Source organism: Lactuca virosa, chromosome 4 (genome assembly GCF_052849685.1).
Source record: "Lactuca virosa cultivar CGN04683 chromosome 4, Lactuca_virosa_CGN04683_v6, whole genome shotgun sequence".
Lineage (NCBI taxonomy): Eukaryota > Viridiplantae > Streptophyta > Magnoliopsida > Asterales > Asteraceae > Lactuca > Lactuca virosa.
Genome location: NC_136429.1, coordinates 455,043,321 through 455,115,409, shown reverse-complemented (window position 1 = coordinate 455,115,409; position 72,089 = coordinate 455,043,321).

The window sequence follows — 72,089 nt, the reverse complement described above, 5'->3', positions numbered from 1 at the left end:
TTGGAATTAAAGTATTCATAAGTGAAAATTTTTCAAATTCCAAAACTTGAGGGCAAGTTTTGAAACTATTCAAAACTAATTAATTCCATAACTTATGAGTTTAAAGTAGTTTTAATTAAAAAAAAAACTCTTCAAGTTCCATAACTTGAGGACAAGTTATGGAAGACTTTAAACTAATTAATAAAAAAAAATAACTTTTTTTTATTGTAACTTATGGAACTAATTAAGGTTACACTTTTTTTTTTTAATTTAATGAAGAGACTCTTGAACCTCCATAACTTGAGGACAAGTTATGGAGTCATAAAACCATTTAATTCGAACTAGACTCTTCATTTTGTAACCTTTGCCAACTTTTATGAGTTTTATGATTCTTAAATGTGACTTTTCATATAACTTGAGGACAAGTTACAAAAACACACTTTGGAATCAACTCTTAGATTAAAATGGATTGAAAACAACTATTTCACACAACTTTTCTATTAATCTAAGAACCTCATAAGAACAAGATAATTCAAATCATCAATCTTCAAGAAATTAGCATGAACATACAAACTAATACAAATCTTGAAATTATGACAATTATCTTAGAAATTGGATTAGCATGAACACTACCACATCAAAAACAAGTTTATAAGTCCACAAACATCTTAGGGTAATGTTCCTAGTCCGATTCCAGCCAAAACAATCGAATATATGCATCCAACTCGATTTTTCTGCTACTTTTGCAAGTATAACAAGAAAACAAGCCTAGGCTCTGATACCACTGTTGGGTTATGAGCATTCTAACACTCCTAAGTGTACATGCAACCCTAAATACCTTGGATCTATGTTTTCTCTATTATACATACAATTATGAACATCCAAGGTATTATCCTAATCTAGCATACAAAATAATAAATATAACAAGATAGAATACATACCTCTTTGATGTAGAATGTCTTCATGAAGCTTGAGTGCCTAGTTCCCCAAGTGTGACACCTCAAATGGTTCACACAACACCAAATACACTTGGAATAACTTGAGAGAAACTTGAACACTCCTTGAAATCGTCTAGCCCTCACACTCCCACATTAGTGCACGATTTCTTGAGCCATGGGATTCTTTTATATGGTGGCTATTAGGGTTACACCATGTAACTCATAACTTTACCCATTCCTTATGCTCCATGGATTTTAACCTCCATGGAGTATCCATGGGTCACCCCATGGACTTAGTCCAACATAAGGAATCTTGGATCACAAGCCCACATATATAAGAATGAATGATTTACACAATCAACCCATATATTTATTTAGTCTCCTTTTGATCACTTAATTAATTCCAAATTAATTCTTGATCAATACTAATTAAATAACCTTATTAATATATTAGAACTTATAATATATTAACCAACCTTAAGTGTTATTTCTCTCATTATAGTCTATCCAAATGCATGATGCCATGCAACCCAAATGGACCATGCCGGGTCGGGTCAAGTCTTACCAATTATAGTTATGGACTTAGACATTAATCCAACACTTACGACCGACATCCGAGGACTATTTCACCTCCTACTACCACTAACACATAATATCATAGCATAAACATACTGTCAGACAATTCTGGGATGCCCGACCTACCCTTCGGTCTTGACGACCGAACTTGGGGACTATACTCCCCCTACTACCACTATCACACATAACATATCATGCTAGCACATAAACATATCAGATAGCAGCAAACCTAGATGAATATCACAAAGACAATCATCTAGCATACAACTCCTACTGGTGGGCCGACATTATGGTCGTAGACCCACCGCTACTGGAAGGTAACTCACCTCGTAAAGCTGAGTGTCGAATATCACGGGAAGTAACCTATAACAGCTGCTCCGATGACTCCCAGCTATCATAATAATAATAATACTCAATAAAAGTCCACAACACTACTCAGGGTAAAATGACCATTTTACCCCTCGATCCAATTGGAACATACATAAGTTCCAAATTCTAGCTCATGAAGTCCAGCCCTCATCTGGCCTAATAAGGGCTCCTTAAGGGCCCACTAATTGTTCAATTTTTGAATTGGGCCTTAATCCCCGAAATGGGCCCAAAAGTTCAAGTCCTAATATAATGGTTCCAAGGGGTCCAATTGTGGCCCAATAGGCCCAATACCCTAAATTCATATTCCCAAGTCCAGAATTCTACTTCCCAGTGGGCCACTGGGCCCAAAAGTCTAGGCCCATTTCCTTAAGGCCCCAAAGCCCAAAACACTCATTCTGCATGCATACGCGCAGCGTACTTGGCATGTACGCCCAGCATACGCTGGCCTTGACCAGATCGGGGAGTTGACCCAGTATGCATGGCGTACGAGGGAGTACGCCCAACGTACTGGCCAACTTCTTTGGGACTTCATCCATGACTTAATCAGTTAAGTCTTTACGTCCAAAATGCAGATCCAGGTCCTTTAAGACCTCCTAGACCATAAAGTCACAAACTTTATGTGCTTGCATGCAAGGTTGGGGTCAAAACATGATTTTGGTCCTTTTAACAAACTTTAAGACCCAATAACACTTGCATGGTTGTGGCTTAACCATCAAGGTCCGATTTTTATGGTTCTTAGTGCCTCTAAGATCCCAAAAGGACAGTTCTTATGCTCTGGAACCAACAATACTCAAACACTCCCAACAATTGGGTCAAAAAGGACATAAAAACCCCCAAATAAACAAATCTAAGCATACAATGGTCAAGTATGGAGCTTGATACCTCAAAGGAGTCAGAAATGGTGTCAATCCTCTGGATCTACAAGCTCTTGGTGGATCCTTGCTTCTTCTTCAATCTCCTTTCTTCTTTTCTCACTAAAACAACACCAAAAACACTCTCAAATGGCTTATAGAACACAAAGGCACACAAAGGGAGCTAGGGTTTTCGTGGCGGCTGGGTAAGAGTGAAGGGAGGCTGAACAAACAGGGATAATGTTCTATATATAGGGAGTAAACCCTAAATTTTAGGGTTTAATGAGTTGCACGCGTACACTGGGCATACTCCTGGTACGCTGGGCGTACGCACCTGGCCTCCGCGGTTCATTCTCACGAGTACGCTGGGCGTACATGGCTGTGTACGCCCCGCATACGTCGCTCCCTTAGTCCACTAATGAGGCCCAAAAGTCAAGCCCAAACCAAACCCTTCCATTCTTCAATTTAAAATGTTTAATAATACCTGGAAAAATCCCGGATGCTACACCACCTCATTCTAAAATCTAAACAAAACGATGGCGCTTGGAAAGAAAAATTTCTCTTTGTGAGGCGCGATTCAATTCCTAACGGGGATTCCCTATCAAGATCATGGGTTAAAAAGGGTAGAAAAGAAATTTAGATATCAAGGATCCTGAAATTTACTTCCCCTGTTTTGTTTGTTTTGATGCAGCGTTTAGGTTTGAGGAGCAAATTCCTGCCGCTGGCGATTCTGAGGACAAGATATCCAAATTCCTCACACTTCCTGCAGTGGAGAGGTATTTTAGGCTTTTTTATTCCAGTCTTCAAGAAGGTTCCTCCACTACTGCTTCTATGGCCACTGGTAACATTATTTTTCTTGGATATGTCTTTTCATAGGATCCTGACTTGATAGGGATCTCTGGCAGGTTCTAAGACTACCCGGTCCAATGCCCACTTTGGTTTGGCAGATCTTGAAGATGATATGACCAGTGGCTCAATCAAAGCTAAACAGGAAAAGGTTCCATTCTCCCTCCTCCCAAGAGATCTCATATAGATCTTACGGTTAAGGCTTCAGGATCCCAAAAACGAAAGACTTGTGAGGCTATAGATTTCATCTTAAAGAACCTCAGCATCGAGGACGCTCTCGGGAAGCTATCTTCGTTTTCTCAAGCTGTAAGAATAGGCACTATTCATATTAATTTATCATACCTGTTATTTTTCATGCTGATGTTTATGTTTCTTCCAGGTCTTCGCTCATGTTTCTCATGTTACCAACGACCTCAGGGTACGTGTTGATAAAGCCGAGATTGTTCTAAAAGGGCAGGAGAAGACATTGAGGGTCACCAACGAGGATCTTCTCCAAAGGGTGGAGTTGTTGAGCAAGCAGAAAGTCGAAAAGGAAGAAGAGCATCTGGTGGATCTCGAGGAGGTGATTGTTGATGCCAAGACGAGCGCTGCAATAAATATTCTGCATGCCAAGATCAAGCTGGCTGAGGATCTAGAAAATGCGAGTTCCTGGGACGTGGAGGGATGGCGTGAGGCGTTGGCTAAGCTAATTGATTAGCCTGTTGTCGCCAATAAGGATCCTGTGTTGATGTTGACCGGAGGAAGGGAGAAGGAGGTGACGGCCGATGATGACCAGACTAAGGTCTAGGCCTGCAAAAATTTGGTTTGAGTAGTTTTTGCTTTTGTTAGTGATGTAATACAATTAATATTTTGGTTATGTTGATATGCAACTCTTTTTTCTTTTGGATGATATGGTAGCATTTTCCTTTTGCATCTCTCTTATGGTTTTTCTGCATGGCCGATTGTCTTCGAGTTTCTCTTTAAGCTTCATGAGTCTTTAAATTTTAGAATTTAACGAGGATAAATTCCATCTTAGGAGAACACTTCGGTTCAATGTTGGGAATGAGGTCCCTTATGAAAGAAGGTCGATGAGGATCCTTAAAGGCAAGGATCCTTACCATCAAATATCCTACAAAATAAAGATCTTGGATCTTCTAAGGGGAATTTCTCCTCAGGATAACCTGTTTAGATTATAGACTTATATAAAATAGATTACACGCCAATATTCTGGGGAGGATCCCTACTTGAGATATAATTCATTGGGTAGGTAACATGACAATGTTACATCTGACCAAATTTTCTGGGGAACATTCCTAACATGTGACAACACGAAGCTGGTATAGGTCTTGTGTAATTTCCGGGGAAAAATCCCAATCTTTGATAACATAAAAATGTTATAAGCCTTAAGTAGTTACTGGGGTAAAATCCCGATAACATGAAAATGTTATTAACCTTAAGTAGTTATTGGGTTAAAATCCCGATAACATGAAAATGTTATAAACCTTAATTAGTTACTGGGGTAAAATCCTGATAACATGAAAATGTTATAATCCTTAAGTAATCGCTGGGGTAGGATCCCGATTTTTGGATAACATGAAAATGTTATAAACCATAAGGATCTCAACTTGTGTTCAAAGATAAGAGGGTTGCCAAGCCACTAAATCGTGAAATGATCCCCTTATCTGTATCCCACAGTTAGATATCATGCGTCCAAGCGAGGTGTATAAACCTTAGTTCGTGTGAAAGAGGTAATTAGATCTTTAAACCTTAGAGGGGATTAAGTACCCTTAGGTGTAGGAGAGATGATCAGTCTCTAGCTTGTGTACATGATAGTTTAGGGATTATATTGTTAAATATAATGGAGTTTACCAAGTATTGGGATCTTTATGTGTCAATATCCTTGTGCTTTGGGGTGTTCAAACTTGAGGATCTGGTCGTTTCAGGATCTCCGATTGTGAGGATCCCGATGTTTCATGATCTTCACTCTTGAGGATCCTCAACTGTATGTTATTCTGCATAGCAAACGTTAGCTAAGGGTGGGCGTTAGTCTAGCTAACGCCCCTCCAATGCTTAAGTTAGTAATGTATTCGAGGGGAAGATCAGTGATAATAAAAGTTTTAAGGTAAAGGACATGTGTACCTTGGTTTTCTTGTGGATTATTTGATCCTACTTACATGCAGTATGGTTTAAGGTGTATGTAATTCCAGGATATTGGCAGAACGTCTCCTTCGAGTGTTGCTAGCCAGTATGCTCCTTTTCCTGCTTCAGCATCTACAAGATATGGTCCTTCCCATTTGGGAGCCAATTTTCCTGCACTAGGATCCTTGGTGTTTTGGAATGTTTTCCTTAATACCAAGTCTCCTATTTGAAACCTTCTGACCCTTATATTGCTATTGTAAGCCTTGGTGATTCTTTGTTGGTGAGCAGCAATGTGTATTTTGGTAAGATCCCTAAGCTTGTCAATAGTGTCAAGATCCTGTGATAGGATCCTGTCATTATTTTCTTGGTCTTGCAGCAAGTATCTTTCCGTTGGGATCACTACTTCATTAGGGATTACTGCTTCTGTCCCAAACACCAATGAATAGGGGGTCTGACATATGGCCACTTTGGAAGTGGTTCTATCTGCCCATAAAACGAAAGTAAGTTCTTCTGCCCATCTTCCCTTCTTTTTGTCCAGCCTTTTCTTCAAATTGTTGACTATGATTTTGTTGCTGGACTCCGCTTGACCATTAGCTCGGGGATGAACAGGAGTGGACATTATCATTTTCATCCCCCAGCTTGTGCAAAAGTCTCTTGTTCTTTTGCTAATAAATTAGGATCCATTGTCGCATATGATCTCAGCCGGGATACTGAACCTGGTCAAGATATTACATTTAATGAACGATACTACCTCTTTGTCTCTTACCTGGACAAAAGCTTCATCTTCGATCCATTTGGAGAAGTAATCAGTCATCACCAACATGAAGACTTTTCCTCCTGGGGCTACTAGCAATTTTCCTACAATATTCATCCCCCATTCATGAATGGCCATGGGGAGATAATAGGATGTAGAGGTTCTGCCGGTTGGTGCAGGATGTTGTTGTGTCTTTGGCAAGCATCACATTTTTGAGCATGTAGAAAGGAGTCTTTCTTCATGGTTGGCCAATAGTATTTTGTTCTCAATCTTTTGGAGCATAAGGATATGCCCCCAGTGTGATTGCCACAATCTCCTTCGTGTATATCCTTTAATACTTCCATAACTTCAGGATCTTCCAAGCATCTTAGGTATGGACATGCCATAGATTTTTTGTAAAGTTTACCTTGGATTAACACGAGTCTTGAGACTCTCGTCCTGAATGCTATTTCACTTTTTTCTCCTGTCGGGATTGTGCCATTTTATAGATATTCCACAATGGGTTGGGTTCATGATTGCGGACTTCTTTGAGGATCCTGTTCGTCGGGATCTCTTGGAGGAAGGATCCTAAGGTCAGGATCTTTAATAGCTTCTATGCTTGTCGGACTCTTAGGATCTTCTGACTTTTCGGAGAGGGTTTCTATGACTGGGTTTATTATGTGAGTTATAGGAATATTCGTCTCTGGTGGGATCCTAAGGGAGGATCCTAAATTGGCTAGTGCATCTGCTTCTGCGTTTTCCTCTCTGGGAACTTGGGTTAGGCTAAAGTTTCGAAATCAGAAGCTAATTTTTTGAGGATCTCTAGGTATAATGCTAATTTTTCACCTTTCACTACATAAGATCCATTGTAGTGATTGGTTAGTAACAAATAATCAACAAATACCTAAAGATCCTTGATTTTAAGATCCTTGGCTAATTGTAGTCTCATGATGAGTGCTACGTATTCTGCTTCGTTGTTGGTAGTGTTGAATTCAGAAATAACTATATGATGTCCCCTACGGCGACTTTAGTATGATCCCAAGGCATGTTACTTTTTTATTTGAAGCTCCATCTGTGAATAGCGTCCATCTTCCCAGGTGTTCATCTTCTAGGAGTCGCTTGGCTTCCATGTTTACTTCGTTTTGTAGATCATCACTAAAGTCAGCCACAAAGTCCGCTAATGCTTGTGATTTTATGGCGGATATTGGTTCGTATCTGATGTCAAATGTGCTTAACTTCACCGACCATTTTGCCATCCTTCCTGACATTTCTGGTTTTCTCATGACATTCTTGATAGGATAGTTAGTTTTTACATGTATAGTGTGTGTTTCAAAGTAATGTCTTAATTTGGTAGAAGCAATTACTAAGGCAAGAATTAACTTTTCGAGATGAGAGTACCTAGTTTCAGGATCCAGGAGACTTTTATTTACATAGTAGATAGGATGTTGCTCCCCGTTAAGATCCTTGACCAGAACGACAGTTACCGCATTTGAGGATACTGAGAGGTAGAGAATTAGTGGTTCTCCATCTATAGGTTTCACCAGTAGTGGAGCAGAGCTTATATATGTTTTGAGTTCCTGGAAGGTTTTCTCGTGTTCCTCCTTCCACTCAAATTTCTTGTTCTTTTTCAAGATATCGTAAAAGGGCTTGCACCTTTTTGAGGATCTTGAAATGAACCTGTTGAGTGCTGCTACTCTTCCGGTTAGCCTCTGGATGTCCTTTGTTGAAGACGGGGATCTTAGTTCCATGATTACTTTTATTTGTTCTGGGCTTGCTTCTATCCCTCTTTTGGTTACCATGTATCCTAGGAACTTGCCTGACTTCATTCCAAAGTGACATTTGAGTGGGTTCAGCTTCATATTGTATTCGTCCAGGATGTCAAATACTTCCTTGAGGTCTCTAAGGTGATCTTCAGTTTTCATCGACTTCACTACCATGTCGTAAAATATAAACTTCCATGGTGTCCCCCAGTTTGTCTTTAAACATCCGATTAACTAATCTTTGATATGTCGCACCTGCATTTTTAAGACCAAAAGGCATTAGGGTGTAACAATATATATCTGTTGGTGTTATGAATGCAGTATCTTCTTGGTCTAATGGTTCCATTTGGATTTGTTGGAATCCTGCTAAAGCATCCATGAAAGTCAGGGCTTCATGGCCAGCCGTCACATCTATCATAGAGTCAATATGTGGTAGAGGGTAAGGATCTTTAGGATAAGCCTTGTTGAGATCCGTGTAATCTACACACACTCTCCATTTGCCATTTTTCTTTTGAACGAAAACCACGTTAGCTAGCCATCTTGGGAACTTTAATTCCTTGATCATCCCTGTTTTGAGGAGCTTCTCTACTTCCTCTTGGATGATTTGATTCCTTTCAAGTGCAAACTTCCTTATATTTTGGTGTATTGGTCTGAAAGAAGGATCAATATTAAGTTTATGAGTAATAATATTCTTGTCTATACCTGTCATATCTTCATGTTTCCATGCGAATGTCTTGCTTCTGGTTTTTAAGAAATTCAGTAGATCCTGCTCGATCTGCTCAGGCATTGAGGATCCTATGAGGACTTTGGCTTCGGGATCCTCGATGTCCAAGGGCACTTCCTTTACGTCTTGTTCCTTTGTCTCTAGAACATGTCGCGCCCCCTTCCTTAATTGATATGCTTGTTGGGGTTTGGTCGTAGATTTCATAGAGGTTTTGTAGCATTCTTTCGAATCTTGTTGATTTCCCATGATCTTCAATGTCCCCCATGGCGTGGGCATCTTCACACACTGATGGTATGTTGATGGAACCGCTTTCATATCGTGGATCCATGGTCTACCTAGTATCACATTATAAGAAGACAGGGTGTCAATAACACATAAATTTTGTATGAAGTTTACCCCTTCTATGTATATTGGTAGCTTTATTTCTCCAACTTTGTGTTTTGTTTCCCTGCTAAATCCTATGAGGACAGAGGATCTTTTGACTACCTGTCACACCCCCAAACCAAGGATGGCGGAAATGTCCGGGGGTGGAGGACTTCATGTATAGTATCATAACAACAATTGTAATAGTAATTCAAGCAAACACAACCAACATATATATAATTGAAAAAGTTACATCATTGTATGAATTACATGTTTACGAATCAATTACAATATGTTGACAAAATATGAAATAGTATACGCCTTAGCGTCCCATCCTCAAAAGCACTTGGTTACCTGTTTAATGATTTCCTGAGAATACAAGTTGTTTGAAAAAGTGTCAACACAAAGGTTGGTGAGTTCATAAGCTTTTGTTTGGTATTATTAAAAGCCTTTCGTTTGTAAAAGTAGTATTTGTTTTAGAAAAATCCAATATTTTCCTTAAAATGTATATGTAGTCTTAAATCCAGAGACCGAAATGTATAAGTAACTTTTCTTACTTATAATAAATAATGTAAGTTTAAATCGACATAAACTCGTTTAATTTTAATGAAGTTCCCGTAAATTCCAATATTCACTAATACTTTATGTGAGTTTATTAAAGCCTTTTCTTGTAAAAGTAGTGTTCGTTCCAGAAAATCCAATATTTTCCTTAATGTGTAAATGTAGTCTTAAAACCCAAAGACCGAAATGTACAAGTAGTGTTCGTTCCTTATAGTAAAACAATGCAAGTTTAAATCGACATAAACTCGTTTGATTTTAGTGAAATCCCCGTAAATTCTATGTTTGTTAATACCACATGTGAGTTATTATAACCATGCTATGACCTAGTTGGCCTGAAACGACGTTCTTCAGGCGTCGGAAATGTTATGACATTTGTCACCCCAGACCTGTCGGTCTAGCTGTTGCATGCAGCTAAGGTGTGGGTTTGTCAGACCCAATATAGATCTATACACAAGTATCACGCTCTCCCTCGAGGAGACTCTAGTTATAATACAGGACTTATTTGTAAATTGAATCGAATGTCTCACAGAAGTCATTAACAGAATTACGTGTTATGAAAAATTGGTACCGTATGGCCGTACCTTGCTTAATGATAATATCCTTTGTATAAATGTACCCTTTTTAAATGTATGTGTTATGTAATGTTTCATAAAGTCATTAACGGAATTACGTGTTATGAAAACTTGGTACCGTATGGCCGTACCTTGCTTAATGAAAATATTCTTTGTATAAATGTACCCTTTTTAAATGTATGTATTATGTAATGTATCATAAACTATACCTATTATAGTTTATCAACCAAGGGTAGTACGTAGTAATGTATGCAAACTATATTCAAAATAGTTTATTAAATGTTTAAATGTATCGGTTGTACTTTGATTATAATCACTTGTTATTCTTTATATTTTATATGTCCAAATCCATTTGTAAACTGATGTGTGTCTAAATATTAAGATAAAATGTCATATATTGCAATAACATATAATCACATAAAGATATACACCTTGCTCAACATGTTACAAGGTGAAATGAAATTGACAGCAACTTTTTGTTGTATACAGTTTTTGTTACTGTTTTTAGAAAATTTATAGAAAAATCATCAAAGCTCTGAATCCAAATCCGCAAATTCTGAGAGTTTGGAATATGAGTCTAGTTTGTTCGTAAATTTTATCAAGATTTTTAGTGATCTATAACAGAGGTGAAAATGTTCATAATCACAGACTGGTCCGGGTTTGCCTCTGAAATGATAGGCAGTTTTGTAAAAATCACCATAAATTGTAGAAAAATCATATGGAGATGTGCAAGTATCCATTTTAAAGCTAAGAGTTTGAACTACTTGCACCTGGAACAGTTTTGAAAACTAAAATATTTAAGTTGACCAAAACAGTCCGTGATCGAAGTTCATCTTTTCTGATGTAATCTGATAGAAAAAAGTTTAATTGTGTTCTTGATGATTTTACTTGTATTCCCCCCTTAAAACTTAAGAAAAACATGTAAATGTAGGGGTATGAACTCACCTTATGTGATTTCAGTAGATGAAAGTGAGATAGAGGAAGTGTTCAACCCAAGAACACTAAGAAGATGTCTTGATGATTCGAGAATCTAACACCAAATAAGATGGAATTTGTGTAAGATATCAATGATTTGAGTAGAATGGAGTTTAATAATTATGTGAATGATGAAAATACTTACTAATTGAAGAAAGAAATACCTGGAGAAAGCCTTGAAGTTCTTGAAGTTGAGAGAAAAGATGAGAGAATTTTGGAGAGTGTTCTTGGTTGCTAAGTGTAGAATGAAAGGGCTTTTAAGGAGAATGAGGAGAGAGGACCAATCCTCCAGCTCTTAGAACGTGGGAAGAGCTGGAGATAGGATGTAAAGGTCCCCCAAGGAGACAAGGGGTGGTTGGAAAGAATGGCTGATCATAGAGTGAGGTGGTGGTGGCTTGCTTTTGTCATAAAATAAGGAAAAGCAAATATTCCCTCAATAATTAGTCCAACCACCAATTCTTTTAATACATTTTTATAAAAACCCTGGAGATTTATATATTTTGGGGCCTTAGTTTATAAAATAAAGTTTTGGGTGAAAATCCCACGTTAAAATAATGAAAAACGGAGTTAAAACGAAGTCGTAGTCGAAAAACCGGTAAAAAGGGGCCGTCTGCGAGACCTCTCGCATGGGCTGTCTGAGGGGCTTCTCATGCGAGGCTTCTGTCCTGAGAGGCTTCTAATGAGAGGCTTCGGTCCTGAGAGGCTTCTCATGAGAGGCTTCGGTCCTGAGAGGCTTCGGTCCTGAGAGGCTTCTCATGAGAGTTTTCGCTTCTAATAGGAGGGTTTTGGTTCCTTAAGGTTATTTTACCCGTTTTTACCCCGTTTCAAGTGGTTTTTGACCCGGTTAAGGGTCGGGATGGCCCGAATGATTACAAAAAGTTAAAGTAACTTTTCAGAGAGATTTGGGAGAGATTTCAAATAGAAAGAGATAGAGTGAAAACGATTTAGAGAGGTTTCGTTTGTGATTAATTTGAGTGTCCGGCTTCACAACGCAAGGTTCGTAAACCCCGTTAAACCGTGTTTTAGTGTCGTACACACTCCCGATGAGTGTGCAATAATTTTTTTATCGTTTTGGTTCAATGTTTACTGCATTTGAGACTTAGGAAATTCAACACATGAACTTTCCAAATAATGTTTCTCTCATTAAAATATTGCATTGTACAGTAATTACATAGTGTAAACCCTAATATACAAGGGTTAATTGAGTCGATTGGTTTTGACTTGTTGACTTTGTTTGACTTTGACTTGACTCAATTTTGACGGTTGTCACACTACCTCTGATTCTGGGATTTTCATTCTTTTCAGCGCGTTTAGGAGTACGATATTGACCGAGGATCCTCCGTCAACGAGTATCCTTCTGACGAAATGGTTGGCCATGTATAGTGTGACATCCCCAAATTCACGGCCAGAAAAGACCGGTTTAATTTATGCTTTTGAAATAATTTCAGAGTAATCATTTGATTAAAAGTGTTGCGGAATCTGTTCCCAGAAAAACATGATAAATATGTTATCAAATCATTTCCGAAGAAATGTATTTTATTCACTTAAACCATTGGGATGTCATTGTCAATACAAAAACATAAGCATAAACAAAACTTACATTCATTTACACTAGTGATCTACTTCTCTTTTAATCTCTCAGTGTAAAGCAACTTCGTATCGGTACCTGTGATACAAATAAACTGAGTGGGTCAAGCTTGGGAGCCTGGTGAGCATATAGGGTTTTCAACCCACAATGATAAACTTATTAAGTTCTCAATCAACAATAAATTTATTAATTTCATCAACCAAAATAACCCTAATTACCCATTCCCATTATCCTCACTTTACGTCCCTGAAACAACTATCACAAGGGACCTAGCCTAAGGATTTTCACAAGGGGTGACAACATTGCTTTCCTCAACAATTTATGTCAAATAAGACAAACATCAGGGTGACAAAATTGCTTTCCTTCAGCAATTTATGTCAAATAGGCACGAAGTCACATCGTCGCCATGTGCTAAGTCCATAGCTCTTATTCATCGACAGTATTTCCCACGGGAGTTCCCCCCCTGCAATACATGTCAATGGGTTTTCCATATGCTAAGTCCATAGCTCTTATTCATCGAAGGTATTTCCCACAGGAGTTTCCCCCTCGCAATACATGTCAATGGGTTTTTCCATATGCTAAGTCCATAGCTCTTATTCATCGACGGTATTTCCAACGGGAGTTTCCCCCCCGCAATACATGTCAATGGGTTTTTAGAGTACAACTAATGAACATATAGTTCATTCACTTACAGGTTGCAAGCCTGCTAGTGTTCCACAGACTGTCTAGAATAGTCCATGGTTGTCATCCATACTCTGCTGAATGACGGGGGCCAACGTTTGGGTAAGGGCTTTTCTCATATTGCACCACTCACGCCAACGTTTGGGTATGGCTTTTTTCATATTTCACCACTCACTCTCAACTCATGATCTATCACACTGATCATCTCATCAATCCAACTCACCTTTCATCACACACCCACTATTTGACTCATGATTTATATCACTGACTCATGAAGCTCGTCCCATCACTTCATAAAAGAAACAAAGACTCCAAAGCTCTTCAAAATAAAAGTATAGGGAAAATACTAATAAAGTACCCCCGTACGCTCCCGTGCCCCGACACGTAATAGTGTCAAAAAGAAGAACTAACGGACGAACACATAGTTCAAAAACACCTAATGAACATATAGTTCAAGAACACCTTATGAACATATAGTTCAAACATAACTACCGATTACAAGTCAGCTAACGTTCCACTGGACTATCTAAAATAGTCTGTGGCCGTTATCGATACTCTGTTAGATGACTAGATCATCTTAAGCATCGATATCTCTCATCACTTTTATTTCATCACACATCATCTAATTTATCTACCCATGTTTTACCCAACATATTTGTAGACAAAAATACATACACAGTTTAAAACTTGTATAGAATATCAAGTCAACAGTCACCTCAAATAAACAATTAATATATTTACACATAGCACGTATTTTAAGGTAAATACTTCATATCTATGTGTAAGATGAAGGTGACTATACACTCACATGATTTAACGATAACCGGGTAGCACTTCGTTGCCAAAAACGATCGTTTCTAATAAAACTGGGAGTTTTATTGAGAAACCGGGCTCTGCGAGGGTCGGGCTTCGAAACCGAAAAATAAATTTTCCGGGCTCCTCGGGCACTCCGGGACGTGTTCCGGGCGTTGGAAATGATCTCGGGGCTTCGAGGGAGGTCAAAATGCTAAAAATATGAGTTTAGGGGTGAAAAAGGGAAAAATCCCAAAGTTATCCGGGAAGTCTCGCAACCCTCTATTTATAGGGGAAGGCTTCGGACCGAGGGGGACAGGTGGCTTCGGATGCGAGGAGTCAGCAGACACGTGTCGGTCTTTGGACATGCCACGCTTCGGATGACTCAGCGAGGTCGGACACGGGGTAACTCCTGCGAAGCCCACGTGCGAAGCTCGGACAGGTGGAGGCTTCTAAGTGGACCGAACTTCGGTCCAATGGGGAAGGAGGATGACGACTTCGGACCAATCAGCGGCTGCCATGCGAGGCTGCGGTCCAATAAGAAGACGCCACGTGGAGGCTGCATGCGAAGGATGACGTGGCTGGAACTATTCATGCGAAATTTCTCGATTTTCGCGCCAGAACTTCTAAAATCCATAACTTTCGCATACGAGCTCCGTTTTTGACGTTCTTTATATGCACGTGTAGGTAAAACTACGCTCTACAACTTTAGTTGAGACTTTGTTGGCTAATTTTGATTTTAATTTTTATATTATTATTTTTAACAGACCGGGACAGGAAATCCGTTAAAAATTCATAACTTCTTCATCCGACGTCCGTTTTCGTCAGACTTTTTACCGTTGTGGTACTATTGACGAGACCTTCGATTCTCGTTTAGGTTGTGTTGGCTAAAAATCACTCGATCTAAAACTCGAGTTTTTAGCTGTCTCCTGCTAAGCTGAAACTTCGAAAAATCATAACTTCCTCATACGAAGTCAGATTTGGGCGTTCTTTTTATACCTACTCTCGGTTTAACAAACACTACGAGTTTTGTTTAGATCACTAAGGCCAAAAAGTAGTTTATCAAAAACTCACTTTTTACGACATTCGGCACCGTGCCGGTTTATCGCGAAACTTCGACAGGTCATAACTTCTTCGTTATAACTCGGATTTTGGCATTCTTTATATATCTGTAATCCTTGTCACGCCCACTACAAGTTTCTTAATAGATATCGGCTTTATCTAATATTTATTTTCGACGCTCATTTTTATTCTTAATTAATTAAACCCTAATAATTAAGTATAAAACACATAATTTTCACATAACTCATTTTCATTTCTTCTAAATGAGTTACAAAGGTTAACCTAGACTATTATGTCAATATTAATGCCTAGCCTAGAAACACGGGCATTACATATAGTGCTATCATGAGTCCGTCATGATGAGGATCTTGAATTCCTTCCGTGTCAGTCTCGTCAAACGTAATTTCTTTTTCACTGCTAACCATGGTATTCTTTCGTGGCCTATCCTCCTTTTCTATTTTAGAGACCTTGGAGTGTCTTTTAGTCTGAGAATAAGAGGTACCACATATGTTAGATCCCCCTGAGATAACGTTAATTATCTTAGCGTCAGAGGGTGGAGATCCTGGTTTCTCCGAGATCCTGTGATCATCCTGGTTGTTTTCCTTGGATTTTTATCTTTTTCTCCCAACGATCTCTTTGAGGTGTCCTTTGCTAAGGAGGTAGCTGATTTCTTTTCGTAGAGCTATGCAGTCCTCCGTCATGTGGCCAAAGTCTTCATGGTAAGCACACCATTTGGACTTGTCTTTTCAAGCGGTGGATTTGTTATCTCTCTTTGGTCATATTGCTTATCTCCAAGATCCTGCATAACATGAATTACACCTGAATCATCCACAGATAAACAATATTCAGTGATTTGAGGAAGTTCTTCTTCTTCTCCTACATATTCAAGTGCATTAACCCTATGATGATCCGATTTGGAATAAGGCTTCGATTTGTAGGATCTTTGAGTCGAGGATTCGGCCTTCCTGTTGAGGTTCTCATATTGATCTGAAGGGTTGCTTCTCTTTTGGATCTCTCTATCCTCTTCGAGCCTTATGAACCTCAATGCCCGACACCTGACTTCATCCAATCTTTTGCATGGGGTCATCACAAGGTCTTCGTAGAAGGGTGAATCCTTTCTTAATCCCATTTTAAAAGCTTTCACAGTGGTGGCCATGTCAATGTTGGGGATGCTCAGAGCTTCCCTGCCAAACGCGTTAACAAAGTCCCTAAGTTTTTCCTTAGGATCCTGAACCACCCGGTAGAGATCACTAGTGATCTTCTCAAAGGTTCTGCTACAAGAAAATTGGTTATTAAAGATATTGACTAAGTGTGAAAATGAAGTAATAGAGTATTGGGGAACGTTTAGTAACCATTTGAGGGATGATCCTGTAAGAGTCGAACCAAAGCCTTTGCATAGGCAAGCTTCCTTCAAGTGCCCTGGGATGGGAATGATCTCCATCCTTTCTCTGTATTGGGCTATATGCTCTTCAGGATCTGTAGTCCCATCGTATAGCTTCATGTTGGGAGTTTGGAAGCGTTTAGGAACTTCGATATCGGCTATCACAGGAGCAAATCTCAAGATCATGTGGCTTTTAGGGGATGCTTATGGTATTGGTTGGACCACTCCGGGTACATTGGAGATCATTTGTTTTAATTATTAAAGTTCCCTAGCCATGTTCGGGTTTATTCCTGCATCAACATTAGTGTAGTAAGTATTAATAGTATTGTTGTTTAAGAAGTTACTAGAGTCAAGGTTTCTAGGAGTGTTGAAAGGCTCATTGAGATCATTGATCATGGACACCCGGTTGTCCCTAGTTTCCCCCCCACGGTGACGCCACAGTGGTAGGAATTGTGTCCTTTTGGCGATTTTCTGAGGATCATGCATTATTGAAGTCTAGGATCCTTGGTTGCATAACTGTGGGCGTAGTTTCCTAGGATTTCTGAAATTTCGCCTTCATTCTCCCCACTTCTTTGAGTAGTGCTCTATTCTCCTCCTGCTGTTGGGTCACCTCTTGCGTCATTTTCCTCATCATAGCGAAAAGTTCTACAGTAGTGACTAAGGCAGTCGGATCCTAGAGCCCTGAGGATCCCAAACTTCCTGGATTAGCGTTTGTGGGGGTGCTTTTCTTGGAAGTGTCGGGTGTTTTCCGCTGAGTGGGGGTCCACTCGGAGGAGGTGGTAGGTTTTTGGTTGGAATGGAAGGAGCAGAGGACAAAGAGAGGATCGGTTGTGTAGACATGATTTTTTCAAGGATTTTGAACACCACGGCCCCACTGTGGGCGCCAAATTGTTTTGGTCAAAAATTACACAAGTACTAATCAACCAAATTGAATGAGAGGCTGTGATGTTCAGATTGTGTAATAGTAAGTAGTAAAAGAAAAGTGACACGATGGTTTACAAGGAAAGCCCTTGATCCTTGCTAGGATCTCCGGCATAAAACCTTGGGAGGTGATAATGATCACCTTCCTTGATGATTTTATTGATATAAAGTAAAGATTACAATGAGTTCTTAGAAAATGCATAATTAGGACAATATATTCTAGAACCAATGATCAAGTGACACGTGTTCATTTCTTTATTCATAATTAATGTATTGTAAGAACGAGGTTATAATAATAAATTTGCTATAAAATTTTAAAAATATTTTGAAGGATAAATAAATTCAAGAAAATAAAGACATAACAAGATTTGAACAAAGTACTTTAAATAGTACATTTTTTTATTAAACTCGATGTATAATTAGTGCATCCATTTGGAGAAAGGATGATCTGAAAATCTGAAGATTTTGAACATCGTGAGGTAGATAGAGAAACTCTAGGGGATTTTTTAGACATAAACTAAACATTTGAGAGAATGAAAATTTTTGAATGCTTAAAACTAAAACTTCAACTCAATTTATAGAAGATTTTAGCTTTTGATCTTGGTAACCAGATGTTTACCGAATCTTTTCTTGAATAGTTTTTATTTGTCATGTGCATAAGTGGTTTGGAATAAAATTTCTTGTTTAGACAATGTTCTTGTCTTCTTGTCATAATGGTTGTCAAATCTTTCTTCTTTTGGCAATGCTTTTCTCTTATTGTCATAATCATTGCCAATGCTTCAATTATTTTCGGACACATTTGATAGAATCTTTTGACAAATTGACTACTTTTGTCATTCAAATTTTTAATCATCAAACTTGAATTCTTGCGACCAATAATGATAATAAACTTGCAATATAATATTTATAATATATTTTGATAAAAGTGTTTACGCACCCAGTGTATACACACACATTTTTTTATCCACACTTTTGAGAAACTAACAATCTTGAAAAACATTGAAACGAAATATCTTACATTGAAGGTATACACCAAAATAAAATTTAAATTATTTTAATTTTCGTAGGGATCATCTAATGGGTCTTGAGTATCTTAAAACATTTCATTTTTCATTGACTTTGATGGAGATCCTTCTGATCCAGAAGGAGAGTTACGAATGTCTTGTAATAAATGTTGGAGTTCTTGCTGAGATGATTCAGTAGCACCAAGAATTTTTGCCACTAAATCAATGTCTGAGGAAGGAATGTTTGAAATATCTTTGATTATTTCATATTCTAGTTCTTGATGATACATATCTTGATAATACTTGATTACTGTTTTCTTATTATCTTGATAAATCTTGAATTTATCCCATCATTTTAAATGGTATTGGCGATTTAACCATGGAGGAGAAATTCCTTTGGCTTCTAGATATTGTAAATTGTAACATGTATTCAAATTCAGGAATCTTTTGAGTAAATAATTCTTTGAAATTGAGATATCCATTATAAATATCAATTGGTAGACACCTTGGTAGCAGACCCATAAATTTGTACCAGCTAGCAAACGATCTTGGATATTCGCGATCAAAGTTAATATCAAAAAAGATAAACCATGAATGTGAATAATTTCGGATTAGGAAAGCTTTGAACCAGACTTCTTGATAATCATAATAGGAAAACTTTAGATTGGCCAGATATCCAAGTAAAATTTTATCAGAATAAGGAAATACTCCCCACCCTTCTGGATAAATAATTTTTAGAATTTGTGCTTTACTAAAGTCTATAGATCTGTCTCTAGAGTTGGATCGATGGGTGAATTTGATAGAACCAGAGCATTCAAGAATAGTTTGATAATATTCTCTAGTTTTATAATCTTGAGAAAAGAATGTTTTTCCTTGTCCAAACAAGTAACTGGAGAGAATATGAAATCCTTCACTCAATGTTGAGACTTGATAATCATCTAAAATTTGAATTCTTTGGAAATTGGAATTTGTACTATACATGGTTTTTTGAGAAATTACTGGAATAGATTTGGAGGCTTTAAAAGAGGGAGATTTGGAAATTGTTGTCCTGGGAAAAGGACTGACAGTCTTGATTGGAGAAATTTCAAGAGTTACGAGTTTTTATTGAAGTATTTCAGTTAAAATTGGAGAATTCTTAACAGGAGTTAATTGAGCAAATCGATTTGGTCTAGGAGGGAATGGTACGAGTTTTTTAGAAATGGGTTTTTGCTATTTGCTCTGGAAGATGAAGATGAAGAACTCATTTCCCCTGTAGAAATTCACGAGAAAGAAAACCTGGAAGTGAATTATTTTCTCCTTTGATAAATTCTATTTCAAAATCAAAATTTCCTACAAGGGCTTGCCATCTAGCAAAAATTTGTTTGGAAATAATATTTTTAACTTCTTTTTCAAAAATTGATTTTGCAGATTGACAGTCAATTCTTAATAAAATATGTTTCATAAATAAATCATCTTCAAAAATTTTAATGCATAGAACAATGTTTAAAATTTCCTTTTTAACTATTGAATAATTTCTTTGGGTGTCATTCCAAGCACTAGAAAAATATCAAACTAGTTGTTCATCCTTTGAATTTATCACTTTTTGTTTTAACATACCTCCAAATCCTATATCACTTGCTTCCGTTTTGCCTATAATTTTTGCATTTGGATGAGGTAGATTCAAACGTGGTAATGTTGGAATTTTTTGCTTGATAAATTTGACAATATCAGTGTGCTTTTGAATCCATGGTTCTAGATTATTTTAACCTATTATAAAGTGGCTTACATATTATTCATAAATCTTTGAAAAAATCATGTATATAATTTAAACATCCTAAATATCTTTCAAGTTGTTTTTTTGTATTTAATTTCATTAGAAAATTTAGTTGAAAATTCTAAACTTCTTGTCATTGGTATGATTGTGTTTTTGATAATATCATGACCTAAAAACCAAATTTGTTCTGTATATAAATGTTATTTTGTTGCTGAAACAACTAAAACATTTTTGTAAATTAAGTCATAAAATATATTTAGATGTTTAAAATGTTGATCAACAGATTTTGAGAAAATAAGAACATCATCAATATAAACAATAGCAAATATGTTTATAAGAACAATAATATCATTCATAATATTTTGAAATTATGAAGGAGCATTTTTTATTCCAAACGGCATAAAATTCCATTCGAAATGTCCAAAAGGAACATTAAAACATGTTTTATATTTATCAGATTCATGAAGTTGTATATGCCAGAAACCTGATTTCATATCGAATTTTGAAAATATTTTTGAATCATAAAGTCTTTTCAATAAATCTCTTTTATTGGGAATTGGATATCTAATCGATTCCAAAACTTTGTTTAGAGGCTTATAATTGATAACCAATCTTGGTGATCAACTTTCTAATTTTGTTGCATTCATAATATAAAATGTTGAACAAGACCATGGAAAATTTGAAGGTCTAGTTAACTTTTTATTTAATAAATTTTGGATTTCTTTTTTACAATGAGTTTCTAATTAACTATTCATATGAATGGCCCTTGATTTTGAAAGAATATTTTTTGTCATCAAAATTTTTAATATAAGGTAATTTAACAATATGTTGTTTTCTATTCCAAAAAACATTTGGAATATTGGAACAATTTTTTTTTTCAAAATTTGATTTTAAAGCTGTTATTTTGTCTTGAATATTCTTTTCTTTTAGTTGATTAATTATTCGCATGTCATTTATTTCATTAATAAGATATTCAGTTTGTTTTGTTTTATAGTTGAGTATATTTATATTTGAGTATTTGATTGGTTCACAAAATTTGAACATAATTTCTTTGCCAAAAATATTAGTTTTAATCCAGTCTTCATGAACATTAAATGGGTATATCATAATAATAAATGGTGTTCCTAGAATTAAAGGAGAAATAATATTTTTTACTAAAATTAAATGGGTTTTAAAACAATAGTCTTGATCATTACAAATATGAACTATTAGCGATACTTATCAGAGATAATTAGAGATAGTTACTTTTGCATTTTAAACTCTTATCTCTTAGGCTAGTTGCTTTCCAAATGTATATCTTGTATCTTATATATATATATTGTGAATAATAAACGTACACACTTTAAGGGAAAATAACTTTATATGGTATCAGCTTTGTTTCTCAACCCTAGCCGTCAATCACCTTGTCTTCGTTCTTCTTCCTCTACTGATCAAACAAATGTCTACTTTGGAATCCAATCTTTCACTATCTACGATCCTACACCTTCTCACCATCAAGCTCTCCTCGACAAACTTCTTGTTGTGGAAGAACCAGATTCGCCCCCTCCTGTCTTATCAGTAACTTCTTGGCCACATTGATGGGTCTCTTCCAGCTCATTCTCCAACCATTGAAGCTGACGGAAAGTCTACCCCAAATCCAGAGTTCCTCACCTGGCAAAACTTGGATCAAAAAGCAATTCTCATCATTCAATCCTCCCTCTCCGAAGAGGCAATGGCCGAAATCCTTGGTCATTTTACTGCTCAAGATGTCTGGACAGCTCTAGAGCAAGCCTATAGCCACGAATCTATTGAAAGAATGCAGACTCTCTGTGACTCTCTTCATCAACTTCAAAAAGGTACAACTTCTGTTACTGAATATGGTAAAAAATTTAAAGCCATTTGTAACCAATTAGCAGCCATTGGTCAACCGGTTACTAAACTTGATAAATCACATTGGTTTATTTGTGGTCTCGGCCCTGCTTTTGAGTCTTTCTCCACTGCTCACCGTGCTGTCCGGCCATGTCCTCCATTCAAAACTCTTCTCTCCTTAGCAGAGAGCCCTGAATTGTTCCTTACGTCTCTTCATGGGACTACCACACCTGTGGCTGCATTCACGACTCAAACTGAGAAAACCACCTATAAACCTTCATCTCGTGGTGGTTCCTCAAACAGAGGTCAGGAAAATCAATCACGCGGCAATTTCTATGGTGGTCGAGGACGTGGTCGACGTCCTCCTCATTGCCAACTATGCAGGAAAAATGGTCATTATGTGTCTTCATGTCCGGATCTACCCACTTTTCAACAAGGATCTCCAGTTGATGCCAATCTTGCTCATGCTTTTCAAGCTCAGTGCAACACTACTAGATCTACACCCAATTGGTACGTTGACTCGGTTGCCTCATCTCATATGACAAACTCCTCAACACATCTCGATGATACATCTGTTTATACTGGAAAAGACCAAGTTGTTTTTGGAAACGGTAATCGTCATCATATCTCTCATATTGGTAACTCCATTATTTCTAAAAATATTAGATTATCAGATGTTCTTGTGGTTCCTAACCTCACCAAGAATATCCTCTCTATTAGTAAACTCACAAAGGACTCACCAGTTGACATACTTCTATCTAACACTGTTTTTGCCATCCAGAATCGCGGTACCAAGGAAATCCTCTCAAAGGGTGGATGTGAAGATGGTCTTTACGTGTTAAAGCAAGGACACAAGGTGTTTTTAGCAGCTTTACGTAATAAAAGTCTAGTGCTTCTTTTGAAACGTAGAATAGTAGATTAGGGTATGTTGCCTTTGACATTGTTTCATTATTACAAAACTTGGGTTGTTTGTCTATTTCATCTGTTTTACCTAAACCAGATAATTACACATCTTTTCAATGATCTAAAAGCAAGTGTTTACCTTTTCATGACAAACGCAAACGTGCAACAAAAGTGCTTGATCTCATTCATTGTGACTTGTGGGGTCCCGCCCCAATATCATCCACCGATGGCTTTTTGTATTATGTAATCTTTGTGGATGATCACTCACATTTCAACTGGTTTTACCCTCTCAAACGGAAATCTGATTTTCCAACAATTCTTAAGAATTTTATAACCTTGGTGCAAACCCAATTCTCGTGTAAGGTTAAAAATTTTCAAAACAACAAGGGAACTGAATTTTTAAATCATTAGGTTTGGCAAATATTTAGTGACAATGACACCCATCATCGTGTTTCTTGTCCTTATTTACCAGAACAAAATAGTCGAGCCGAACGCACACATCGACATATTACCGAAACCGGATTAGCAATGTTATTTACCATCTTGCCCCAGCACCCCTTTGTGTTGATGCATTTAGTTCAGCCGTCTATATTATCAATCGGTTACCATCCAAACTTTTACATAAACAAAGTCCTTTTGAGGTTCTGTTTGGTACAACACCAAACTATGATGTTTTTCGACTATTTGGTTGTCGAGTGTTTCCTTATCTACGAGATTATACACCACACAAGCTTGCTCCACACAACCATCCTTGCATCTTCATCAGTTATTGTTGGATTAGGTGTCTAAGCCCATAACTATAATTGGTATGTACTTGACCCGAGAGTAGCATGGTCCATTTGGGTTGCATATCACCACGACAATTTGATAGGATGGACTTTTGAGAAGAGGTTAGTTATGATTTATTAATATATTATAAGTTCTAATATATTAATATGAAATCATATGATTTAATTAGTATTGATCAATAATTAATTTGGAATTAAATTAGTGATCAAAAGAGACTAATTAAATTGATAGGGACTAATTATGTAAATTAATTATGTATATATATATATATATATATATATATATATATATATATATATATATATATATATGGTTTGGGCTTATGATACATGATGTATTAAGTTTATGGATGAATTCATAAAGAGTTAGCTCACTTGAATCATGGATCATGGATAATAAGCCCAAGGGTATGGATTAGGGTTTACCCATGAATTTTGGATTCCTACACTATATATATGACACCCTATAGCCTAAAATTGGTGGCATAAGTTTTGCTAGAGTGGTCTTGGAGAGCCATAACCGATTTTAGTGTGCATAAACTCTCTCAAAAGTCATCATTTGTCTAAGGTGTGTTGTGAACCATTTGAGGTACAACATTTGGCGCACTAAGTTCTTAAAGGCCAAATAAAACAAGTTCTACAAGCTACATAAAGAGGTAAACTCCTAACTAGTATTTTATGTTGTTTATGTCAATTGTTTGCTAGTTGTAGGATTAATACTTTGGAAACAATATTGCATGTATAATTAGAGAAAACATAGATCCAAAGCATTTAGGGTTATATGTGCACCATAGGATGTTGTAGTATACAAAACCCAACAGTGGTATCAGAGCATAGGGTTGTTTTCTATTATATTTGATGCTTGCTTAAGTTTCAAAGCTGGAAAAATCATTTTTCTGTATTCTGACTGGTAAACTCGATGAGTCCACTGGGTGACTCGACGAGTCCACTCAGAAATGGACCAACTCGACGAGTCCAGTTCATGTACTCGCCGAGTTGGTGCTCCAGTGTGCAGAATTTCGAGTTTTGGCCAGAAATTGGATTAGGATCATTACCCCAAACTATTTTTTGAACGATGAAATCTGTTTTTTCATAAGGTAATGATCATGCTTGTCCAATCTAAAGATAATTGTCACAATTTCAAGATTTTTATTAGTTTATATGATTAGGCTAATTTCTTGAAGATTGATGATATGAATTATCTTGTTTTTATGAGTTTAGTTAGATCATGAATAAGTTATTTGATAATTTTTGTTAGTTAAAAATATGATCTAATTGCCTTAATGAAATCTATAACTTGTCCTCAAGTTATGGAAAATGAAAAGGTTTCTTCTAAAAGGTTATTAAAACTCATAGGTTATGGAAAATGAAAGGTCTCATTTTTAAGAGTCATTTTAAATGGTTTTCAAGTCTTCCATAACTTGTCTTCAAGTTATGGAACATGAAAAGTTTTTCATAAAAACCACATTAAACTCATAAGTTATGGAAACCAAAAAGTTTTGGCAAGTTCCAAAACTTGCCCTCAAGTTTTGGAATTTGTAAAGTCTCACTTTTGAATACTTTAATTCCAAACCCTAGAGTTTTAAAAGTTAAAATTCAACCCTTATACTATTATATTATTATAAGTTTAATAATTATATATATATATATATATATATATATATATATATATATATATATATATATAAGACAAGTCAGTCTTACAGTTAGTAGGCCTCATTCACGAAGCTGGTTTATAAGGGGGGTATAAGGTTACTGCCTATAACATGGCAATTTAATAAGTGTCCACTCTCACCCACCGCTTCCTTGACTGGTGGAGGGTCGTTAGCCGAACGAGTAGGATATGACATTAATTCTCCCTCATTAAAAGTATAATGATAAATATAAAGTAACTAAACTTTTATTAAATTCCCAATCTTAGTTACTTTAGGAAAAATGTGAAAATGGTGCTAATCCATGAAATTACACTTTGTACCTTGTTAAGTCGTTAGTGGAGCGTTTGTGGTTAACCGACACACTAATCTGAGACTGAGAATGTGTGGAAAAGGGTAACTTGATGTTAATCATAGATCAATGGAGCGTGTGTGGTTAACCGTCACATCGATTAAGGTTATTTGTAACATTGGGTGTACCAAGCTAATTTGCATGGTTATTCACACCTTGTTTGTGATCCTCGGTATCCCAGTCACAAACTTGAAGGGCACAATCGAGATTTAAACATGCCATTGAAAAGATCAATGAATCTCAAAGGATCTAGGAATTTCAAATCCAATTAAAACTTAATAATATATTTCGTTTTTCATGGTGGAAATTGGTAAATCGTCATTTACCTACCTTCAAATATTCTACAATTGGATTACGACATCCCTTTTAGCAATTGTAGAATATTGTGTTGGGTCCTAGCCTTAATATTTCGTTTTGGGTGTTATATTAAGGACTTAAATCAACTAACTTGAATTTCTCCCTCATAGATGTCTAGTTTTGAAAACTATGGTCTTCCTTATCCTTTTTTAAAAAAGCTTTCTAATGAAGATGATATCCCACATGGCGATCAAGGTAAAAGATTAATCCCATTGTTGTGCATTAATGGGACTGGAAATCATACTTCACTTCCTCCACCTCCTCCAATTATTCTCCCTAACCCACAACTTCAAAGACTTGAAAAGTTTAAGGCCACTCAAGCCCTATTGGCAAGCAAACACAAAGATGGAAGTTTGTACGTGCCAACATCTTGGAGATGAAGTTACATATTGACAGGCTAGGAGAGTTGGGTGTCGAAGTCTCAAGGAAGTTGTCTGTTGACTGGGTTCTTCAATCACTCCCTGAGTCATATAGCGGGTTCATTAAGGACTACTATATGACAGACCACGACATGACCCTTATCGATCTTACCTATTTGCTTGTTGCTACTGAATCAACAATGATTTGGTGCACTGGTAAAGAAAATTTGATTGGAAGGTCTACTTCCCAAACTTTCATGGACATTGACAATGGTAACATTGGAAGTCCAGAAAAGCTTTCTCTTCCCAATGGAAAGGGATCGGCCATGGTAAATTCAATTGACCAAATGGTAAAGAGAAAGGATAAGTCTGAGATAGTCCAGTATACTATTCCCAAAAGGTCCATATGTTCCTATTGCCAAGAGAAAGGGCATTGGTTGCGAAGCTGCTTTATTTACCTGAAAGATTATAAGGATGGTAAAGTCAAAAATTTTGACTCTACTTCAGGTAAGTCCAATATCTAACTCTATTAAGTTCCTACTTGGAGATTCTTAATACATGATGTAATGTAATTACATTTTGATGTTTAGTAGAATCGAAGAAAAAAAGGGAAGCTTAAAGGAAAAACAAGCTGGTTCTGATCGTGAAGAGATGGATGTCGATCGCATGGTTCGGTGATCAAAATTTTGAGCTGTTGCTTAAGAGTTGTGATAGATTGCTTAGGAATAGATAACAACATAGTTTTCTTTTGTAATTGCATTGTAAGGAAAAGTTTTTTCCGCAGTTTTATAAATAATTTTTTTTTTATTTTATCTTATTTTAAGTCTACTTACAATGGCATTTGTGAAAATTGTTGTTTATATGATTCCATTAATAGCAATATTATAAAATAGATTTGATTCTTTCATTTGTGGTAGTGTCATAATTTACCAAATAAGGAAATATTCGCATCAACCAAGTTTCAGTTCGATAGTAACTTGGAATCATGCAACTTGTATTGTATGATGAATGAGAATATTCGTCTTTGGGAAATTAAGACTAATTCCTTGTTCACATGTATATGTGAGTCAAGTGAAGGACTAGGGGATTGGGTACACTTGGTTGTGCGCTGGTCAGGTCCACCACAAAGAACGATAAGACTATTCGTTATGAGTTACTAAAGTTTAGTAAATATGGTTATGCTTACAAGATTAAGTGAAATTCTGAATCATTGAAAGAGTTTCAATGTATGGCAAAACGAATAAGAAGAATCAAATTAGGCAGAAAGATAAAAGTTTCTCCAATCTAAGAAAAAGGGAGAGTATTTGAGTATCGTGTTTTATGATTATCTTAGTGATTATGAAACCATATCACAATTGATTCTCTAAGGACATCTTAGTGCATTTGTATGGCTAAGAACAAGAATGGTGAATTGTTGAAATGGTTAAATCAAAAGATGAATCATACTTCGTTTCAAAATCAAGTCTTAGAGTCGTACTCCAAGATTGTAAATTGAGTGACATATCTTAAGGAAGGTTTATAACACTCATCAAATGTAGAGTAAAATGTTTCTACTCTTGTACATTTGAAATTGGTAAGTTGTGATGTTTTGGATAAAACAAAGACCAACTAAGGCCAATTGTGTGAAGTGTTTGTCTTGATAAGAGACCACACTAACTCTTGAATATTTTTTTGTCAAGTAATATTCTTGACAAGAGAATCTTATATGTCAAGAGGTCAGTGGGAGTCTTAAAGATCTTGACAAGTTTCAAGAACTAATCAAGAGTAAACCTATTGTTAAACACTAGCACACGACTTGAGGTTTGTAACCTATCATGTTGACATATTCTTGTGGCCATTCCAGTTAAGTTGACTATGCTTGTGAGTTCCACGAGTTCTAAATTGTTTGCATAACAACTTGGAAGAAATGGTAGGCCTTTGTGCTGCCAGGTGGCAAGAAATTAAGATTGAAAACGTTCAGTCCATATGAGTTTGGATTTGCCACTAACCTTGTCTTGTGATTATGGTTATGACAAATTCACATGGATAGGAACACATACACCATAAAAATCTAAGTGCCATAAGGTGTCTCTCCAATTCATGAAAATGATTGTGAGGAAACGCTTTCACTAATAAGATTTTAAATAGTTAGCAATTGTGATATTTGCATTCTCAAATTCGATTATGATTACGACATCCCTCTTCATAGTTCGAATTGTGAGAAATGGAAAAAGGTCTAAACATTTGACACTTATTGTTGTAAGTTCTAAAATTGTTTAGACACGCATGTGAGCTATCTAAAGAAAGGTGTATGAGTTGGAGAAGCATAGATAAAGTATTATCGAAGCATCTCGTACCAAAAATCTGAACTTTGGTAAGGAAGTCAATAAGTATTGATTTCTAGAAGTCCAGCTGATTTCTGGGTACATGTCAAAGCTAGTGGGAGCATAAGTGTTATGCTAATAAGAATGTAATTATTATGCTAGTGCGAGCATAAAATTATGGTAAGTGGTGCAAGTTAGCAATGTTAATTAACGAAAACAAAAGTTTCAATTCACAAAGTTGTAGGGTTTGAAAAATTGTTTTGCTATAATTAAGGGAGAGGAATTCATACTTCATTTCAATTCTAAAATCTTAGATTGAGAGTTTAATAAAATTTAGTCAAGAACATATATGGATGTTATGTTGAAATGATTCAACATAAGGAAATTCTGTATATGGAAATGTTAATTGCGTTCTCAAATTCGATTATGATTACGGCATCCCTCTTCATAGTTCGAATTGTGAGAACATGGCAAATAGAAATCTTATAGCAAAAGACTGATCAATTATCATGTCTTTATGTAAGACATTATGAATCGTGTCCCATATGCTTCGGGTATAGGATCAATTGCATATGCTATAATATTCTCGTGTTCTAATTTTTCCAAATGCCTAGGGCATTAAGAGGGAAAATGGAATAGAACCGGATATGACTAAATTGGTTAAGCAATTGTCAAGGACAATCTGAGGTTTACCAAAGATTGGTTGCTCATGGGCAGTTGGAAGTATAGTGTAAATTTTGGAAGGACCATATTGACATATTCTGAAAAGAGGAAACCCTTGTTCAGAAGTGATAGTCAAAATGGGAATATGGAAATGTTTCCATAATTGGAAGTTATTCTTTAATTCTGTGTAAGATTAGAAAACTTAATGCAAGAAGGATGTTCAAAGGAATGTACTTTGAATGTGAGACTTCATTTCCATGGAATTGCTCTCTATTGGAATACTTTGTAATGTCTGATGCCAATTCTCTATGACTTTTGTGCATAGTCATTACAAGAGGATCATTGCATATAAGTTTAGAATCTAACAGATTTCAGTAAATGGCAAGAAATTGGTATTCTTACATTTATCATAAGGATTTGGAATTGTGAAATGAGTATCATTGAAATGTTGTCAAATGATCTATTTCACAAAGAAAGGACCATAGGCAAACATAATGTGCATGATTGGAGCATGGGATAACTATTGTTTTAATTCAAGTATTAAGTTGATTATTCGAAACATTATACTATGACTAGTGAGTAATCAATATGGAGATTAGATAAAAGGTGTTTTATTTACACTCAAAAGTTTTGGGGCCATATAGGATTAGTATTATTGTTGTGTTTCACTTAGCATGTTTTGACTTCCCGAATAACTAGGTTATTCAAACCATCCACAGTCGATCATACTTTGGAAGTAGGTATTGAGACAAGACTGTCATGAATGGGTATGTAGAATTGTCTAAAGTGTTAGATATAGCACAAGTTTGCTGCAGTATTCATGAATACTCCTGTAATAAGATTTGAGTATTGGATTCAACCCACGCTCATTTGTATCACTTCATGGATTTTATCACGAATGATCATGAGACGATAATATCTTATATTCTTGAAACCAAGACATGTGAGTTGTAATTTACAAGTCGATTGCACATTGACATATGTAAACGCACCAGTAACTTGGTGTTATAAAACATATTGTTGTGTGTGATTTGATGAGTAAATATAGCAAGCATTTGAGTCGAATTTTATCCATTCCTTTTACCCTTAGAGGGATAAAAGTGATTCTGTGGGCCCCTTGATGATTTAGTGATGACACCCGAAGCGCTTGGCCAAGCCTGGACTGATTTGATTTGTTCAATTAGTCGGTCGTCATAAATCGGAAATCAGGAAACAACAGATGGACAGAGAGAATGACTATAATCCATGTCTCAGTCCATATGATATCTTGTAGAATGAAAGAATATATGATCCCTTATCTAATAGATGCGTCATTGACTAGATCAGAGTTCGACAACGGCTTTTAAAAGCTACGATTGCTAGTCGGGATTTTGGAGTCATACTTGCAATAATAGTTATTAGACTTATCCAAATGGGAGACTGTTGGATTAGGTGTCTAAGCCCATAACTATAATTGGTATGTAATTGACCGGAGAGTAGCATGGTCCATTTGGGTTGCATATCACCACGACAATTTGATAGGATGGACTTTTGAGAAGAGGTTAGTTATGATTTATTAATATATTATAAGTTCTAATATATTAATATGAAATCATATGATTTAATTAGTATTGATCAAGAATTAATTTGGAATTAATTTAGTGATCAAAAGAGACTAATTAAATTAATAGGGACTAATTACCCAAATTAGTTATATATATATATATATATATATATATATATATATATATATATATATATATATATATATATATATATATGGTTTGGGCTTATGATACATGATGGACTAAGTTTATGGATGAATCCGTAAAGAGTTAGCCCACTTGAATCATGGGTCATGGATAATAAGCCCAAGCGTATGGATTAGGGTTTACCCATGACTCTTTGATTCCTACACTATATATATGACACCCTATAGCCTAAAATTGGTGGCATAAGTTTTGCTAGAGTGGTCTCGGAGAGCCATAACCGATTTTAGTGTGCATAAACTCTCTCAAAAGTCATCCTTTGTCTAAGGTGTGCTATGAACCATTTGAGGTGCAACATTTGGGGCACTAAGTTCTTAAAGGCCAAATACAAAAAGTTCTACAAGCTACATAAAGAGGTAAACTCCTAACTAGTATTTTATGTTGTTTATGTCAATTGTTTGCTAGTTGTAGGCTTAATGCTTTGGAAACAATATTGCATGTATAATTAGAGAAAACATAGATCCAAAGCATTTAGGGTTGTATGTGCACCATAGGATGTTGTAGCATACAAAACCCAACATTTATAGCACAACTTACAAGGGTTATCATTGCATGGATCCTACCTCAAATCGCATCTACATTTCTCGGCATGCTCAATTTGACGAGAAAACATTTGCATTTACCAATCACTCTGTGACATCTAACTTGGCCGCCCTTGTTTTTGCATCATTTGATGAGCCAGTTTCTCATCCATTCTCGCTAGCCCAACAAACAGCTAATCAACCCATCATATCCTTGCCAACCATCATGCCTCCACATTGCACCTTATGTCCTGAGGACTCGGTTCCCATCGTGCCACCAGCTGCTTCTGCCAACCTCACGCCACCTGATACATCACCTGGTATGTCACCCTATCCCTCACCACCTCGTCAAACACCGATTCTGAGATCAACTCACCCTATGGTAACTCGATCATGCTCCGGTATCTTCAAACCCAAACATTTTGCTGATTTTGCATCTCCCGAAAAAACGAGTCTATTTCATGCTTTGATGGCCTCTCACGTTCCTAAAGGCTTCAAATCCACTGTAAAATACCCACATTGGTTTATGGCGATGGAAGAAGAAATGTCGGCTTTACGGTCTAATCAAACCTGGGAATTAGTTCCACGACCTATAAATACCAATGTGGTTGGATCAAAATGGATATTTCGCACAAAATTCCATTCAGATGGTTCCGTTGAGCGATATAAAGCACGGCTTGTAGCACAAGGCTTCACTCAAGTCCCGGGTCTTGACTATTCTCATACATTTAGTGCGGTTGTCAAAGCATCCACGGTTCGTATCGTTCTTTCCATAGCAGTCATGCACAAATGATCTTTACACCAATTAGATGTCAAGAATGCCTTCCTTAATTGAAACTTAACTGATACAGTGTTTATGGAACAACCTCCTGGATTTATTGATACTAACTATCCCTTACATGTTTGTCGCTTAAAAAAGGCATTGTATGGACTTAAACAGGCTCCACGGGCTTGGTTTCAACTCCTAAGCATCTTTCTCACTGACTTGGGTTTTCTTTGCAGTCTTGCTGATCCATCTTTGTTTGTCTTCAAACAAGGCTCCACTTTACTTTACGTCCTTGTTTACGTTGACCACATTATTCTAACTGGAAATGATTCTCCTCTCATTCGTACCTTTGTCACTCGACTGAATCATGAGTTTCCCACAAAAGATCTTGGAGACTTGAGCTATTTTCTAGGTCTTGAAGTTACTTATATGGATGATGGTCTATTTCTCACTCAAGCCAAGTATGCACATGATATTCTCACACGAGTAGGTTTGTTGGATTCCAAACCCACTAGCACACCTTTGACTACATCTGAACAACTCACTATGACAGGAGTTAAATTCGAGGATCCAACCCTCTTTTGACCCTTGGTTGGTCAACTTCAATATCTTACCATCACAAGGCTTGATCTCTGTTACGCTGTGAATCAAATAAGTCAATTTCTTCATGCACTAACTGTTGACCATTTTCAATCTTTGAAACGCATACTTCGCTATGTCAAAGGAACAATTTCCTTTGGCTTACATTTTCGACGACCTCACTCCACATCCATCATTGGTTTTTCAGATGCTGACTGGGCTTAATGCATTGAAACACTCCATTCTACTTATGGCTATTCCATATTTCTTGGCGGAAATTTAGTTTCTTGGAGTCCTAAGAAGCAACCAATTGTCTCGCGTTCAAGTTGCGAGTCAGAATATCGAGCTATAGCCAACACTGCTTCTGAGATAGTCTGGGTTATGCACTTACTTAAGGAGCTTCATGCTCTACCAGTCACGGTTCCCACCTTGCTTTGTGAAAACAAAAGTGCTATATTTCTCAGTCAGAATCCTATCTCTCACAAACGTGCCAAACACATTGACATTGATTATCACTTTGTTAGAGAGCTTGTTTCCTCTAGAAAACTTCACACCAAGTATATTCCCACTCATCAAAAACTCGTCGAAATATTTACCAAGAGTCTTCCTAGACCTCTTTTTGAAAAAATTTGCACCAAGCTTCGAGTCGGACCTCCACCACTCAGCTTGACGGGGGGTATCAGCGATACTTATCATAGATAATTAGAGATAGTTACTTTTGCATTTTAAACTCTTATCTCTTAGGCTAGTTGTTTTCCAAATGTATATCTTGTATCTTTTATATATATTATGAATAATAAACGTACACACCTTAAGGGAAAATAACTTTATATGAACATCTGAAACTTTGTAATTTACAATTAACTTTAGGCATCCTGCACCATTTAATCTAAAAGAGGTTTTTTCATAAAATTGAGTAGGTATTATTCATTCTTGAATACAATTCATATATGCACCACTATGTATTAAAGTTGTTATATTGATTTGAAAATTATCTTTTACTGGAGTAATCAGAGTATTCCATTTTTGAAAAAGTTGTGAATTTATAATTTTCTCAATTATTATATCTTCAGTTTCTTCTTCTATTTCAATTTCTTGAGGATCATTTTTAGTTGTTAGAGATTGTTTTCCTTTTTCAATAATAAAAAATGTATTTTTTATTTCTTTTATTTCTTGTTTAACTAATTTTAATTCTTATTGAAGTTCATGAGTAGAAATTGGTTTTTCTTTAGAAAATCTTTCAAAGACGTTATTGAAATTATATAATTCAGTATTATTAGATATTTATAGTGTCACTTTCTTTTTTACTAAGCATTTGTTTGATAATTAATTCTTGAATATTTTTTTTCTTTAATAGAATCTAAGATTTTTAGGAGTTCTTTATCATTTTGAGTGAGGACATTAATTGAATCATATGTAATAACATTAATTAAATTACAGTGATATTTATCAATACATTCAAATATATCTGAACTATCTGAGTCAGAAGTAGTTTGTTCTAAAACATTTAAATCATTTGTCTGATAATCAGAAATAGTTTCTTCAGAGTCAGAATCTGAATTTAAAACAATTTTTCTTATTTGTTCTTTTAACTCTTCAGATATATTTAATTCATTAATTTTTGTTTTAGCATAATAATTGTTGGTTGTGTGACTAGTACGTCCACATTTTTGACAAATAATAATATCTTCTGCTTTTCCTTTAGATTTTTTTAGATGCCTTTTTTAATATTCTTTAGAGTAATCTTTCTTTTTATGATAATTTTTTGGATTATTATATTTTCTTTTTTTCTTAAAATATTTTGAGGATTTTTTCTTATAATTTCTTGATTTTGAAGTGGATGGTCCAGTTACTGGCTGATATCCATATTGTTGACAAAATATTTCTAATTTATTTTAGCTATTGATTTTATCTTTTTTAAGTTTTTCTTTAAACTTAAGATCGGCAGAAACTGCTAATCCTTTTTTTATTAATATAATTAATTAGATCTCCATAATGTAGATTTTGATAAGGAATTTGATTATTAAAATTTTCTCTTAATTTTTGTCTAATTCTTTCTGCAAATAATATTGGATGACCGACAATGAATCGTTCTTTCCGATAACATCTAAAATCAGTAAGTTTTCTATATTGTAAATTCCTTAGTATTTCTAAAGTTTTTTCTTTAAACGTAGTAAGATCCCCAACAAAATCTTTGATAATAGCAAAAATTAAATTATTAACATATCTTCTAACATTGGTATATGATGACCATTTTCTTGTTTTATTATGGTTCTTGTAGCAGTTAAAATTCCATTATTTTCTTCTAATGTAATATAGAAATCCCACAGCCTTTAAGAGTGTCAGTGAAACCAGAAAGAATGATATTAACTATTTGAAGTTGTGTATTACCTTTTGATTTGTAAGCATTGGTTGTCATATTCATTTATTGAACAATATTCATTATTTGATGTTTAGAGAAACCATTGATATTATATTCATAAACAGAAGTTCCATCTTAGGCGAAACAGTCGTATTGAAGTGCTTTTTCTTCAATTTGAACATCAGGAAGAGAAAGTCTATTTAATAATTTCTAAGTGTTGGTTTTTTATTTTTTCCGAATGTGTTACACTCATATTTATTAATTTTTTTTTAATTTAGAAAAATATTAGTAAGTTGATCATTTGTAAATTGTTGAGCAAGAGTATTAATATCAATTTCACTATCACTATTAATTTCTTCAGATTCATCAGTTGCTATTTGTTTAAGTGTATTAATATTTTTAATATTTAGTATTGAAAGTCTATTTTCTAATTAGTCTATTAGATCTTTATTTCCTAAATTAAAATTTCCTTCAATTTGATAAGGAACAAAACTAATATTTGAATAATTACTAGAACTTGCTTCATCTTTAAAACTTATTTCGTCTTTTTTCCTCATTTCTTTTGAATAATTGTAATTCCATATTTTGTAACGTTTTATTTATTTTTGTTTCTATTTCTAAATATGTTAAAACCTTTTGTATACGTTTTTCTTTTGAAACATTTTCTTCTATTATATCTGATTGTTCTCCAATAATTGTTAAAACTTCATTTGAGTAATTGTTTTGATAAATAATATTTTGCAAACCTTTTTCAGTTGGTTGTTGATTTGGAACCTTTACAAGAGGACTTGCTAAAAAATCGTTATCAATAACAATTCTTTTTTTGGTGGATAATTCGAAATAATTTCTTGATTAGAGACAATATTTGCATATTTTCTTTTATCGAAAATAAGAGTAATGAAATCATTTTTGAATGGATAGTCAATATTATGTTCAGTAGCATAGAATAACTCCAACAACTAAAAAATGGAAAATGAACCTTGTTTGATTTAATTTAAAGGAAATGTTATTTTATCATACTTAATTGAGCACTATGGACCTCGAATTTGCATTTAAGCCACCACTCATCACCACCACCAACCCCACCTACTACCATCACCACCACCACCCACCTACCACCACCATCCACCCCTACTACCTAACATTATGACCACCACCTTCCACTACCACCAACCACCACCCAGCACCCATCACCACCATCCATCACAACCACCCGTCTTCACCACCCATCACCCCCACCACCCACCACCACCACCCATCACGAACGACCACCACTACCCATCGCCACCATCACCCTCACCCACCACCCACCAAAACCATCACCCACCACCTACATACCTCCACCACCCATCACTACCACCCACACACCACCCACCATTATGACCACCACCCGCTACTACTACCAACCACCACCCACCACATATCACCACCACCCATCACCACCATCCACCACCCACCACCTCCACCACCCATCACCACCAACCACCACCACCTATTAAAACCACCGACCATCATCCATCACCACCACCCACCTCCACCACCCATCACAACTACTGGCCACCACCATCCCACTCATCACCCACCATACACCACCACTACTTGTCACCACCACCCCCACCACCACTACCCATCACTATCACCACCACTCACCACCGCCACCTGCCAACCATTATAATCACTACCCCTACCACCACCTACCACCCCACATGTTACCCCCACCACACTTCACCACCACCACCTACCACCTACCACCACTAAACATCACTACACACCACCACCACTCATCACCACCACCCGTGATTATGTGTATATAATCACATGTGATAATGTGTATCTAATCACATATGATTTATATAGACAATATTCTTTTTTTTCATATAAATCATATGTGATTAGATACATATAATCACATGTGATTAGATATACTTGATCAAATGTGACTAGATTTAATAGTTGTACTCATGTACTTAATCACATGTGATTATATGTATCAAATCACATATGATTTATATTGATAACATTCGTTTTTTGGATTTTTGATTCATTATTCTTTTCTCAAGTACTTAGTCATATGTGATTGCATGTATTTAATCACATATGATTAATGTGGAAAAAGAAAAACTATTTAATTAAAAACGCTAAAATGAATCTTGTGTACATAAATCATATGTGACTAAATGTACTAGAACAACTATTGAACGAGAATGTGAAAACGAATATTGTCTATATAAATCATATTTGATTAGATACATATAGTCTAATTTAATTAAATACACAAGAACAACAACTGAATCAAGAACGCGAAAATGAATATTTTCCACATAAATTTTATGTGATTACATATAATCACATGTGATTATATGCATTTAATCACATATGATATATGTGGACAATATTTATCTTTGTGTTCTTGATTCAATAGTTGTTCTTGTGTATATAATTATATGTGACTATATATATTTAATCACATATGATTTATATAGACATCATTCCTTTTTGTCCATATAAATCATATGTGATTAGATACATATAATTACATGTGATTAGATGTATTTAATCACATATAACTAAAGTTGACAAAGAACAATTATTGAATCGAGAATGTGATAATGAATCTTATCCATATAAATCATATGTGATTTGATACATATAATCACATGTGATTATATGTATTTAATCATATATGATTTATGTAGACAATATTTATTTTTATGGTTTCGAATGAGTAATTGCTTTTATGTATTTAATCACATGTGATTATATGTATATAATCACATATGATTTGAGGTGGACAAGATTCATTTTTTGCCTTCTCGATTCAATAGTTGTGCTCCTGTACTTAATCACATGTGATTATACACATAATCACATGTGATAAAATACATGAGAATAACTATTTAATTGACAAAGTGAAAATGAATTGTTTCCACATAAATCATATGTGATTAGATTTATATAATCACGTGTGATTAGATGTATTTAATCACATATGATTAATGTGGATAAAGATTTATTTTTGCGTTCTTGATTCAATATTTGTTATCATGTATATAATCACATGTGATTATATATATATATATATATATATATATATATATATAAAATCACATATGATTTATATAGACAAGATTCGGTTTTTCCAAATAAAACTATATGTGATTAGAAGCATATAATCACATCTGATTAAATGTATTTAATCACATATGATTAAAGTGGAAAAAAACTATTATTTAATCAAGAACGCGAAAATGAATCTTAGCCACATAAATCATTTGTGATTAGATACATATAATCACATATGAATATGTGTATCTAATCACATATGATTTATGTGGACAATATTCATTTTCGTGTTCTCAACTCAATAGTTGTTCTCGTGTATTTAATCACATGTGATCATACGTATCTAATCACATATGATTTATGTGAATAATATTTAAATTCGCATTCTCAATTCAATAGTTGTTATCATGTATTTAATCATGTCATTTTATGTATTTTATCACATATGATTAATATGGACAAAGAACAACTATTGAATCTAAAACACAAAAATTAATCTTGTGCATATAAGCCATATGTGATTAGATCATATAATCACATGTGATTTAATACACGAGAACAATTAACGAATCAAAAACATGGAAATGAATCTTGTCTTCTTGTCTCACTAGAGAACAAACTACTTTCTGCCTTTCCTTGTTAACTCTTCCAGATTAGGGTATACGTGAACAATAACATAAAACAAGTAATGCCTTCATAATAGATGAGTTAGTGTAACTCACCTCCTTGAACTTGAAAATCATCTAGCATGAGCTAGATCGATCCTTTCATTTCTTAGAACATACACAACAATTATAACATTATTTAGCTTGTGCTTTGTTGTATTACTCTTATAAAACTTATGTACATATTTCCTTATTTTCTCTTTGATTACAGTGCTCTATTTGGGATCTATTTTCTTACCTTCCGACCCATTTTTAAATTTCTTTAAAATAATATTGGTAAAGTTCCCCCTTTTATCTTTTCATAAATATAAATATCTCTTTCTAATGAGTTTTGGTTGATTTTATATTGAATTTACAAGTTAGTAACTTTAAGCTGTCACTTTCTATACCACTCAACACTCTTGGAATAAACTATACCAATTTACTAAGATTACATCAGTCCCTTTATATGTGATAAACTATACATCCATATCTAACTATAGGCTTCAAAATTTTGGCATTTGGAGTTCTGATGAATTTATTATGATTTTTTGAAGACAATACATGAAATCTATGACAGCATGGACCAACCTAAGAAGATTTCCAATTTTATCCCTCAAGAAGTTGGAATTTCGAAATGTGATTCAAATTTTGAAGAAACTAGACACAATAATATTCGAAAAAAACTATGTCTCATAATTTTTAGGTGTTCTTATTGACTTGCACAAATTTTAGAAGTTGGAGGACAGATTTAGGAAGAATGATCATAATAGATTTTAAATCACTTTTGGTGTTCTATTAAGGACTTAATGATTCAGCCTTAAGTTTATCACTTTTAACATGATTGTTGGTTACTTATTAGGCTATTGAGATGTGAAATTCATTTACCTAAGGGCATTAATGTCTGGCTTAATGAGGGTTCAAAGTTAAGGATTTTCACATAAATGCCACTTTTACACATATTAGGGTTAAGTTACCAACTTAACCCATTAAGCGCTTTAAGTCACCTCTTGGAAGGAAAAACAAGTGTTATACAGAGGCAAGTTAAACAAAGACATCAGAATATGTTTAGGGAAACTATGCGAGAATATAAGATTCAGTTTATAATCTCAACAACCAAACATTCAAGCTGTTGAATATGTTTAGGGAAATAAAGGCCAGTAAAAAAAGTCAAAAAAACAAAGTCAAATTAAAACATACATCAAAATGATGTTGTTTCAGCAAAAGCCATCGACAAGCACATGCATACTTCAACAATGAATACACCACCTTGTTCTTGATTTATTTGTGGAGGTCTTTTCATTGAGGTATTTCATCGAACACTTGGTGTTCATAAAAAATCTATAAGTTGTCAGAATGTCTATGAGATTACTTCAAACAAGATAGAAGTTAATTACTCGAAATGAAAGAGTAATGAAGAAACAATAACATTAAGAATCACTTAAGAAAAATCAAGAATCACTGACATTAATTTCCGTAATCTGAATAAATCAAACCAGTTCATTATAGTTTTATCCTTAATTCGAACAAAAATTTAACCATTTCATCAAGTAATAAACATACATGGTTCAATTGATCTTTGTATTATGATACAGATGAAGCGATAACAAACTCATGATGATTTAGGGATTCTCGTGTGCTCTGAGAGAAACCAACGAATTATATTGTCGATTGAGACTTATGGTAGATATTGTGAATAATGAGCTCCTTCTCGTTGGGATAAAATCGGAAACCGGGTAGTTCGCCGGAGGTCTGGTGGTCTTCACGGTGGTCCGACGTGAAAATAAGACGACATAAACGACAAATGTAACACCCTGGTTTTCAGGTATTTTTAAATCTCTCATTTGGTTTTAATTTATGTCATTTTGGCACTTGGATTGAAAGGAAGTAGCCTTGGGAAGCCCTAGGGGTAAAAGTGTAATTTTGGGGTAGGAGGTGTACGCTGAGCGTACATGTGGGTATGCTAACCGTACTAGGTCGCGCCCTAGTATGTTGGGTGTACACATATGTATGCTGGGCGTACACATGTCCGAAGAAAAAACCTAATTTTAGGGGTTTGTGGAGTATTTAAGCATCTTTATGGACCATTTTCCCCCATCTTTTCAACCTCCAAGCCCTTAAGTCATTTTTGGCAAACCCTAACCCCATAAGAGTGTATTTTGAGCTAAAAGTGTGTCCTTTGTGTGGTTAAGGAAGAAGGAGTTGCATCAAGGAGCTTAGAAGTTGAAGCGAGCTTGTGGATCTTGGATCATCACCTTCTTGGGAAGCTCGAGAAGGTAAAAAGTCTTCACCTTGATGCTTTGTTTGCTTGGATCTCATTTTGGTAGCTTTTTATGCTTCTTCTTGTCCCAAAAGTCCCATTTCTATGCATGGTTGGTTTTGAACGATTTGCGCTGTCCTTTCAGACCCTAGGAAGGGTCCCAAGCCATAAAAATGAGGTTCCTTTAGCTAGTTTGGTTCGATGTTTCTTGTAGAAGGTCTTAATGGATTATGAACTTGCATTAAGGACTTTATGGACGTGTAGAGTCATAAAGTTGGAAACTTTATGACTCTAGCATGCCTATGGACCTTGGATCTGAAGTGGGAGCTTAAGAATTGAAGCCTTTAAGCACTTAATAAAGAAAATGGAATTGTGAGGGTACGCCTCGCATAGAAAGGAGTACGCCCCGTGTACTCGGTCAACTCCCTCGTAATCAGTGAATGTGAGGCTTGTGTATACTGAGCGTACCTCCGGAGTACCCCCCGTGTACTCGCATGTAATAGCTAATTTTGAGTTAACTCGGTTGGGTTGACTCAGTTGGGTTGACTCGGTGGATTTATGGAGTTTGACCATGTTTGACCAAGTTTGACTTTTGAGGGTATTTTGGGTATTGTTGGGATTTTGATGGAATTGGTCACTTGGTGGTTGTAGGCATTTGAGTTGAGAGTGGAGATTCTGTAACATCCCGATATTTTCATTATAGTAAAAGACAATATTAGTCAACAAAATTCAAACTTCCCATTTTAATCTATCTTATAGTAAGTGGATTTGGCTTAAAAACCTTTAATTCAAAAGAGTTGTGTGTTCAAGAAGGGAATTGGTTAAAAACTGAGAAACCACGCATCTTTTCTTCTTTCTTCCCTTCGGACCGCACACTTCGGGCCGCAAAAGGTTCACAACCGTGAACTCCTCGGACCGTGAACCACTTCGGACCGTGAACCCCTTCCATATATATATATATATATATATATATATATATATATATATATATATATATATATATATATATATATATATATATATATATATATATATATATATATATATATATTGGCTGATTTTAATTCATTTCTACACTTTCAAACGAAAATCCAACCCTTTTCTCTCAAGTATCATCAGCCAAGAACATCCTCTCTCCTCAAGAACATGCTAAAATCATTCTTTCTCATCATATTCAGGCGATAATCACTAGTTCTTCATAGGATCTAACAGGTATCATTTCTTGATCTTGTTATCATTTCAAAAACATCCTTCAATCTTCTTATACTAGACTGAAACCCGTTAATTTCACTAGTTTTCGCGAAGAACACGCGACCGAAAACCTTTGAATCTTCTTAGAAACTTGCTTAGGATCTTCAGGTGTTCTTCATTCATCAAGAACACTAGGCCGTGAACACCCACTGGACCGTGAACCCTTCTTGGGTCGTGAACACATATCAACCTTCCATTTTCGATTCTAACACTTATTTGGTAAGTGTTTCTTACACCATAGGTTGTTTCCTATACACCTTTATGATTATGAACACTAAATGTATACATATTTATATCATAATATGCTAAATAGAACTCGTTTGTGCTTCGGGATTTCACTCGAGAAACTTGCCATCCTAAATCATATCTTCAATCAAATCACTCACGAAAGGTGAGTTCATACCCCTACATTTTTATGATTTTTAACTGTTTTAGGGGGGAATACAAGTGAAACATAATAAAATTGTGTTAATATCTCAAAAGATTTTTAATAGTTTTAGCATATTTTAAATTGTTATAATTATGTAAAATTACATATTTATATTTGTGTAAATTATATAATTTGGATTCAAAAGATTTAGAATATGTAATTTGACCCCATTTCATGTTCCTTGTTTGGTTGTGGGCTTGGGGTAAAGTTATTTAATCGAAGATCTAATTAATCACAATTATATAAATATTACATTTATATAAATATAAAATGATTTTCAAACTGTTTGATACTAAATGGGAACAAACAGAGAATTTTCATGGAATAACAGTATTACAGATTCTTACAGCAAAACAAACAGCTAATCTATAATAGGTATAGTTTAGAGGACTCATTCATTAGTTTCAAGTTTCAAAGTACATAACAGGAAAACAAACATAGTACATAACGGAAAACAAACAGAGGATAACTATTAGAGAACAAACAAATTACCTTACTAAAAACAAACTTATGAATCATATTCTATACAGTTTATGAAACTTACTTACAGTGTATTTATTACAAAGTAACCTTTTCCAAGTACCAACAAAAGTCCTTAAATTATAACTAGAATCTCCTTGAGTGGGAGCGTGACACTTGTGTATAGCTCTATACGGGACTGACAATCCCGCACCAGAGCTGCTTGCAACAGCTAGGTCGGCAAACATGTGGTGACAAATGTTGTAACTTTTGCGACACATGAAGAACGTCCTATTTAGGCCATCCTAGGTCATCTAGTATGGTTATAATAACTCACAATTTGATATTGAACAAAATGATTAGTGTATGAATAAGTAACACTTTACATAGTTTTATTGAATTATAAGACTATAATACAGTATTTTACAAGTATAAATACAAATTACTATTTCAATACAGAGAAAACATACTTTTCATGGTTTTATGAGAACTAAACTACATTTTACAAATTCATAGTACAGAAAGTATCACACATTTTGCTTACAAGATAACATAGCAGAAAATATAGGATTTTCTGGAAAAAACATGTTTACTTTATCAATGAATAAGAAAACAGATTCCAGTTACAAACATACTGATTGTCACACCCCCGAAACCAGACGGCGGAAACGTCCGGGGGCTCGCCTGACTTAAATTGAATACCATCACAATGAATATACATGAATCATAACATAAACATCACCATGCATCAATACATTACAACTGATATTGTTTACATCTAGTACATTGTTATCAAATATTACACATTCGTAACACAAATTGTTTCAAAGTTTTCAATACAAAACATTCTAACATACTGGGTATTACCCTTCCGCTTATCTGTTACCTGAGAATACAAGTTATTTTGGAAAACGTCAACATATGGAATGTTGGTGAGTTCATAAGCATAGTTGTGAATAAAATGATTTGTATAGTTTGTAAAACCCAGAGAATCCGATATTTTCTGAAAAGACATTAGTTTACCAAAGTGTGAAGATCCATAAGTTGATGCATGAATGATTTCAAAACATATATATATATATATATATATATATATATATATATATATATATATATATATATATATATTCAAGCTGTTGAATATGTTTAGGGAAATAAAGGCCAGTAAAAAAAGTCAAAAAAACAAAGTCAAATTAAAACATACATCAAAATGATGTTGTTTCAGCAAAAGCCATCGACAAGCACATGCATACTTCAACAATGAATACACCACCTTGTTCTTGATTTATTTGTGGAGGTCTTTTCATTGAGGTATTTCATCGAACACTTGGTGTTCATAAAAAATCTATAAGTTGTCAGAATGTCTATGAGATTACTTCAAACAAGATAGAAGTTAATTACTCGAAATGAAAGAGTAATGAAGAAACAATAACATTAAGAATCACTTAAGAAAAATCAAGAATCACTGACATTAATTTCCGTAATCTGAATAAATCAAACCAGTTCATTATAGTTTTATCCTTAATTCGAACAAAAATTTAACCATTTCATCAAGTAATAAACATACATGGTTCAATTGATCTTTGTATTATGATACAGATGAAGCGATAACAAACTCATGATGATTTAGGGATTCTCGTGTGCTCTGAGAGAAACCAACGAATTATATTGTCGATTGAGACTTATGGTAGATATTGTGAATAATGAGCTCCTTCTCGTTGGGATAAAATCGGAAACCGGGTAGTTCGCCGGAGGTCTGGTGGTCTTCACGGTGGTCCGACGTGAAAATAAGACGACATAAACGACAAATGTAACACCCTGGTTTTCAGGTATTTTTAAATCTCTCATTTGGTTTTAATTTATGTCATTTTGGCACTTGGATTGAAAGGAAGTAGCCTTGGGAAGCCCTAGGGGTAAAAGTGTAATTTTGGGGTAGGAGGTGTACGCTGAGCGTACATGTGGGTATGCTAACCGTACTAGGTCGCGCCCTAGTATGTTGGGTGTACACATATGTATGCTGGGCGTACACATGTCCGAAGAAAAAACCTAATTTTAGGGGTTTGTGGAGTATTTAAGCATCTTTATGGACCATTTTCCCCCATCTTTTCAACCTCCAAGCCCTTAAGTCATTTTTGGCAAACCCTAACCCCATAAGAGTGTATTTTGAGCTAAAAGTGTGTCCTTTGTGTGGTTAAGGAAGAAGGAGTTGCATCAAGGAGCTTAGAAGTTGAAGCGAGCTTGTGGATCTTGGATCATCACCTTCTTGGGAAGCTCGAGAAGGTAAAAAGTCTTCACCTTGATGCTTTGTTTGCTTGGATCTCATTTTGGTAGCTTTTTATGCTTCTTCTTGTCCCAAAAGTCCCATTTCTATGCATGGTTGGTTTTGAACGATTTGCGCTGTCCTTTCAGACCCTAGGAAGGGTCCCAAGCCATAAAAATGAGGTTCCTTTAGCTAGTTTGGTTCGATGTTTCTTGTAGAAGGTCTTAATGGATTATGAACTTGCATTAAGGACTTTATGGACGTGTAGAGTCATAAAGTTGGAAACTTTATGACTCTAGCATGCCTATGGACCTTGGATCTGAAGTGGGAGCTTAAGAATTGAAGCCTTTAAGCACTTAATAAAGAAAATGGAATTGTGAGGGTACGCCTCGCATAGAAAGGAGTACGCCCCGTGTACTCGGTCAACTCCCTCGTAATCAGTGAATGTGAGGCTTGTGTATACTGAGCGTACCTCCGGAGTACCCCCCGTGTACTCGCATGTAATAGCTAATTTTGAGTTAACTCGGTTGGGTTGACTCAGTTGGGTTGACTCGGTGGATTTATGGAGTTTGACCATGTTTGACCAAGTTTGACTTTTGAGGGTATTTTGGGTATTGTTGGGATTTTGATGGAATTGGTCACTTGGTGGTTGTAGGCATTTGAGTTGAGAGTGGAGATTCTGTAACATCCCGATATTTTCATTATAGTAAAAGACAATATTAGTCAACAAAATTCAAACTTCCCATTTTAATCTATCTTATAGTAAGTGGATTTGGCTTAAAAACCTTTAATTCAAAAGAGTTGTGTGTTCAAGAAGGGAATTGGTTAAAAACCGAGAAACCACGCATCTTTTCTTCTTTCTTCCCTTCGGACCGCACACTTCGGGCCGCAAAAGGTTCACAACCGTGAACTCCTCGGACCGTGAACCACTTCGGACCGTGAACCCCTTCCATATATATATATATATATATATATATATATATATATATATATATATATATATATATATATATATATATATATATATTGGCTGATTTTAATTCATTTCTACACTTTCAAACGAAAATCCAACCCTTTTCTCTCAAGTATCATCAGCCAAGAACATCCTCTCTCCTCAAGAACATGCTAAAATCATTCTTTCTCATCATATTCAGGCGATAATCACTAGTTCTTCATAGGATCTAACAGGTATCATTTCTTGATCTTGTTATCATTTCAAAAACATCCTTCAATCTTCTTATACTAGACTGAAACCCGTTAATTTCACTAGTTTTCGCGAAGAACACGCGACCGAAAACCTTTGAATCTTCTTAGAAACTTGCTTAGGATCTTCAGGTGTTCTTCATTCATCAAGAACACTAGGCCGTGAACACCCACTGGACCGTGAACCCTTCTTGGGTCGTGAACACATATCAACCTTCCATTTTCGATTCTAACACTTATTTGGTAAGTGTTTCTTACACCATAGGTTGTTTCCTATACACCTTTATGATTATGAACACTAAATGTATACATATTTATATCATAATATGCTAAATAGAACTCGTTTGTGCTTCGGGATTTCACTCGAGAAACTTGCCATCCTAAATCATATCTTCAATCAAATCACTCACGAAAGGTGAGTTCATACCCCTACATTTTTATGATTTTTAACTGTTTTAGGGGGGAATACAAGTGAAACATAATAAAATTGTGTTAATATCTCAAAAGATTTTTAATAGTTTTAGCATATTTTAAATTGTTATAATTATGTAAAATTACATATTTATATTTGTGTAAATTATATAATTTGGATTCAAAAGATTTAGAATATGTAATTTGACCCCATTTCATGTTCCTTGTTTGGTTGTGGGCTTGGGGTAAAGTTATTTAATCGAAGATCTAATTAATCACAATTATATAAATATTACATTTATATAAATATAAAATGATTTTCAAACTGTTTGATACTAAATGGGAACAAACAGAGAATTTTCATGGAATAACAGTATTACAGATTCTTACAGCAAAACAAACAGCTAATCTATAATAGGTATAGTTTAGAGGACTCATTCATTAGTTTCAAGTTTCAAAGTACATAACAGGAAAACAAACATAGTACATAACGGAAAACAAACAGAGGATAACTATTAGAGAACAAACAAATTACCTTACTAAAAACAAACTTATGAATCATATTCTATACAGTTTATGAAACTTACTTACAGTGTATTTATTACAAAGTAACCTTTTCCAAGTACCAACAAAAGTCCTTAAATTATAACTAGAATCTCCTTGAGTGGGAGCGTGACACTTGTGTATAGCTCTATACGGGACTGACAATCCCGCACCAGAGCTGCTTGCAACAGCTAGGTCGGCAAACATGTGGTGACAAATGTTGTAACTTTTGCGACACATGAAGAACGTCCTATTTAGGCCATCCTAGGTCATCTAGTATGGTTATAATAACTCACAATTTGATATTGAACAAAATGATTAGTGTATGAATAAGTAACACTTTACATAGTTTTATTGAATTATAAGACTATAATACAGTATTTTACAAGTATAAATACAAATTACTATTTCAATACAGAGAAAACATACTTTTCATGGTTTTATGAGAACTAAACTACATTTTACAAATTCATAGTACAGAAAGTATCACACATTTTGCTTACAAGATAACATAGCAGAAAATATAGGATTTTCTGGAAAAAACATGTTTACTTTATCAATGAATAAGAAAACAGATTCCAGTTACAAACATACTGATTGTCACACCCCCGAAACCAGACGGCGGAAACGTCCGGGGGCTCGCCTGACTTAAATTGAATACCATCACAATGAATATACATGAATCATAACATAAACATCACCATGCATCAATACATTACAACTGATATTGTTTACATCTAGTACATTGTTATCAAATATTACACATTCGTAACACAAATTGTTTCAAAGTTTTCAATACAAAACATTCTAACATACTGGGTATTACCCTTCCGCTTATCTGTTACCTGAGAATACAAGTTATTTTGGAAAACGTCAACATATGGAATGTTGGTGAGTTCATAAGCATAGTTGTGAATAAAATGATTTGTATAGTTTGTAAAACCCAGAGAATCCGATATTTTCTGAAAAGACATTAGTTTACCAAAGTGTGAAGATCCATAAGTTGATGCATGAATGATTTCAAAACATATATATATATATATATATATATATATATATATATATATATATATATATATATATATATATATATATATATATATATAAAGAGGGTGTTTTGTATTATAGTTATGGAATTTTCGAACGAATAGTATTGATTTCCCCAGAAAACCCGATGTTTTCTGATGTCGAAAGATATAAGTGATTACTAACTTTTGTACCGTCATATCGAATGACTATTGATTACTCCACCTTGATTACTGTTGAATAACGTCCTAATTCCGTCTACTTTGATTACTCATAAGCCTTAGCGAACGAAGAGAAGAGGAGCACTATGTCCTACTACTATCGTAAGTACCTTAGGCTGTCGGGGATGCGAAAGACGCGATGGTCCAACTCGCATTTGAATACTTTAACCTTACTAGCTTTACTAATGGGCCACTAGGGCCCTATAGCACATAAAAGCTATTGAAAGTCCTTTTATAAAATATTGGGTCATAAAAGGCCCAATAACATATAAGCGTTATCCCTTTGGGCCCAAATATCATGTTGATGGACTTGCAAGATCCAACAAGCATGATTTGAAACTCTCAAGCCCAAAGTTTGTATATCTACTCATCTTAGGTATCACGTATCTATTGAAGGGTTTGATTTAACGATTGTTGGTTTGGGATCGATTCGAGACCGATCGATTCGTTTATCACGATATTTGGAGTTAAACGTGTATTCGTCTTTCGATTTGTCGGTAGTCGTGATTTTTTATTTTGACTTAATGAAATAGTTTGTTTAAAAGTAGGGATTTGACCTTTTCACTACCTTTCTTTTTATAAAAATAACAATTTTAGTCTTTTAAATAAAAGAATTGCATTTTTAGTCCTTAAAACATTTTCTTGACACTTTTGCATCATAAATTTATTGAAATGATAGTTTTAACCCAAAAGTGATTTTGTTAACAGATTTAGCCCTTCCAGAATGGTATTTCTCGGTTAAAACCCTATTTTTCGCAATATTTACAGTTTTGGCCCAAAATCCAAAAACTTTACATTTTTGATCCTTTTTGGATATGAAAAGCATTTTTGACCCTTGAAATGGTTTTGTTACACTTTTTATCCCCTCTTTTGAATAAAGTTTCATTTTAGCCCCTTTAGTTGTCATTTTTCACAATTTTGGGCTTATTGGGCCAAAAAGCCCAAAATTAGCCCATTAAGCTAAAAATTTACATTTCAAGTCCTTTGAAACTTTTAATATTCAGAAAAACAATTATGGAAACTGTTTTGACTCTTTTGGCCCTTAAGAAACCGTGACTTGACAATTTTTAACCCAAGTTTTGTATTTTTGACAATTTAAGCCCAAAAATGGGTTTTATGTTGGAAATATGTTCATCATAATCTTATAAGTTATTATTATTGACTTGTTTAGTGTAAAATAACTTAGATCATGTTTGATTCCTTTCTCATGTCATAGATCTCGAGTATCACCCCTTTTTAGTTACATGTTCATCATAAAAACACATAAAAACACACATACATGCATAAAATCACACATAGCATACACATACACATAGATCTACACATTTTCTTGTATTCTCCCCCATAAAACACATAAAAACTGAAAAGAGAGGGGTATGAAGCTCACCTTGAGTTGTGGTTTCGGTTTTGAAGAGAGAAATGAAGAAAGTTTCGATCCTAGCAAGTCTTCTTGGAAGATTTTGACTTAGATGTGTTCTAAGAGACAAGATCACGAATTCGTGTGAGATAAGGGAGATTGTTGATGAAATGAAGAAGATATGTTATGAATCAAAGCAATAACTTACCAAAGATGTGAACCACTTGATGAAAATCCTTAGTTTTCTTGCCAAAATTTCGAGATCTTCAAAGAAGAAGAGGACGATCTTGAGAGTGATTTAGAGAGGATTTTTGGTGAGGTGTGTGTGTGTTTGTGTTGTTTCGGCCGAGAGAAAAAGAGAGAGGAGAAGAGAGAGACTTGTGAGTTGACATGCATGGAAATATGGGAAATTTGCATGGAGAACCAAGAGGTATTAGTGAGGTGGCAATGAAAGTCAACTCTCTCTCATTTGGGTTGTTGGGCCGAGAAAGGAGAGGGGAAAGGAAGAAAATTGGGCTTGTTGCCCTTAGGCCCATCTCGTGATTTACTTAGATGATTTTCGGCCCAACTAAATCAAAGTATGATTTTTATGGCTCATTAGGGCTATATAAATTTGTTATGACTCAATAAGGCTCATTAAAGTTAACTTAGTTTATTTTAGGCTTATAAGGCCCAAAATAGTAAGTTTCATGTATATGGGTCCAATTAGGGCCCATTTGAGAGTTCTATGTTCAAAATAGTTAAATTGGAAGCTTATTGGTCCATTAGGCCCAATAAGGAAATCCTAGTCCAAAATGGACTTAAACCGGGATTTCAAGGGTTTCCAATTCTTTGTTGACTATTTGTAGTGCTTGAATGAAGTATTAGATGAAAGTTTTGTTGTTATTGAATAAGCATCATACATGCTTTCACATTGTTGGTTCATAATTGATATAATTGTTGTAGTTACAAAGCATCAAAATTCCTAGTTGTGACACTTATGAACTCACCAACTTAATTGTTCAAACATTTTCAAAATCTACTTGTATTCTCAGGGAAACAGTAATACAGGTACAGCCATAACTTTTGTGAATACGGAGATCTATAAACTCATGTCTTTTAAACTTGTACTTTTGAGTTCATATACATTATGTTTTGATCACAGTTGTAAAACTTATAACTTTGTAAATACAATGGTTGTTGTGGTACTTTGATTACTATTATGCACTATTGTGATACTATACATGAAGTCCTCCACCCCCGAAGGTTTCCGCCGTTCTGGTTTGGGGGTGTGACAGATTGGTATCAGAGAATTTTTTATAGTGAACTAAGTATATCAACCTATTAAAAATATACAAACTATAAATGCTATGGGGCTGAAGCGCTCTGACTACAAGTATACTTTTAAAATTTAAGTATTTTATAAGAAGTATACTAACATACATATATTCAGGAAACTATGTCATGGTAAGAACAATACAAAAGTATTTGGATGTTGGACACTACAGTTAAACCTGGACAGTTATGTAATCATATCTGTGATCAATATAGTCTGATCAACTATATTTATTTGAGATATGACCAACATGTGTTTGGGAGTGATAGTGGTGTTGCAATAAGTCTAAAACTTACCTAAGTACCAGAAGAACTCTAGAATCAAACATAAAAGGTAAAATATTATAGGAGTATTTTATGACACTATAACATAAAGACAACAAGATACAAGAGAATCATCCTTAATAGAAACAAACATGTGAAAACAAAAGAGTCATTATGGTAAAGCTATAAATATTAAGTATATATTTCAGTTATATATAATTAAGGTTTTATAGACTTAGAATATGTGATCTAGCTTTATTTCCTGTTCCTTGTTTGGTTGTGGACTTAGAGCAGGATCATTTATTCGAAGGTCTATTCTACCCAAGTTATATATAATTAGTATACACTTTGTAGTTATAGAAGTACCCAGTACGATTCATGCCATATAGAATACAATAACTGTTAACTATAAGTTTCTTATATGGAAACTTGAAATTATTTATTTGGACTTATCAAATCTATTGGATGTTTATTATGTTCCTATTCTAGCCTAGATAACATGGCTGGTTTTCATCTACCGGGAGATCCGTACTTTCCCAATCAAGGGAATGGGGGATGGCTCAATGTTGAAGCAGAGGATGATCCTGCAGACACAATAGAAGAGGATTTTCCTAAAGATTCTGATTTCGGAATCAGGAGCCTATAATCGACCTCAAGTTTCCCAAAATCCCAATCCTCGACAAAATTTTCATGGTCCGACACCTCATTGGGCAGTGAATTTAGAGAGGTGGAGTCATGAGCAGGGTCAAGACTGTCCTTATAATGGAGACCGAAGCTTTTACAATCTTGACGAAGGAGGCTCAGCAGACAGAGCCCTTCCCGTATTAGTTCGCCAGGTTGTGCGTAACGATGAACAAGGAAGATCTGCTATCGACGGAGTCATACAAGTTAATGCTACCACAAGAGTTAACACAATCCGTTTTCACCATCTTATTAGAAACCATGAGACAACAAGGAATATTACCGAAACGTTACCAAGGGAACTAGCGACAAGCAGAACTGAAGTTAGAGAACTTCGAGAACGTCAAGCGATGCTAGAAAGGCGTATGTATGCCACAGCACGCCAGTGTGCTAGGTTCAGTGCTGAATCTAGTAGGGATCTGAACCGTACTCCTCGCAAGTAGAGCATACTCTACTTACTCTTTTGGAATGTAGTCTAAATCCGTGTATATATACTAGTGATGTTTTCATGTACATAGTACGACCTCGAAATTTTATTTTTGACTGGTCAGTATGCTGTCAAGTTTTCAGTTAAGTTGGTATATTGTAGACCTACTACAAGGTCAAATTTTCCAAATGTCATGTATCTGATATACCAATATATGACAAGCATCTTATTTCCTTTGAAAAATCACTAGCCAATTTCACATTGTCATTTTACAATATGTTCCTTGTACTGGACTACTATGTAAACTTTTTCTGAATACCTGTCGAACTAATGTAATTAGTTCAAAGACATTTGATTTTATTATCACCATTGATGTCTTACTACCTTTCCATTTTTATATCTTGAAGCTAAAGATGCCTCCCAGAAAGAATCTGAGACATGTCAATGTCAATGAAGCACTGACACCGCCTCCACCGCTACCACCTCCTCCACAATTTGACGTTGATGTCTTTCAAGCAGCAGTGGCTGCTGCTGTGGCTGCTGCCATGGCACAAATCAACTCAAGGGGTAATAGTGGAGCAGGCAGTGGTGCTCTAACTTCCGGTCATGGTGAAGGTCTTGTACACCCTCGTGAGTGTTCATATAAAGACTTTACTTATGCAAACCCAGACCTTTTGATGGCACCGGAGGTGTCATTACTCTGACGCGCTGGTTCGAGAAAATAGAATCAGTGTTTGAAATCTGTGCATTCCCTAAAGCAAGCAAAGTTAAGTTTGTAGTATGTACCTTCCTGGACAGGGCCCTTTCCTGGTGGAATGGCTATGTCAAATCCTTAACCCTTCCAGTCGCCAATGCTATGAGCTGAGACCATCTAAAAACCCTGATGCTAGTAGAATATTGTCCCCGCGACGAAATTCAAAAACTAGAGGAAGAACTTTGGAGTCTGACGATGAAAGACTCCAATATAATTGCATATACTGCCAGGTTCAGTGATCTGGTTATTTTGTGTCCAGGGATGGTTCCCACCGAGAGCAAGAAAGTTGAGAGGTATATCTGGGGACTCTCTCCTCAGATACAATTAAATTTTATAGCTGTTAACCCTCTCACCTTTGACAGTGCCAAGCGTTTGGCACAGACACTAGTAGACCACGGAGTTCGTCATGGCTCTATGGTACCTATCCTGAAGAAACCCAAGGAAGGGAACAGTAAGAAGAAGAAATTATCGAACAAGCGAAAAGGGCAATCGTCTCAAGAACCCTCGAAAAAGCAACAAACAGTGGCAGCACACGCTGCTATTGTTCCTGCTGTTGTTCCAACTCTTGTTCCTACCACTTTGTCTACCACTCCAGCAACCCCAAGTAGATATGTTGGATCTTTGCCAAAGTGCAATAAATGCAACTTCCATCGTACTGGAGCTTGCAGAGAAATGCACTGCAAGAATTGTAACAGAAAGGGGCATACTGCCCGTTTCTGTAGGGCACCAGCGTAACCTATTTCTCAAGTCCCTGCTACAAGAGTGAGCCAAGCATGCTATGAATGTGGGCAAACAGGGCATTTCAAGAAAAATTGTCCTAAGTTAAAGAACGCTGATGGTACTGGAAGAGTCTTAGCGATTGGCTATGAAGAAGCAGTAGCGGATCCTAATGTGGTGACCGGTACGTTCCTTCTCAACGACTCTTACGCATGCATTCTTTTCGATACCGGTGCAGAGAAAAGTTTCATAAGCCATAAGTTCAAACACTTTCTAAAATAAAATCCCAAAGCACTAAAAGTACATTCACCGTTGAGATGGCCAACGGAAAAAAACCGAAAGTACCAATGACATATACATAGGATGCACACTTACTCTAAATAACCATTCATTCCAAATTGACCTTATGTTGGTCTCGATTAAAAGTTTTGACATCATAATCGGCATGGATTGGTTAAGTCTTCACCGTGCTGATATCCTGTGTTACGAGAAAGCCATCCGTCTGAATCTGCCAAGTAACGAATCTTTCATTATTTATGGCGATAAATCTAGTGCGAATCATCAAATCATTTCTTGCGTCAAAGCTCAGAAGTATCTTCGTAAAGATTACTGCGCCTTCTTAGATCACGTTGTTGATAAGATACAAGAAGTGAAAATCATCAAGGATATCCCTGAAGTCTATGATTTCCCTGATGTGTTCCCTGAATATATCTCAGGAGTCCCTCCTGAACGCCAAGTCGAATTCCAAATTGACTTGATTCCCGGAGCTACCCCTGTAGCTAAAGCCCCGTATCGTCTTGCAGCTTCAGAAATGCAAGAACTGTCCAGCCAACTGAACGAACTACTCAGGAAAGGCTTTATTAGACCAATCTTCTCACCTTGGGGAGCGTCGGTCTTATTCGTGAAAAAGAAGGAGGGATCATTTCGTATGTGCATAGACTACCGGGAATTAAACAAACTTACCGTTAAAAATCGATACCCTTTTCCACGGATAGATGACCTCTTTGATCAACTCCAAGGAGCTAGTTTCTTCTCCAAGATTGACCTGAGATCAGGATACCACCAACTGCGAGTCCAAGAGTCATACATTCCAAAGACTGCTTTCAGAACTCGCTACGGTCACTACGAATTTGTAGTGATGCCATTTGGTCTAACGAATGCACCTTTAGTATTCATGGACCTTATGAATCAAGTGTGTCGACCTTACTTGTACAATTTCGTCATAGTCTTCATTGGCGATATACTAGTCTATTCCCAGAGTAAGGAAGAACACAGCCAACACTTGCGACAAGTCTTGGAAACTTTGAGGGCAGAGAAATTGTATGCGAAGTTCTCCAAATGTGAATTCTGGATTCGAAAGGTGGAGTTTCTAGGTCATGTAGTCAGCAAGGATGGAATACATGTTGATCCTTCCAAGATCAAGGCTATCGAAAGTTGGGCGACCCCACGAACCCCAACAGAAATTCGACAGTTTTTAGGTCTCGCTGGCTACTACAGGAGATTCATTCAGAACTTTTCGAAGATTGCAAAGCCACTTACCACCTTGACTCAAAAAGGTGTGTCATTCGAATGGGAGGAGAAACAACAAACTGCTTTCCAGACCTTAAAACAAGCCCTCTGCATTGCACCGATCTTGTCCCTCCCAGAAGGGACAGAAGATTTTGTAGTCTACTACGACGCGTCAAATCAATGGCTAGGTTGTGTTCTTATGCAACAAGGAAAGATTATATCCTATGCCTCGAGACAGCTTAAGAACCACGAAGTCAATTATACTACGCACGATCTCGAACTGGGAGTAGTGGTTTTTTTCTTGAAGATCTAGAGACAATATCTATACGGTACAAAGTGCACAGTCTTTACTGATCATAAAAACCTTCAGCATATCTTTGATCAGAAAGAACTCAACATGAGGCAACGAAGATGGGTATAGCTACTAAATGATTTTGAATGTGAGATTCGTTATCACCCCGGTAAGGCCAATGTGGTAGCAGATGACCTTAGTCGGAAAGAGTACTCGGGTCGCCGAGTAAAGTCTCTGACTATGACTATCCATTCCCACTTATCAGCACAAATCAAGGGGGCTCAGTTGGAAGCCTTGAAACCTGAGAATATGACAAGTGAAGCCTTGAGGGGAATGGAAAAGAATTTGGAAATCAAGGGTGATGGAGTTCGTTATTTCATGAATCGAGTCTGGACACCAAAGTTCGGTGGCTACAGAGATGTTGTCATGAATGAAGCCCATAAAACTCGATACTCTATTCACCCGGGTTCAGACAAGATATATCTGGACCTAAGGAAACTCTATTGGTGGCCAAACATGAAAGTAGAGATAGCTACTTTTGTGGGCAAGTGTCTAACTTGCGCCAAAGTCAAAGTAGAAAATCAAAAGCCCGCAGGTTTACTTCAACAGCCAGAAATACCTGAGTGGAAGTGGGAGCAAATTACAATGGATTTCATAACCAAGTTACCTAGAACAATGGGTGGTCATGATACCATTTGGGTTATTGTCGATAGATTAACCAAATCCGCCCACTTCCTGCCAATAAAAGAAACAGATAAAATGGAGAAGTTAACAAGGACATACATAAAAGAAATAGTACTGTTGCATGGTGTGCCAATATCTATTATCTCTGACCAAGATAGTAGATTTACCTCGCAGTTTTGGCAATCATTGCAAAAATCCTTAGCAACAAATCTTGACATGAGTACAGCGTACCATCCTCAGACTGATGGACAAAGTGAGAGAACAATTCTAACGCTGGAAGACATGTTAAGGGCATGTGTGATAGATTTCGGTAAAGCTTGGGACACCCATTTACCACTTGTTGAATTCTCTTACAAGAATAGCTATCACACTAGCATTAAAGTTGCACCCTTTGAAGCTCTCTATGGCCGTAAGTGCAGATCCCCTCTGTGCTGGGCTGAAGTGGGTGATACACAACTAGCAAAGAACCAAATACCTGATAGTACTCTAACCAGTCCCGAGATCATTCGTGAAACCACAGAAAAGATTGTCCAATTCCAGGAACGATTGAAAGCTTCTCGAGATAGACAGAAGAGTTATTTGGATAAACGACGAAAACCTTTGGAATTCCAGGTTGGTGATCGCGTTCTATTGAAGGTCTCACCCTGGAAAGGATTGATACGTTTTGGTAAACGTGGCAAACTAAATCCAATGTACATTGGACCATTCCAGATCATTGCTAAAATTGGTCCTGTTGCTTACAAACTCAATCTACCGCATGAACTCAGTAACATTCATCCCGTATTTCATGTCTCAAATCTCAAGAAGTGTTTGTCCGACGAGACTCTTGTTATCCCAATCGATGAAATCGAATTAAATGAGAGTCTCAACTTCGTAGAAAAACAAGTATAAATCCTAGATAGGGAAGTCAATAGAACTAAACAAAGCCATATCCCGATAGTGAAGGTTCGTTGGAATGCAAAACGAGGACCCGAATTCACTTGGGAGCGAGAAGATCAAATGAAACAGAAATATCCACATCTCTTTCCCTAGTCTTAATATATCTATATAATCTTAAATTTCAGGACAAAATTCCTTCTAACATGAGGATAATGTAACATCCCGATATTTTCATTATAGTAAAAGTCAATATTAGTCAATAAAAGTCAAACTTCTCATTTTAATCTATCTTATAATAAGTAGATTTGACTTAAAAACCTTTAATTCAAAATAGTTGTGTGTTCAAGAAGGGAATTGGTTAAAAACCGAGAAACCTTGCATATTTTCCTCTTTCTTCCCTTCGAACCGTACACCTCGGGCCGCAAAAGGTTCACGACCGTGAACTCCTCGGACCGTGAACCCTCGCAGCCGTGATCAACTTCGGGCCGTGAACTATTAGCCGACTTCGGATCATGAACCACTTCGGACTGTGAACCCCTTCCATATATATATATATATATATATATATATATATATATATATATATATTGGCTTATTTTAGTTCATTTCTACACTTTCAAACGAAAATCCAACCCTTTTCTCTCAACTATCATCAGCCAAGAACATCCTCTCTCCTCAAGAACATGCTAAACTCATCCTTTCTCATCATATTCACGCGATAATCACTAGTTCTTCATAGGATCTAACAGATATCATTTCTTGACCTTGTTATCATTTCAAAAACATCCTTCAATCTTCTTATACTAGACTGAAACCCGTTAATTTCACTAGTTTTCACGAAGAACACGCGACCGAAAACCTTTGAATCTTCTTAGAAACTTGCTTAGGATCTTCAGGTGTTCTTCATTCATCAAGAACACTGGGCCGAGAACCCTTATTGGGCCGTGAATACATATCAGCCTTCCATTCTCGATTCTAACACTTCTTTGGTAAGTGTTTCTTACACCATAGGCTGTTTCTTATACACCTTTATGATTATGAACACTAAATGTATACATATTTATATCACAATATGCTAAATATGACTCGTTTGTGCTTCAGGATTTCACTCGAGAAACTTGCCATCCTAACTTAAATCTTCAATCAAATCACTCATGAAAGGTGAGTTCATACTCCTACATTTTTATGATTTTTAACTATTTTACCGGGGGGGGGGGGGATACAAGTGAGACATTATAAAATTGTGTTAATATCTCAAAATATTTTTAAATGTTTTAGTATATTTTAAATTGTTATAATTGTGTAAAATTACATATTTATATCTGTGTAAATTATATAATTTGGATTCAGAAGATTTAGAATATGTAATTTGACCCCATTTCCTGTTCCTTGTTTGGTTGTGGGCTTGGGGTAAAGTTATTTAATCGAAGATCTAATTAATCACAATTATATAAATATTACATTTATATAAATATAAAATGATTTTCAAACTATTTGATACTAAATGGGAACAAACAAAGAATTTTCATGGAATAACAATATTACAGATTCTTACAGCAAAACAAACAACTAAACTATAATAGGTATAGTTTCGAGGAATCATTCATTAATTTCAAGTTTCAAAGTACATAACAGGAAAACAAACATAGTACATAATGGAAAACAAACAGAGGATAACTATTAGAGAACAAACAGACTACCTTACTAAAAACAAACTTATGAATCACATTCTATACAGTTTATGAAACTTACTTATAGTGTATTTATTACAAAGTAACCTTTCAATGTTCTACGCATAATCATCAATATAGAATTTATGAGACTACCTTCATGTACTTTTCCAAGTACCATCAAAAGTCCTAAAATTATAACCAGAATCTCTTTGAGTGGGAGCGTGACACTTGTGTATAGATCTATACGGGACTGACAATCCCACGCCAGAGCTGCTTGCAACAGCTAGGTCGGCAAACCTGTGGTGACAAATGTTGTAACTTTTGCGACACATGAAGAACGTCCTATTCAGGCCATCCTAGGTCATCTAGTATGGTTATAATAACTCACAATTTGATATTGAACAAAATGATTAGTGTATGAATAAGTAACACTTCACATAGTTTTATTGAATTATAAGACTATAATACAGTATTTTACAAGTATAAATACAAATTACTATTTCAATACAGAGAAAACATACTTTTCATGGTTTTATGAGAACTAAACTACATTTTACAAATTCATAGTACAGAAAGTATCACACAATTTGCTTAGAAGATAACATAGCAGTAAATATAGGATTTTCTGGGAAAAACATGTTTACTTTATTAATGAATAAGAAGACAGATTCCAGTTACAAACATACTTATGAACTCACCAACTTAATTGTTGACACATTTTCAAAATCTACTTGTATTCTCAGGGAAACAGTAATACAGGTACAGCCACAGCTTTTGTGAAGACGGAGATCTGTAAACTCCTGTCTTTTAAACTTGTACTTTTGAGTTCATATACATTATGTTTTGATCACAGTTGTAAAACTTATAATTTTGTAAATATAATATGGTTGTTGTGGTACTTTGATTACTATTATGTACTGTTGTGATACTATACATGAAGTCCTCCACCCCGAATGTTTTCGCCGTTCTGGTTTGGGTGTGTAACAGATTCGGATTCGGGCCTTATTAGTTCTGTGCAGCTTGTGAGGTGAGTTTTCCTCACTATACTTTCGGGTCGAAGGAACCAAGGTCAGCCCATTGGTTTGATAACCTGATATTGTTGATATGTTGAGTATGGTATAAATATGCATGCTAGTCTTGATACGCTAGTATGGTAGATCTGTAGGACTACATGTGACACTATGTGTTTATCTGAATATGATATTATCTATTATATGTCGACATATTGTATGGATTGGGTTGATGTTGTACTGCTCTATGCTGTAGCCAACAAACCCTGGAGCACGTTAGATATGAGCTGAGGGTCAGAGAGGGCATGACAGACTCATACTGAGGGCTCATGAGCATTCCAGATGCAAGTTGAGGATCGGGAAGGGCATGCCAAACTCATGCCGAGGGTTTAGTGGTATTCAGTCTGAGGACTGATCATGTCGGGGAGCAATCCATACATAAGTTGTGGGCCTAGGGGCAAGCCATACTTATGTTGTGGGATTAGGGGTAATCCAATTTGTTAGCTATGGACCCATTACATGCTTTTATTATATTTGTGCTATTTGTTTGTGTATTGGTATTTTGGGGGAACTCACTAAGCTTTGAGCTTACAGTTTTGGATTATGTTTTAGGTACCTCAGAGGATCGCGGGAAGGCGAATGCGTGATCGTGCACCTCCTTATGTTTTGTTTCATGATTTTGGGATTATTCTGATATTGAACATGTTTTGAAAACTATTTGTAAACAATGATGATTTTTGGGTTGTTTTAAAAGTTTAAAATTTTCATGAATTTTATGGATGTTACAAGTTGGTATCAGAGTCTTGGTTTGAGTGAATTGGAGGAACACTCGTGTGAATCCAATCTCAAACTAAGGAAATAGATTTTTAAATGATTTTTTTTCAAATGGTTTTCAAAATAAACAAGGAGGATGCAATGTGTACGATCAGCCGGAGCCAGTAAGTAGACCCCAAAATACCATATTGTTATTTGATATTGTGATATGTTAGAACAGCATGCTGGCGATAGGCTAGGGATCTTCAGGATTTTGCATGATTATATGATGTCTGATAGCCTAGGGTTCTTCTCTAATGGAATTAACATCATTATTGTAGTTGCTTAGTGTATGCATCATGGTCATGCATAGCTAAGATTTTATAGCCTAAGAATGTTTGGTCTGGCCTTATTTCCTATTCTTGTTTGATAAAAGGGCTTAGGGTAGGATCAGATATCAGACTGTCTATAAGGTCCAGTGTTATGTATGTCTAGCATACACGATTGCTGCAGGGTTGGTGGAAGTTTCATGGATGAGTTAGGTGGTGTCACCCAGCCAGTTTTGAGACGTGTAGCCTTTTCTCTAGGGAGTAAGGATTGAGTGCTTGGCTATGCTAGTGAGTATTTTTAGGGCGTTGTAATGATCATATGAGACAAATACGGGTAAGTGTGGAAGGTAGTATGGGTCCGTACTACCGAAAACACAAGACCCGTAAGCATAGCAAGGAAGTCACAAACCCTAGGGCTTTGTTAGGAGTTGGTTCCCTGTTATGATATTTGTGTTATCTGATATCATCCTCGCTTATTTTCAGTATGGTGACTACGCGTCGAGTTGAGGCAGGATCCGGTTCGGGATCAGGAGCTGGCTGTTAGGGTGAGTCAGCTACGTTGGATGACAAGATCCGGCAGATCCTGCAGGAGGAGGTTTTTCATCATTTTCGAGCTCAGTTTCCAGAGATTTTTGGATCTATCAAGACCACCATGATTGATTATTTTGATGAGCACTATGCTGCTTTGTCTGAGACTGCTGCTGTTGTAGCCATTGCGGCTGTAGGGGTTGGATCGGGTCATATTTTTCAGTATCGGGACTTCGACAACACGAAGCCCCTGACTTTCAATGGGGTGTAAGACCTGATCATCGCCATGAGGTGGATATCTAATGTGGAGGGGTGTTTCATCACTTGTACTTGTCCAGCTGACTAGAAGGTCAGGTGCCCTCTTAACCTTCTCAGGACCGGAGCGAAGGATTGGTGGAGGCTTGCTACTAGTTCATATTCTGCTGAGCAGAGAGCTGCTGTGTCTTGGGAGCAGTTCTCTTAGATGTTCCACTCCCGATATGTGTTGTTGGTGGAGAAAGAGAGTTTGGTTTAGGAGTACCTAGATTTGACGCAGGGTTTTGAGATGGTGACGACAATCACCAAGATGTTCATGGAGAGGGCTATGTTTTGTCCTGAGTTTGCTGCATCTGAGCAGGCTCAAATGACCCGTTACTTGAGCATGCTCAAGACGGAGATCAGACAGTTTGTTTCCACCCAGCGCTATGGTACTTTGTTGGAGATGCAGGAGGCCGCTAGGCGGCGTGATATTGAGATTTATTTGCAGTCGAGGGAGCAAAGGCCGGACCCGGTGCAGTCACAGCCTGCACCAAAGAGGTTTAAGACTGCTGATGTCCGATATGCGGGCCGGAAGGGCCGCACTTGTGGGAAGTGCGGCAAGGTGCATGAGGGTGCTTTTTGATCGTCTTTAGGGTGCCAAAATTGTGGTCGGCAGGGCCATATGGCGAGGGATTGTCGCTAGCAAGCCCCAATACTCAGTTCCATGATTTTTTAACATTGCGACCAGGTTGGCCATGTGAAGGCCAACTACCTATTGCTTGCTGCTAGGCCGGTGCAGGTTCCAGCGCCGACTACTTTGAGGATCACTGATGGGAGTCAGGGCAGGGTGGAGCCCCCGAGGAATCAAGGTCGCGCTTTCCATCTTATTGTCGAGGAGGCCAGAGCAGCTCCAGATGTTGTGAGTGGTATGCTTATATTCCTTATTTTCTTGATTATGTTTTGTGTTACGCTTATGTTTTTACCTCTATTAGGTACATTCCTAGTGAACTCTTTGCCTGCTCTAGTGTTGTTTGACTCGGGTGTGAGTCGGTCTTTTGTGTCTCGATCGTTCAGTAGGGAGTTTGATATGCCCATTGGGGAGTTAGAGTGTCCGTTGCGAGTCTCTATCACCAACGAACATGGGGTTTCTGCATCATCAGTATATCAGGGTTGTATTCTGGAGATTTATAGGGTGCCTTATTTTATCAATTTGATCCCTATCCCCATGGGGGATGTCTGCGTGATTGTGGGTATGGATTGGCTAAGCTGTTTTGGTGCTATGATTGATTATGAGGGCCAACACGTGGTAGTTCGAACCCCAAGTTGGGGAGAACTGGTTATCTATGGAGAAGGAACCAAGATGGATTCAGGGTTTTGTTTTACTGCCAGAGCTCGACAGTATATTCAGCACGGGTGTGCGGGTTATTTGGCTTATGTGATGGATACGCGTGTTGGGGATCAGGTTTCAGTTTCAGAGGTATCGGTTGTCTGGGAGTTTGCCGATGTATTTCCGGAGGAGTTACCCAGTTTGCCTCCTGAGACGCAGGTCGAGTTCGGGATTGACCTCGTGCCAGGTGTGGCCCCGATTGCCAAGGCGTCGTACTGCTTGGCACTGCCTGAGATGCAGGAGTTGTCATCTCAGTTGCAGGAGCTGCTAGGTCAGACCGAGTAGTTCTCTATGGGGAGCGCCGATTTTATTCGTCAAGAAGAAGGATGGTTCATACCGGATATGTATTGATTACCGAGAGTTGAACAAGCTAACGGTGAAGAACCGTTATACCCTTTTGTGGATTGATGATCTCTTTGATCATTTGTAGGGTGCATCTTGGTTCTCCAAGATAGATCTGAAGTCTAGGTACCATCAGGTCAGGGTGAGAGAGGAGGACGTGAAGAAAACCGCGTTCCAGACTCGTTATGGGCATTATGAGTTCGTGGTGATGCAATTCAGGCTCACCAATGCGCCTGCGGTATTTATAGCTTTGATGAATCGGGTATGTAGGTCGATGCTCGATCATTCGGTTATTGTATTTATTGATGATATCTTGGTATATTCCAAGACCAGAGAGCAGCATGAGGAGCATCTTCGCGAGCTTCTAGGGAATTTCAGGCGAGAATGACTTTATGCTAAGTTCTCGAACTACGAGTTTTGATTACGAGAGGTTTAGCTCCTTGGACACCTCGTTAAACAGGACGGGATATAGGTGAATCCGGCCAAGATCAAGGCGGTGATGCAGTGGGAGGTTCTGAAATGTCCCTCGGATATCAGGAGTTTATTGGGGTTGGCAGGGTACTATCGGAGATTCATCCAGGATTTCTCTAAGATTGCAGTACCTCTCACTTGTCTGACGAGGAAGGGGGTGAATTCCCGATGGGGCCCTGAGCAGCAGTCACCATTTGAGACATTTTGGCAGAGATTATGTGAGGCCCCGATTTTGACCCTCCCAGAGGTAATTGAGGATTTTGTGGTATTCTGTGATGCTTCCATCACTGGTTTGGAGGCGGTCCTCATGCTGAGAGGACGGGTGATAGCATATGCTTCGCGGCAGCTGAAGCCGCACAAGACAAGGTATCCCACACATGATCTGGAGTTGGGGGAAATGGTTTTTGCCCTCAAGATTTGAAGGCATTATCTTTATGGGGTCTGTTGTACTATCTATACAGATCACAAGAGTTTGTGGCATATTATGGATCAGCCGAACCTGAACATGAGGCAGCGCAGGTGGCTGGACGTAGTCAAGGATTATGACTGCAAGATCCTTTACCATTCCGGTAAAGTGAATATGGTGGCAGATCCGTTGAGACGCAAGTCGGATGGGTCTTCAGATGGGGTATCGTGTATGAGGATATCAGTAGATTCTCCACTTTTGGGATTGATTAGGGAGGCTCAGGTCGGGGGTGTTCGGGAAGAGAACTGGAAGATAGAGAGGATCAAGGGTGAGATCGTCAGATTTATTCCGGATAGTCATGGATTGTTGACATGTTGTGGTCGGGTATGGGTTCCTATGTCTGGTGGGGTCGGACAGATTGTGTTGGAGGAGGCTCATAAGTCTCGATTTTCTATCCATCTGGGGGCCACCAATATGTATCGGGATCTGAGATTGAGCTATTGGCGGTCGTGTATGAAGAGGGAGATAGCCCGGTACATGGAGAGGTGCTTGACTTGCAGGATGGTCAAGGCCGAACATCAGAGGCTGCATGGCAAGCTGCAGCCTCTGGAGGTTCCCATGTGGAAATGGGAAAATATTTTGATAGACTTCATAACCAAGTTGTCGAAGACATCAAAAGGTGTTGATGCTATTTGGGTCATCGTGGATCGATTGACCAAGAGTGCCCAATTCCTAGCGATATGGGAGAGTTCTTTGGCAGAGAAGTTGGTTGATGTGTATATCAACGAGATCGTTGCTCGCCATGGGGTTCCGGTCTCCATTGTTTCAAACCGTGATGTTCGGTTCACCTCCCGTTTATGGCAGAAGTCCCATGAGGAACTGGGCACGAGGTTGCACTTCAGTACAACTTATCATCCGCAGACCGACGGCCAAAGTGAGCAGACGATACAGACCCTTGAGGATATTTTGCGGGCCTGTGTAATTGATTTTGGTGGGATCTGGGACTCTTACCTACCTCCTGGGGAGTTCTCCTACAACAACAGTTTTCACTCCAACATTGGTGCTCGCCTTTTGAGCTCTTATATGGGTGGAGATATCGTACCCCGGTATGCTGGGGCGAGGTTGGTTACAAGGTTATGGGGTGGACCGAGGTGGTCCTTCAGACTACAGAGACAATTCAGCAGATCAGACATAGATTGCAGACTACTCAGAGTCGGCAGAAGACCTATGTCGACCGGCGCCGATCCAAGTTAGAGTTTCAGGTCGACGACATGGTGTTACTGAAGGTCTCAGCTTGGAAAGGTGTGATTCGCTTTCAGGAAGAGCGGGAATTTGGGTCCCCGATATATTGGGCCATTCAGGATTATTGTAAGGGTTGGAAAGGTCGCCTACAGCTTGGATCTTCCTGAGGAGCTCAGTTAGATTCATAGCACTTTTCGCAGCTGCGAAAGTGCATATTGGACGAGGATGCAGTGGTGTCCTTGGACGATATTCAGGTTGATGAGTGTCTGAACTATGTTGAGAGACTAGTAGCTATTCTGGAGAGGAAAGTAAAGTTTTTGCGTAGCAAGGAAGTACCTTTGGTAAAGGTATAATAGCAGCATCGGAGGGGCTCCGAGTGGACCTGGGAGCCGGAGGCTGAGATGCGGGAGCATTATTCGGATTTGTTCTTTGCAGCAGACTTCGAGGACGAACTCTAGCTCATGTGGGGGAGAGTTGTAACAGCACGGTTTTCAGGTATTTTCAAATCCCTCCTTTGGTTTTAATTTATTTCATTTTGGTCCTTGGATTGAAAGGGCGTAGCCTTGGGAAGCCCTAGGGGCAAAAGTGTAATTTTGGGGCAGGAGGTGTACATTGAGCGTACATGTGGGTACGCTGGGCATACACATATGTACGTTGGGCGTACTCACGTCCAAAGAAAAAACCTAATTTTTAGGGTTTATGGAGTATTTAAGCATCTTTATGGACCATTTTCCCTCATCTTTTCAGCCTCCAAGTCCTTGAGTCGTTTTTGGCAAACCCTAACCTCATAAGAGTGTATTTTAAGCTAAAAGTGTGTCCTTTGTGTGCTTAAGGAAGAAGGAGTTGCATCAAGGAGCTTAGAAGTTGAAGCAAACTTGTGGATCTTGGATCATCACCTTCTTGGGAATCTCCAGAAGGTAAAAAGTCTTCACCTTGATGCTTTGTTTGCTTGGATCTCATTTTGGTAGCTTTTTTTGCTTCTTCTTGTCCCAAAAGTCCCATTTCTATGCATGGTTGGTTTTAAACGATTTTGGCTATCCTTTCAGACCCTAGGAAGGGTCCCAAGCCATAAAAATGAGATTCCTTTAGCAAGTTTGGTTCGACGTTTCTTGTAGAAGGTCTTAATTGATTAAGACCTTGCATTAAGGACTTTATGTACGTGTAGAGTCATAAAGTTGGAAACTTTATGACTCTAGCATGCCTTTGGACCTTGGATCTGAAGTGGGAGCTTAAGTGCTAAAGCCATTAACCACTTAATAAAGAAAATGGAATTGCGAGGGTACGCCCTGCATACTCGGTCAACTCCCCCGTAATCAGTCAATGTGAGGCTTGTATACGCTGAGCGTACCTTCGGAGTACGCCCCACATACTCACATGGAACAGCCAAATTTGAGTTAACTTGGTTGGGTTGACTCAGTTGGGTTGACTCGGCTCGATTGACTCGGTGGATTTATGGAGTTTGACCATGTTTGACCAAGTTTTACTTTTGAGGGTATTTTTGGTTATTGTTGGGATTTTGATGGAATTGGTCACTTGGTGGTTGTAGGAATTTGAGTTGAGAGCTGATATTCGGAGTCGGGCCTTATTAGTTTTGTGCAGCTTGTGAGGTGAGTTTTCCTCACTATACTTTCGGATCGAAGGCACCAAGGCCGGCCCATTGGTTTGATAACCTTATATTGTTGATATGTTGAGTATGGTATAGATATGCATTCTAGTCTTGATATGCTAGTCTGGTAGATCTGTAGGACTACCTGTGACACTGTCTATTGAATATGATATTATCTACTATATGTCGACATATCGTATGGGTTGGGTTGAGCTTGTACTGCTCCGTGTTGTAGCCAACAAACCCTGGAGCAAGCCAAATATGAGCTAAGGGCGGAGGAGGGCATGCCAGACTCATACTGAGGGCTCATGAGAATTCCAGATACGAGCTGAGGGCCGGGAAGGGCATGCTAAACTCGTACTGAGGGCTTAGTGGTATTTAGTCTGAGGATTGATCAGGTCGGGGAGCAAGCCAGACATAAGATGCGGGCCCAAGGGGCAAGCCAGACTTATGTTGTGGGCTTAGGGGTAATCCAGTCTGTTAGCTGTGGACCCATTGCATGTTGTTATTATATTTGTGCTATTTGTTTGTGTATTGGTATTTTGGGGGAACTCACTAAGCTTTGGGCTTACAGTTTTGGATTATGTTTTAGGTACCTCAGAAGATCGCGGGAAGGCGTGATCGTGCACCTCCTCATGTTTTGTTTCATGATGTTGGGATTACTCTAATATTGAACACGTTTTGAAAACTATTTGTAAACAATGATGATTTTTGGGTTGTTTTAAAAGTTTAAATTTTTCATGAATTTTATGGATGTTACAAGTTGGTATCAGAGTCTTGGTTTTAGTGAATTGGAGGAACACTCGTGTGAATCCAGTCTCAAACTAAGGAAAAAGATTTTTAATGATTTTTTTTCAAATGGTTATCAAAATAAACAAGGAGGATGCGATGTGTACGATCAGCCGAAGCCAGTAAGTAGACCCCAAAATACCATATTGTTATTTGATATTGTGATATGTTAGAACAGCATGTTAGCGATGGGCTTGGGATCTTCAGGATTTTGCATGATTATATGATGTATGATAGCCTAGGGTTATTCTCCAATGGAATTGACATCGTTACTGTAGTTTCTTAGTGTATGAATCACGGTCATGCATAGCTAAGATTTTATAGCTTGAGAAAATTTGGTTTGGCCTTATTTCCTATTCTTGTTTGATAAAAGGGCTTAGGGTAGGGTCAGATTTCCGACTGTCTATAGGGTCCAGTGTTATGTATGGCTAGCATACACGAGTGCTGCAGGATTGGTGGAAGTTTCACGGATGAGTTGGGTGACATCAACCGGCCAGTTTTGAGATGTGTAGCCTTTCCTCTAGGGAGTGAGGATTTAGTGTATGCCTATGCTAGTGAGTATTGTTAAAGCATTGTAATGATCCTCTAAGACAAATACGGGTAGGTGTGGAAGGTAGTATGGGTCCGTACTACCGAAAACACAGGACCCGTATACATAGCACGGAAGTTACAAACCCTAGGGCTTTGTTAGGAGTTGGTTCCCTGTTATGATATGCGTGTTATCTGATATCCTCCTGGTTTATTTTTAGTATGGTGACTACGCGTTGAGTTGAGGCAGGATCCGGTTTGGGATCAGGAGCTGGCTGTCAGGGTGAGCCAGCTGTGTTGGATGACAGGATCAGTGAGATCCTGCAGGAGGAGGTTTTTGCTCGTTTCCGAGCTCAGTTGCCAGAGATTTTTGGGTATATCAAGACCACCATGATTGAGTACTTTGATGACCGTTATGCTGCTTTGTCTGAGACTTCTGCTGCTGCAGCCGTTGCGGCTGCAGGGGTTGGATCGGGTCGGGTTTTTCAGTATCGGGACTTCGAAAATACGAATCCCCCGACTTTCGACGGGGTGTAGGACCCGATCATCACCATGAGTGATATGGAAGGGTGTTTCTTCACTTGTTCTTGTCCAGCTGACAAGAAGATCAGGTGCGCTCCGAATCTTCTCAAGACCGGAGCAAAGGATTGGTGGAGGCTTGCTACTAGTTCATATTTTGCTGAGCAGAGAGTTGCTGTGTCTTGGGAGCAGTTCTCCGTGTCTTTTTTAATCCATCATCTTTGCATCTTGATTTTCAGTTATTCACAAAATTGCCACCTTTGAGACAATTTTGTTCTCAAAATAAAGATTGTTCTCATTTGAATATATATATATATATATATATATATATATATATATATATATATATATATATATATATATATATATAATCAAAAGTAATTTAGGATCTTTAGGGTCACTTTTTCAACTTTTATTTTAGAGGTTTTCTTATATCGAAAAAATATATATCTAAAAATATGTAAATTCATCATTTTTCAACTTGTTTCCATATTGGTATTCGAAAAAAATTACTACGAAAAATGTGCACATATGCATATTTTTCGTAAAAAAAATTATATTTTTGAATTTTTTTTTCAACGAATCACCTTCAATATTAACATCTTAGACAATTAAGACATTTAAAAAAAATATTTCGAAAAAGTTAAAAAAAATGTGCATATATGCACAAACTCAAATGTGCATGATTTTTCAACCTTGATTTTAGAACTTATCTTAGATCGAAAAAAATAACTAAAAATGTATAAATTCATCATTTATTAACATCTTTCCATATTGATATTCGGAAATAAAAATTACGTGTATTGTGCACCATATGCATATATACACAAAATAAAAATATGCATATATGCACATCTGCATATATGGACATTAGTGTACAGATTTACAATTTGCGTAAAATGTGCACCATTAAAAATATGCATTGGTACACTTATTTTTACGATTTACGGATCATTCGACTGATTTTTCCTATTTTATTATATTATAATAATCATTAAACACATAATATTCATATAATTCTTCTTTATTACGTCAAATGGGTTACAATTGTTGACCCTAACTATTACTTTGGTTAAGATTATTTATCCTAGATAATCTTCTATAAAAAATCATTTGTAACGCTTATTATATCTTAATTGACTAGCCAGAATCTGCGGGTTTTACAATTATCTCCTCCTAAGGATGATTGCATCCCGAAATCATCATCAAAGCAGGGCTTGTATAATGACTCCGTACGTTTCCTTTCCATCCTAGGTGGTAATCGTAACTCTTATGTCCTTTCAAATGAGTATCTAACTCTAGGACTCCTTGACTGTTGGCGGTGCGTAATCTTGCACCTGCTCTTTATCCTATGTTGGACTTTCAATCATAACCTTCGAGTTACAAAATCAATCCTTATTGGAGACTGTTGCTTCAACTTAAACAGACTTAACTTAATATAAGGTCTTTACTTCGATTATCATAACAGACTGATGGGTCATGTTCTAATGACCTCTCATCGTATGATACAACACTTAGAATCAGGTCTTTTTGAGTCAGATTCTAATGTGATATAATCACATTCTAGCATGTAGCACTTCTAGCTACAAGATTCTTATTTTGACGGTGATAACGATACTTCTATTAATCCCTTCGATTATCTTTTACTTCAATCTTCTAGATTAAGTCAGATGCTACATCGAACTTGGTTCTCTGAACCATGTAACATACTTATCTTAGTCGGACTAGATATGATATGACCACTAGGGTCGGAATAATAATCATCTTCTTTTTCATTACCGAATCGATGGTAACGACATACATGAACAAAACATAATCAGTTACTAGTGCCTTGTTTACCTTGCGACTTTCCCTGATCCAAGTGTGAGTCCT